General features: G+C 43.8%; 1 protein-coding gene across 3 annotated transcripts; it reads left to right on the top strand.

Annotated features, from left to right (window-relative positions):
- Positions 1 to 12,583: 12,583 nt before the first annotated feature.
- LOC136578384 (RNA-binding protein 12B-like) lies at positions 12,584 to 29,038 on the top strand. 3 transcript variants are annotated; one of them, XM_066578414.1, is made up of 2 exons: positions 12,584 to 12,677; positions 17,721 to 29,038. In XM_066578414.1, the coding sequence occupies exons 1-2, from the start codon at positions 12,636 to 12,638 to the stop codon at positions 19,269 to 19,271; spliced, it is 1,593 nt and encodes a 530-aa protein (XP_066434511.1). In that variant the 5' UTR covers positions 12,584 to 12,635; the 3' UTR covers positions 19,272 to 29,038. The 3 variants fall into 3 exon arrangements, with proteins under 3 accessions (XP_066434511.1, XP_066434513.1, XP_066434512.1); XM_066578416.1 differs by having other exon boundaries at positions 12,669 to 12,697; XM_066578415.1 differs by lacking the exon at positions 12,584 to 12,677 and adding an exon at positions 13,100 to 13,189.
- The last annotated feature ends 29,322 nt before the right edge of the window (positions 29,039 to 58,360 follow it).

The following is a 58,360-nucleotide window of genomic DNA, read 5'->3' as shown; positions in this document are numbered from 1 at the left end:
GTTCCGAGGCAAGCGTCATCTGGTCATCTTCGGATAGAGGGGAGGTAACTGTTATGCCACCGTCTTCGGTATAGGAAATTGTAGCTTGAAGTCTTGATAGGAGGTCTGCTCCCAATAGGTTGAGAGGTGAAGTCTTGTGGACCACAAATCTTGCCAGGATATTCTGTATGCCGATGGGGAGTGGCTTGCTTAGTGGGTTCGCAGAGGGTCTTCCACCTACTCCCACAGTCAGTATGGTCCTATCATCCAGCAGATGTTTGAAAGGAAAATCATCAGCGTGAATGATGCTCCTGGCTGCACCAGTGTCCAGTGGAAAAGTAGTTGGTTTCCCTGAGATGGAAAGGGTCACTTGAGCTTTGGGTCCGGTATTATCAACTGCAGGGTTCTGCTGGAAAGAGACCATACTGGACACCGGCTTGCCAGCATCCTAGTAGGATGGGCCATGATAAGATATCGGAGGTGGAGGCAGAAAGCCTTCAGAAGGCGCTGGTTCGGTTCGTGTTCTGGTCTGATTCGATTGTTCGCGTTGCTTGGGAGGGACACGGCAATCTTTCTTGAAATGTCCTTTTCGGCCACAATTATAGCACTTTAGTTGTGTAGATCCGTTCTGGGTCCGGTTCTGTAGACAGGGGTGGGCCCGTTACCTGCTACTCCCTTTGCGACGGGTAGCAGGATGTCAATGGTTAAGATTTTGTATTCAGGCTTCGCTGCCATCAGCCCCTTTCTGATTGGGTCTCGTAAGCCAGAAACAAATGCAGCAGAAAGCATCAATTGGTGTGTCCTGACTTGTGTGGTGAATCTGTGATCATCAAAGAGTTGGGTGAGACGACCATAGAACTTGTCAACCGATTCTCCTTTCTCTTGGGTCACATCCTGGAGTGTGATGGCTTGATCCGCCAGCCTGTCTTGCGCTCAGGCCCTTACTTGTCTGCAGAATTCCTCCCCAGAGGCATAGGTTGTCTCCGGAGCAGCATTTATGTTAGTTAGGTCAAGGGCTTTCTGGATGACTGGCCAATACATATCTCCTGCCTTCACTTCCGTCAGGGCTTGTAAGTCTTTCCAGATGGCATAATAATTACGCTGATACTGGACCAACTTTCGGAAGAAAAGAATAGGGGGGTTTTCTAGATCCGGTAGTCCGGCCTGTAGAGTGGTAGCTTGGCTTGGAGTGAAGCTAACGTATAGGAGAGGGGCATCTGCCAGCACAAAAGGCAGCCTGTGGGGTGCTAGTTGAGGTGTAAGCTGGGGTGCCATGGATTGGTGCTCACCTAGTGTGAGGGAATCTTGGGATGCGTAGAAGTCATCATGCGGTGGAGACATGAAATGGACCTTGGGGGTAGATGTATTGGGAGGTGCAAAGTCAAGCTGTTCTTCCATACTTGTGCGAGCCACTTGGCTTTTACGTGAGCTGGGTTTCAGCAACGGGAACTGTTCTGCCTCCCCTGAGATTACCGCTAGGGGGCGCTTTGACCTTGGACCATATTTCTTATTAGCTAAAGTGCCAGTATTCCGGTGACACACTGGTTTCTGAGAACGTGGTCGGCCTCTGAACTGTTCTCCAGACCGGGTGACTCCTGTTGCCCCATCGCTGTCTTCCCCCTGATCTCCATCTTCACCCTCCACAAGGAGTGGATCAAGGGCCCCCTGATCTCCATTTTCACCTTCTTCCACATTCTGGCCCTTCACAGGCCCTTCAGTTGGTAAATCCGGAAACAGAGCAGTAGCTTGTCCCTGGGCTTGTAACATGTAAGGATCTATCACTGGGTATAGTGGAGGTATGGCAGGTGTATTATACCTTCGGGGGGTACCAACATGGCTGCCAGAGGAAGTGACTGGCTGGGTACTAGGCCTTTGTGGTATACCAATATGGCCACCAGAGGAAGTGACTGTGGAACGCATATTAGAACTTCCCATAGTTCCGGCGATGGAACGCATGGCAGTTCCGGATGTAGGAAACGCCTGCTCGGTGTAGGAAGGAAGTGTGGGCTCATTCATATCTCCCTGTGGGCGAGAAGCACCACAGCTCAGGTACGTTTCACTTTGTTCTGGATTCTGGACACCGCAGACTGTGCATGTCCAATACGGTAAGCTTTCTGGGTATAGGGGCTGAGCTGACGGGGACTTAAGGAGTGGGTTTACAGAAGTACAACTTGCATGATACACGTAACATTTATATTTTCCACAATCTCTCTCCTCCTCTACCCAGTTTTCCTTGTGTATAATCCTCGCTACGCGATACCAGCCCTCTGCAGCAGAGAGCAACTTTTTGTCATGTAACATGTCTCGCTTGTCCTTTATCAATATTCTCCACTGTTCCGCTTGTAACCGCCCACCAGGGCTGGGCTCCCATCAACCTATTGTACGTAACTGGGTCCATTTACTAGAACAGTGCTTCCCTTCCCTCTCCGCTACTAGATCACATGCCCACCAGCCCTTATTGTAACTTGGCTTGTTTCCCATTCTTTAGCTCCTCAGATCAATGTCTGTAATTTGTTTGATCTTATTCTATCTGCTAGGTTATTTACTCTGGGACCGCTGAGCTTTGTTGTACTACCGTTCACCCTTAGCAGGTTCCCCTTTTTTAGTTTCCCCCCTATTGCCCCTCCTTCCTCTCCCTCAGACCACAATGCAAGTTAACTCTATATCACAGACTTGTGGATCTAATTCTATACGATAGACAAACAGTCCTGCTTGTATATTATATAGAAGTAGTCCTAACTCTACACAAAAGACAAGCACACTCTTTATATAAAGGACAGATAGGGCTACTTCAACTCAAAGAAAATACAATCAATTCACTCTTTATAGTTTTTCTAGTAATCCCAATAATATGCCTGTTATATAATTACAAACATGTCGTTCAACAGCACACAGAAAGATTACTAGATTATTCCACTGCAGCCCCAGCGGTAATAGTGACCCCCCCAGTAGCCCCAGCGGTAATAGTGACATTCCACAGCGGCCCCAGCAGTAATAGTGACACCCCACAGCGGCCCCAGCGGTAATAGTGACACCCCACAGCGGCCCCAGCGGTAATAGTGACACCCCACAGCGGCCCCAGCGGTAATAGTGACACCCCACAGCGGCCCCAGCGGTAATAGTGACACCCCACAGCGGCCCCAGCGGTAATAGTGACACCCCACAGTGGCCCCAGCAGTAATAGTGACACCCCACAGCAGCCTCAGAAATAATAGTGACACCCCACAGTGGCTCCCCAGTAGTAACAGTGACATCCTACAGCGGCGCCCAGTAGTAATAGTGACACCCCACAGTAGCCCCAGTAGTAATAGTGACATCCCACAGCGACCCCCAATAGTAATGCTATCACTACTGTAGCCGATATAGGGGACACTATTACTAATAGTATTTCCTATATTAGCCCCAGTTGTGATAGCGCCCCCCTGAGACCCATATACTTACCCCCTCCTCCTTGTGGAAGCGCAGCTGCTCCTCTGCTCGGCTCTGATACCGGGTGCACACTGTGACGTCAGTGTGCTGCCGGACGCCTCCTCCCCTTGCTCTTGCAGAACCAAGTAGGAGATGTCAGGGAAGGGGGGAGGAGGATCCCGGGTGCACACTGACTTCACAGTATGTGCTGGGATCAGCACTGCTAGCAGCGCTACTAAGTGAATACCGGCAGGGGAGCCGCTTCCCATGCCGGTATTAATTAATGTGGTGAGCGGTCAATGGCGGCGCATGCCAGCAGGGAGGGCTTTGCGTGCCGCCTCTAGCACGTGTGCAATAGGTTCGCCACCACTGATCTAGGCTTTCACCTAACTAACTCATACACATCCCTATATGCAGAGAACGACCCTTCCTTCCTCTGTAAACTGAGGCACTGGGGTACATATAGAGGGTGTGGTTGCACCTGGGCCCAGGAGCCCTAGGGGGCCCATAAAGTGTTTCTTCCCCATATTGCAAACCAATACTATCAATGAAGCTTTATAATTGGGGGCCCAGTTCCAGATTTTGCCTTGGGGCCCAGCAGCTTCAAGTTATGCCTCTGACTGAGGCTGCTCCTGGACAATTAGAACCGTTACCATATTTCACGGATAGGAAAAGTTAGCTAATTAAAAATGACATTTCTTCCAAAACTCTTACAAATTTTTTTCATAGGGGTCTACCTGTCCATGTCCCAGGACATATCCCGAAAATATTTCAACAAATTTCTCTCCGTTTTGTCTGGGAAGCTTCTATTCTAAGGTCTCACAGCCTATTTTGTACAAGCACAGACTGAAAAGAGATCTGGGTGTTCTGAATTTCTTGAAATATTACCAGGCAGCCCAGATAGTTTTAGAACTAAGAAGAGTTAGTTGGGCTATTGCTCCCCTTCGGCTCTCTACAGAGGGCACCGAGATCTACCCTTGTACCATTTGATTCAGTCTTGTGGACCCTATGATAGATACACAGACACACAATTTATGAGACATTCTCTTAAGGTCTGGGACTCCATTAAGTATTCGGGTAATTTGATTTCACTTTCCCTTTTCTGCCTTTTCTAGAGAACCCAATGTTTTCCCCTAGCAAGGACTCTCCCCAGAGTTCTAAGGCGTGGACAGACGTAGGCCTCAACAACCTATACCATCTGCTTTCTTTGGAAGACACTACCTAATTTTCCAACCTCTAAAAATACCTTCTTTGCCTTCTGCTGAGCTTTTTTGCTATTTACAACTCACACACATCATTGCTCCTTAAAGGGGTTGTCCCGCAAAAGCAAGTGGGTCTATACACTTCTGTATGGCCATATTAATGCACTTTGTAATGTACATTGTGCATTAATTATGAGCCATACAGAAGTTATCAGAAGTTATTCACTTACCTGTTCTGTTGCTAGCGTCCTCGTCTCCATGGTGCCGTCTAATTTTCAGCGTCTAATCGCCGGATTAGACGCGCTTGCACAGTCCGGTCTTCTTCTTTTCTCAATGGGGCCGCTCGTGCAGGAGAGCGGCTCCGTGTAGCTCCGCCCCGTCACGTGCCGATTCCAGCCAATCAGGAGGCTGGAATCGGCAATGAACCGCACAGAAGCCCTGCGGTCCACCGAGGGAGAAGATCCCGGCGGCCATCTTCAGCCGGTAAGTAAGAAGTCACCGGAGCGCGGGGATTCAGGTAAGCGCTGTGCGGATTTTTTTTTAGGTCCCTGCATCGGGTTTGTCTCGCGCCGAACGGGGGGGCTGTTGAAAAAAAAAAAAAACGTTTCGGCGCGGGACAACCCCTTTAAGAATACTAACTCCTCGCTGACTAACGCCGTTTTGAGACTTACTGCCTTAAATACCCACACAGTAGGGGCTTAAGCTCACTAATATATTCAAGATTGGCCCACTCCTCCTATTCTGCACAATTAATGTATGTCTCTCAATGGGAAACAGGTATGGGAATTACCCTTAGGGTGCATTCACACGAACGTATATCGGCTCGGTTTTCACGCCGTACCGATATACGTTGTCTCTCTCTGCAGGGGGGGGGGGGGAGGATGGAAGAGCCAGAAGCAGGAACTGAGCTCCCGCCCCCTCTCTTCCTCCTCTCCGCCGCTCTGCACTATTTGCAATGAGTGGAGGCGGGACAGGGGCGGGGCTAAGGTCCGAGAATTAGCCCCACCCTGTCCCACCTCTCCCTGTTGCAAATAGTGCAGAGGGGAGGAGAGGAGACAGAGAGGGGGCGGGAGCTCAGTTCCTGCTCCTGGCTCTTCCATCCTCCCCCCCCCCCCCTTGCACACGAGGACGACGTATATCGGCTCGGCGTGAAAACCGAGCCGATATACGTTCGTGTGAATGCACCCTTACTGAGGAGTATTGGTCTCAAGTTTGGCAATCAACCAACAAGAGCCCTCGCCACATACTAATGCTAGAGAGCTCCTTTAAAGTTTTATGTTTTGCTGGTATTTAGTTAACGCCTGAATAGCCTATGCCAGTGATGACGAACCTTTTAGAGACCGAATGCCCAAACTCCAACGCAAAACCCACTTAATCATTGCATTTACACGGGACGATTATCACTCAAAGTTTGTTCAAGCGAACAAATTACAGCAATAATCATGCAGTGAAAATGCAATAAAAATTGCTCACTATTCGTTCACAGATCGTAACTGCTGACGTTCAGGGCTTAAACAGATGGCCGTGAGCGCTACAGCGCGTAGTTGCGCATGATCCAGGGTTTTTCTTGGACTTTTCAAACTCCCGTCTAGTGCACAGACGTTTTAAAAGAAAAGTGAGAAGATAGGGCAGGACCTATCTTTCCCGCATGTAGTATTAACAGGCAAGAATACCGCAAGTGAAAATGAAACCATTGAAATCAATGGTTTCGTTTTGTCTCGTTATGCAGCCATGATTACCACAGCCGCATAACAGGACAAAAACCGCCACACCTGAATGTGGCAGCGATGCTAGCGATACGTGCTCTTGTGTAACATAAGATAACATAACATAAGACAGCTCTGACAACTCTGCCTCTGTAAACACTCTACACGAGTGCTAACGACCTTTTCAGTGACGTCAGCACTTGTGCAGTCCTTTACTCGACTGTCGTCTGTGTCGGGGCGAAGGCACCCCCTCTGGCATACATGCAATAGGTTCGCCACCACTGGCCTATGTGGTATCAGGATATCCTTCATACTGCTTTAGGAGTTGTCCATCCCCAGGTGACATGTTCCACAACTGCTGGTCCTGCTCTTGAGTTAAGAGACATCCATGGGAAGCATTGTTGAATAAACATATTGTGAATATTTTCCCCCCGACTCACGGAAATTGATCTACTAGCTACTAAGCAAAACATCGCCCAATCATGGTGAAAAGCTTGCTTGGACTTTTCCGAGGTAGAATAGTGGATCAACTGCTACTTAATCAACGAGAAATTAACATCTCTACTGATCATTATGAGGAGTTTCTAAAAGTCTGAACCCCATGGGTAGATTATGCCCTTCCTTCCCAAACCAACAGGTCTTTAGTTTCTTTCCAAGGCCCTTTAACTCCTTAATGTTACGTCCTGCAGCTTTGGGGTATATATGGAAGGGGATCATGGGCCACACATTGCAGATGTCGGCAGTTTCTTACAGCCGGCACCCGCCTGCAACAGCTACAATAAGCCGCGCTGCTCAAGCCTGTGGCGTGGCTTCATAGAATGCTTGTCAGATCGCGATATGATGTAATGCTGCAGGAGCAATCAAAGCATTGCAAGTTCTTGCTCCCTCTGGGGACTAAAAAAAAAGTAAAAATAAGTTTAAAAACGTTTTACTAATTATAAAAAAAATAAAAGGTAATAAAAATGACAAAAGAACACACACACACCAGCCCTAGTGGTAACAGTGACCCTCCTCAGCGGCCCCAGCGGTAATGGTGACCTCCCACTGTGGCCCAGCGGTAATAGTGACCCCCCCACAGCGGCCCCAGTGGTAACAGTGATATTCCACTGCAGCCCCAGCGGTAATAGTGACCCCCCCCCCCCCCAGTAGCCTCAGCGGTAATAGTGACACCCCACAGCAGTCCCAGTGGTAATAGTGACATCCCACAGCAGCCTCAGAAATAATAGTGACACCCCACAGTGGCTCCCCAGTAGTAACAGTGACATCCTACAGCGGCGCCCAGTAGTAATAGTGACACCCCACAGTAGCCCCAGTAGTAATAGTGACATCCCTCAGCGACCCCCAATAGTAATGCTATCACTACTGTGGCCGATACAGGGGACACTATTACTAATAGTATTTCCTATATTAGCCCCAGTAGTGATAGCGCCCCCCTGGGACCCATATACTTACCTGCTCCTTCTTGTGGAAGCGCAGCTGCTCCTCTGCTCGGCTCTGATCCCGGGTGCGATATGATGTAATGCTGCAGGAGCAATCAAAGCATTGCAAGTTCTTGCTCCCTCTGGGGACTAAAAAAAAAGTAAAAATAAGTTTAAAAATCTTTTACTAATTATAAAAAATAAAAGGTAATAAAAATAACAAAAGAACACTTGTGCCATATTTATAATAAAGGAATCTAAATAATAAAATTCAAATTTATCATTTAACGCATGATTTACCCTGGATGGTGAATGTTATCAGAAAAAAAAAAAATAAAGAATGCCAGAATTGTGTCCCGAATACACCAAAATGGTACCAATAGAAGCTACAGGACATCCTGCAAAAAAATGGGCCCTTGCATAACTATATTGATGGAAAAATAAAAAAGTTATGGTGGTCAGAAGATGGTGGCAGAAAATTATTTTAAAAGATTAAATATCTTTAAAAAAAAATAAAAAAAAATAGTATAGCAAAAACAAAAAATATATACATTTGGTATCATAGTAATTAGAGATGAGCGAATATACTCGTTTCGAGTAATTACTCGATCGAGCACCGTGATTTTCGAGTACTTCCGTACTCGAGTGAAAAGATTCGGAGGCGTGGCGGAGCGGGGGGGGGGGTAGCACCGGGGAACAGGGGGGAGCTCTCTCCCTCTTCCCCCCCCCACTCCCCGCTGCAACCCCCCAGTCACCCACGGCGCCCCTCGAATCTTTTCACCCAAGTACGGAAGTACTCGAAAATCGCGGCGCTCGGGCGAAAAAGAGCCGTGTCCAAGTAGGTTCGCTCATCTCTAATAGTAATCATACTGACCCATAGAATAAAGTTATCATGACATTTTTGTTGCAGTGTGTACATTGTAGATGCAAGAGTCACCCAAAGATGGTGGAATTCATTTTTTTTCCATTTCACTCCAATTTTTTAAAGTTTTTCAGTACATTATATGGTACATTAATTAGTACCATTAAAAAATACCATTAACATAGTACCATTAAAAATGGATAAATAAAACAGTTGTGATTTTTTTAAAAGTGGGGAGAAAAAAACAAAAATGGGAAAAAAAGGCCACATCTTTAAGGGGTTAAAGCACTACCACATTACCTTGTAATAAAGTAATAAAAGCCAATCAGTAGGGTTACATGGACTTCAAAATGGTGCCATTGAACACTATAACTCGTCCCACGAAAATTAACCCTGTAAAGCTGTACTGACCGAAAATAAATAAAGTTCTGATTCTTGCAACAATGAAAATACTGAAAAAATAGCTTAGTTATTAAATTGCCCCAGCAGTTTCAGGATAAAATTCTGACCCAGGACCGGAGGGGGTAAATTACCTGCAGTTGTGCTTCTCTGATATGATCTGCCAATTCCGGGTCACAATTTCAGACATCCAACATGGCGAATTTAATCTTTAGGCTCCTTAATCCGTACAGTGCATTATTAACGTTAAGCCCCATTTACACGGGATGATTATCGCTCAAAATTCTCTCAAACTATGTATTTTAAGCGATAATCGTTGTGTGTAAATGATGATTTTATGTTGAGTTTAAATCCATCATTTGGATGGGCAGCTGATAGCAGGGACTGCATGCTGCGATTCTCCACGAGAGCACTGATAATATTGTTTTCAGCTGCAGTCCCGCTGCAGAACAAAAGGGCTGCATGCAGATAACAGACCACCTGCTGTTATCTGCATACAGCGAAGAGAGCCTCATTTATATGGAAATGAAGCTAATAAGCTACTAATGGGCATTAGTGCCCAATGGCAGCTTATGCAAAATGATCGCTCGAACTGTCATTCTCCCTAGCTTTTGAACGAATTTTGAGCGATCATCTTTGCGTGTTAAATGGGCTTTAGACTTCCAATGCGCTATTCCTGCTCTCTAATTGGCCAGGTCAGCAGTGCACAGTATGCATAAGGTAGTTGGACAAATGTGTCCCTCCTGAACTGACAATAATGGGATCTGGAACTGGTGGATCAGAAGGACAGTATAGAAGTTTCCCCTCCGCCTCCAGTTCCACAACAGAGTTTTGTCCTGAAATCGGAGGGTCACTTTAATGTTGGAAATACATGTGATATTAAGGGGATAATATAATTACAGCTATGTTGGATAATTTTGTCAAGAATTGAAGCTGCGGCTCTCATCAATTCAATGAGCTTATTTGGGTAAAGCGAAAGTCTTGAACTCAAGGAAGGGTGAGAGCGACAACTCGTGTCCAAAAAGTCTCTGTTCGGAAGTTTTTGTTTATTCAAACAATAGAAACAGTACAAAGGCAGAACTCTGAACAGAAGCAAACATATAATATTGGCTTGTGTGCCCTTTACATGGGCCGACAGTCGGGTAAACGACTGGATGAGCGCTTACATCACCGCTAAGGTCGTCAGCGCTCGTACAGAATGTTTACACTGACAGACCTCACCGCTGGATCACTGGCTTCTCGCTCAGCCCTTCACCTTGTATGTGAAGTAGGAAGCGTTTGCACAGACCGGCTGCGATCCGGTGATCCTACTGAAAAGTCAGCTTAAAAACCTGTGAATGAATTTTGAGTGATAGTCCTGCCAAGTAAATAGCCCATTTGGCCTCCGTCACACAAGCGTAAGCAATTTGCAAGATGGGCGTTGCGTATTTGCGCGTGCACATGCGTGTTTTACTGTGCCTTTTGCGGGTGCAAAAAACACAAAACCCTGCTTTCATTCATTGAAATGCGTGATCAGTGTAATTAGTTCAATATGTGCTCTTTCCCTGCGCAAATGAGCAGGAAAATAGAGCATGCTGCGTATTTTTTTTGCACGAACGAAATGCCCTCGCTAATCCAGCGCCAATCGCAGCTAGCACTGGATGCACCAATCACAACTATTCAATGAATGAATGGCTCGTGGCTCAGCCAATCAGAGCAATCTCTTGCTAGAGGCATGGTCTTGAAACCCCATTGCAAGCAAGAGATGCTCTGCAGGCAGGGACAAGTGCCTGGAAGTCTGCAGGGACAGTGGACGACGCATACTAGGTGAGTATGTGATTTTTTTTTTTCGGCTGCCTTAGGCCTCATGTCCACGGCTAAAATAACATTTAAAATTCGCAGCTTTTCACCCACAGCGTGATCCGCCCCCCATAGGGATGCATTGGACACCCGCAGGTAGTTAAATACCTGCAGATGTCATTTTCCCTTGAGGCACGGATTGCGTGTGCGGGAAAACACCCGCAGCATGCTCCATTTTAGTGCGGGGACGGCTCCTGCATGCTTCTATTGAAGCCTATGGAAGCCGTCCGGATCCGCGGTACACCCGCAGCTGAATTCCTGCTCTACGGTGCGGGAGACCAGGAGTTAAAAAAAAAATAGAGTGCACGGCACATGCGCGCGGCACGCTGCCGGCGGGCCGAGCACATCTGCCGGGCCGAAGAAAGAAGATCCGGCCGCGATTGAGGGAAGATCTGCAGCGTCCAGACAGGTAAGTAATTCTTCTTTTTAGCCTCATATCCGCGGGAAAGGATTCTGCATGAAGAATCCGCAGCGGGCCTGATTTTCCCCGTGGACATAAGGCCTAAGCTGCGTTATCAGCTGATAAAAACTCAGCCAAAACGCTGGCAAAATGCATGCCAGCGCTGCTGAAATCGCAGTAAATACAGCGTTAAAAAACGCTGCGTTTACTGCAAACACCTGTGTGAGGAGGCCTTAGTGACTAAAATTTTGTTCGTTTTTCCATTTTCGTTTTTTCCTCCCCATTTTAAAAAAAAATTGTAACTCCTTTATTTATCAATGGTCGTCGCTGTTTGAGGGCATGTTTTTAGCGGGATGAGTTGTTTTTTTCAATGGTCCTATTAAATATACCATATAATGTACTGAAAAACTGGAGTGGAGAGAAATGGAAAAAAAAATTAAACTCCGCCATCTTTCGGTGCGTCTTGTTTCTACGGCACACAAACTGCAACAACAACGACATGATAACTTTATTCTGTGGGTCGGTACGATGATCCATTAAATAAAAAAAATTCTGGGGCTCTGCATTGTATGACTCTATTCAGAAGAATAAGGTTCATGTTTGCGCGAGATTTGTGTGTCTCACAACGCACAAATCACGCGGGAGGTTCTCGGCCGTGTGAAACTGGCCTTAAAGTGATCAAAAAAGTCATATGAGGTACAAGGTGATATACCCCTGCGTTCCACGGCGCAATAAGCGCAGCAATTGGTTTTCCAAAGAGTTTTTATGAATAGCAGTCCTGGAATATACAAAGTGAGCCACAGAAATGAGCCCAACACTGTTATGGAAGCTGTGCAAATGAAAATCTGTGTTGCCCATAGCAACCAATCACAGCGCAGCTTTCATGTTACCTCGGCTGCGTAAGACATGAAAGCTGAGCTGTGATTGGTTGCTATTGGCAACAAAAATTACAGGGGGATTGAGTTTTCGATTTTTAATTACGCCAGCGTGCAATGAAGAAGCCCTCATAGAGCTGTAATGATCCGATAAATAAAAATATTAATTTTACATAGGTGTTATATATATTGTCCGTTGTATGTATTGTATACATTTTCGTTCATTAGGGGAAAAAAACGCCCTGGTTATCAATGGGTTAATAATGTGTCCTACTACGATGTAACAAAGACAGCTTCTGACAGCCTCCTACGGTAATGTTGCTTCCCCTTTAAACCATTAGTCGACGGCTTTAGACGTCAGAGCACTTCCGCCCTGGAATGGGAAGTGACGTCACGGCTGCGCTGTAGCGATAGTAGAGGCTGCCGGGAAGAACTGTACGCAGGTGATCGCGCGCTATTTGCTGTAAGTGCCGTAAAACGAGCAGACGACTGTGATTGTGTGTGTGGAGAGGGACGTGCTGTAGGCTGGCGGCCCGCGCTGGTGCACATGCGCAGTGGTTACTTCCTGGCTGTGGTGGTGGTGCGGACGGTGAGCTGCGGGCTGTGCTGGTAATATAGTAGTAGAGCTGCGGCCTGCCTGTCCCCTATATAACATACAGCGGGGGGGACTGCAGCTGCTTTGGGTACATATGGGGTTATGTTAACAAGACGGCCCGGCCATGTGACTATTAGTATGTAAGGACCTCACAGGGAGGCCGGGGGTCTGCGCCGCGTTCTATCAGCCGCGGTGCCGAGACGTTAATGAAACATCAAAGTGGACCACAGCGGTTCACCTAAGGGGACCAGATCTCCCAATTCAGGCAGGACAGTCCTGCTTTGGGACCCTGTGTCTCACTTCCTGCCGGGGCCCAGCGGGACTGCCATCTATCCTACTCTCGGGACGTCGGGTCCCCATTAAAGTGATTACTGGCCGGGCTGTGTGCACCCAGGATCTTGCTCCCCTGACCTCTCTTCTTTGGTTCTGCAATAAGGGAGGGGGGAGGAGGCGCTGCTGTGTACATGTACACTTACCCCAGCAGCAGCGCTGAAGACAAGGAGGAGGTAAGTGTGGGGGTCTGTTACTGCTGGGGCCGTCGTGGGGGAGGGGGCGGCATACCTGCAGCTGACTTAGGAGATGTTTACATGTGGTGGATATACAGCTGATGACCTCAGCAGGTTTTGACTGGTAATTAGCCGTGTACCCGCAGCTGATGTCATACTATGCGGCGCTCCCCTCATCTCCTCCGTAGGCTTCCCGCTATCCGCGCTCCCCGGCTTCTAGTTCGCGGTGGCGCTGCTACAGGCCGCTGGGAACAGTTAGCCAAGGAGCGCTGACAGCGAGAAGTCTATAGAGGAGATGAAGGGGAGCGCCGCATAGTATGACATCAGCTGCGGGTACACGGCTAGTTACCAGTCAAAATCCGTGCCAAATTTTTTTTGGGGATGCGGAGATGCTGCGGAATTTGCTGTTTTTGTTTTGTTTTTCCTTTTTTCAAATGGCCCTGTACTTGTTATGACAAGAGGTAAATGATAAGTCGTGATAAGCCCCTCCCCCTGACCACACCCCTTTGTCCTGCTTTGTCCCTGGGATAATCTGGTCACCTTAGTTAACCCCTTAAGGACGAGGCTGTTTTGTACCTTAAGGACCAGACACTTTTTAGGGATTTTCCCCATGTAGTGGTTTTACTGCCCTATTTTTTTCCTTCAGCTGCCAACATTAATTTTGCTTGCTTTTTTTGTGACCTGTAAGGCTATATTTTTACATCTTTACTAACTTTTTAGTTTTATTGGGGGTACAAAGGTTAAAATTTTTTTTTTTTTTTTACTTATTTTTTTTTGTTTGTTTGTTTTGTTCTTCTTACTTTATTTTAGTGTAAATTTACTAATTTATTTTTGTTTCAGACGTTTTGATATGCAATGTGTACAGTTTTGGATTACAGGGTGCTTATAGCGACTGTATTGGTTGGCGTCGGCTTTGGGTCATTTTTCTTTTTTTATGTATATATTTTTATTTTGTTCCGTAATTTTCTTTTACTTATTTTTGTAACTATTTTTTAACCTCTATGACCCACCATGATATCATATAAGACCTCTGTGTGTCATTCACAGTCTCCACACACACACACACACACACACACACACACACACACACACACACACTTCCCTATAGCTTAGGTATCCATACAAGCCGTAGTTACAGGGGAAACCATAGACCCTCTAGTGACAGCAATCACTGGCAGAGCTCATTAGGGTCTGCTAGTACTCTGATAGGGGATCCAGGTGGTCACGTGATCACAGGCTCGCGTAGTGGAGATAATACTTCCACTTCTTAGTACATAGCACTCATTGAGTGCTATGTACCCAGGAAAGTAGAAGACTTCTTCCTTCTCCTCCGGGTTATCAGTCGTTACTAACGGCTGACAACCCAACCTGCTCCTGCTTGATATCTGCCCAATATCGTGCTTGCCAATGTGCGAGGTACCCGCAAATGTGAGGCGTTTTTGTATCAAAGCTCCTCCCATCACTTCAGTACAGTTGTGATTCTCCGGCAGGGCTTTCAGCCACGCTGGAGGATCAGTAAGTTTTTCTCGTTGTTTTCAATGCGAAACTCTGCTTTGCACTCGCACACATCGCGATGTGTTTTCCAGCCTCATTGGAAAGAATTGGCGATACATTCCAAGGAAACACCCAAAGACAGGACATGCCGCCACTTTTTTCCCGCACTGCGATATGACCCTATTCTCCTTTACTTATCGATCAGTGTTTAAACTGTCCCACGAGTAACCGAGCCGGTGCTGATTTTTATGTCGGCCAAAACTGAACAATGAAGGAGAACCACGCGATTCTTGTTCGTCGTTGCCGGCAATTAACCCTTTCTAATCCACTGTCCGACGTTTAAAGACATTATGATTTAAGGCTGTACAGCTCCGATGTTGGAAGACGTCCGTCGGGGTTCTCTTACTATATATTGCCAGTCTCTCTGCTGTCGGAGCCTATTTAATGTGTCACCTCATGCAGTACTGGCTTTAGCCAGCAGATAGTGCCGTTGTATAACGGCAGAAAGAGTAAGCCCCATAGGAAAACCAGGAAACAAATCGGATTGGAAAGGGTTAAATTGAACAATTATTGTTCTCTATCATCTGTCTTAATGATTTTGTGAACTATAACCGTTCCATAAACGCACCTTAAGCCGTCATCCAGCTTCACACTGACAGATCTCTTACCAAAACTTGGGTTCATTCTCATTGCTCAGGTGTTACACGAAAAAAATCGCAGCATGCTCTTCTTTAGTGTGGATTTGCGCACCAAAAGGCTCAGAGGAGTCAATGTCATGCGCATTTCCACAGGCAAAATAAATCAGGAGTTAATTAGGCTACATAGCCATTTAAGTCGGGGCGCAGTTGTGTCCTACTCCCAAGTGAACAGGCCCAGCCAGCGCAAAGAGTACAATAATACACGCAAAAAAGGCTATCTCAGCCAAGCACACTGCGCCATGTGCCTTTTTGAACGTACGCCATTGTGAAGCCGCCCCTGAGGTCCGTTTACGTGAAACAATTATCGTATTAAGGAGTGAATATACAGGCAGATACATCGTTGGCGTTCAAATGAGAATCGTTCAGTTGTTCCCATTCGCTGTATAAGTGACTGAGAAGGAACAAACGATTAGTGAACGAAACAACGATTATTTTTATGCCTGCATAGGACTAACTGCAAAAAAAACCACTGCAGCTAACGTTCAGTCGTTCACTGCGTTTAGTCTGAGCGATTGTCTACTTTCGCTCGTTTTAACTTTTTTTTTTTTTTTTTGAAGAATCGTTTCATCTAGAAAGGATTTAGACTGCAGTCATCTACACTGAAATGGTGCAACATTAACCCTTTCCAATCCACTGTCTGACATCTTCCTACATTCTGATTGAAGCTTGTACAGCTCCAATGTCAGAAGATGTCTGACAGGGTATTCTTACCGTCTATTGCCAGCCACTCCTCTGTTGGAGCCTCTCTGGCGCACACACTGGCTTAAACCAGCAGATAGCATCGTTGTATAACAGCAAAAAGAGAAAGCCTTCTAGGAAACCCTAAATCCAAAATTGGATTGGAAAGGGTTAATTAAACCCCATTATCTAAATGATTTTCAGTCCAAAATACATGTTGGTTGGAAAAATTGCCCTCAAAGGTGTCCATTGATTCTTTATTCATGCAGAAGTAATCGGCTTTGTATGGCCATCCTTTTGTATTACCATTATTAGACAGATTGGTGGGGATGCAACATCTAGGACCTCCACTGCTATAGCCTGGAGTCCCTGTTCCCATGCAGAGAGCCTGCCACATTTCCTTAATCCCTTTCAGCCCCAGGATGTAAACGTGCGCCTTGAGTGGGAAGCACTACCTGTGATTTGACGTAGACTTTTGTCCTATGGATGTAGCAAGCCCAGAAACTGAACACCACGGCATCCGCAGCGAGAGCCAGCTGTAACCACAGGGATCGGTGAGAACACCGAACCCGCTTTTAACCTCTTACAGGCTGCAATCTATGTTGTTTGTGGCATGGCAAGGGTACACAGAGAGAGAGTACTGGCATGCCTGCAGGCAGGGCTTAATAAACATTAATATATGGCAGACCTTAGATCCTCCACTAGGACCTGGGCTGCCAAGGAAATCCATCAATGCCCAGCAGTCATGTTTTGTAGAGGATGGGGCAAGGGGGGCTCCCAGTTAATTGTTTACATTCCATAGTTAGCATTGACTGTGGAATCTGAGTGGTTAAATGGCCATGATCGGAGTTGTGGGTGATTTACTGTAATGTGTAAAAGGCCCTTTAGATGGGATGACTGTTGGGAAACGATGCCCGACACTCGTCTCCGCACATACTGGCTCCTGTGCACCTGCACGGGAGCTAGTATTGTTAGCTCTCTGTGGGGAGGCTGCAGGAGATTTCTCTCCTCTCGCTCCCCTGCCCCTTTCATTGACATAACAGAGCGGCTGTTCAGTACTGAACGACTGCTATTTGTACTGAGAGATCAGTGTTTAGCTCCATGCTGCATAAACAATGGATGATGAGCTGATCGCTCAGTGTAAATAGTCGCCGTTTAGTACTAAACGGCCGCTGCGTTATGTCAGTGGAGAGGGGCGGGGAGCGCTAGGAGTAGAAATCCCCTGCAACCACCGCACCCCCCTGCTGGCCAGTCTGTGAGCAAGCCAGCGCTACTAGCTCTCGTGCAACAGCACAGGAGCAAGGACACACAGGGACGAGAGTCGGGCATCGTTTTCCCGACATTTGTCCGATGTAAGCCCACCCTAAGTGTTGGTTGTTGTTGTGTTTTTTGTTTTTGCCACCGCTAGCACCAGCTCAGTATGGAGTGGGCTTAGCTTGCAAGCCCACTCCATCCGCCCCACAGTGACTTATGATGTACATGTATGTCATGGATGGTAAAGAAGCTCAGTGATGAAGATACAGCGATGATTTCTTTTATCTCTGTAGTTCACGTGTTCAATAACAGTGGTTTTCTTTTTAAGCTATTTAGTAATAAGTGCTTATACAAAAAAAAAAAATTCTAAAGTGTTTTTTTTTTTTTTTTTCTCTTCCCATTTATAGATAAAAATGTCGCGAACTGTCAGGTTAGAGGGTCTTTCAGCTGCTGTTAACACACAAGACCTCCGATTACACTTTGCAGGATTGGAAATCCCCCAGGGTGCAGTTACTATCATTGGGGGTGACCGCGGCTTGGCTTACGTTGATTTTACCACTCGGGCAGATGCACAAAGTGCTGTTCGGTTATCCGGTGACCGCATAAAGAATTCTACTCTTTACGTTTATCCCAGCTCTCTAGCAGAAATGGAGCGGTCCTTGAAAAATTATAAAACTTCTTACCCGAGTAGGAGATTCTATGAGGATAGGAAGTCACACGAAAGACGAGATTCTTTATCTTCCGGCACGCATTCGTATTTGCGTATTACCGCTGGTCCTGCAGTTTCAAATAAAGACTCCATCAGAAGATTCTTTGATGGACTTCATGTCGTTGATATATTGAACACTAGTGATAGCCATGCTATAGAACGTGGTGATGCATTGGTTAAGTTTTCTAATAATAATGATGCTTTTGAGGGCAAAAGAAGATACAGACATAGTAGGGACAAAACTGTGATATGGTCCAGTGAAAGAGAGTGGTTAACATGCTTAAGCATGAGGACTGACAAAAGGCATCCAAGGTTTCAAGAAGCCCTTTTCGATGATCCAATATATGATGGAAGCTTTCATGTGATTGTGGAAAACGTGAAAGGTGCTGCTACAAAAGATGATCTGAAGAAGTTCCTTAATCTCACAAGTGAGGATCACATTAAGTTTCTGGATGCTGAAAAAAACCAAGGAGAAAAACTATGTTTTATCGTGTTCAAAAGGCTTAAGGAATATAAGAGAGTCCTTAAATTTAATAAAGTTACATATAACGGATCTCCTTTGTTCATATCTCCTATCGCTAAATCGCAGATAAGCAAATACCTTTCAAGCAAGAAAACTTTGTTCTCACAGTATCCCAAAAAGGGAAAATACCTTTATTTAAGAAACTTTCCTTCATCTGTAGCAAAAAGTGACATTCAGAAGTTCTTCGCTGGCTTTTCTCTCAATGAAGAAGACATTTCACTGCTATGTGACAAGGATGGAGTTTGCCTGGGAGAAGTAGTAGTCACCTTCTCATCTGGAGAGGATATAGAGAGAGCTGAAAAACTGCATCGGAAGAAGTTTCAGGAGAGGGAAATTCCAATGAGACGAATTCCTGAGGAAAAGTTGCAAGATTTCTTATCTGCAAATTCTATACACATGATGACCGATCCGTATGATTGTGTCACTCAGGAAGATGATTTACTTGATGAGGATAGTGCCCCAGAAGCTGATAGACCTGATGAAGATGAGACGGATGACAACATGCTGGATAAGGATTCGGGTTTTCACCAAACGGACAATACTCATGAATATGTCACTCAGGAAGATGATGACGACGATGATGATGATGATGAACCTGATACTCCTGCTGTCCATGTAGATGATGCACCAAGCACCTCGTATGGTCTGAATGAAAATAATATTCATGTAGACAATGGTAATGCCGAGCCGGTAGGTGCGACTTCAAGTTCGGATGGCTTAGAGTAATGAAGTGCAGTGGGAGATTTTGCTGCGTGGCCCGAGGGTGAATATTTTTGTATTCAATAAAAATGACAGTATATTTCTAAAATCCCTCCTTAGATCAAGGGTCCTGTTGCAAATGGATAAGAAAATGCATGTGAGGAATTGATCCCCAATGAAGATTAGCTTTGGTTCACATCTAGTCGGAGCTGTACTTCTGAGGTATTTCCCATCTTCGCCTAATTGAAGGCCCTGATATGATGGCATAAGGGTGCAAAAATAGCAAAAGTTAGACTTATTTCTCCATCGTCATGCTATTTTTGCACCTTTTATGCTATCACATATTCATTTTTTTTTCTTCTTGTAAGTGCTATTTTGGTCCTTTGGTTTCTGGACCGGTTAGGGACTTTGCATAAGTGATACATCTCACTTATCAGTAAAGGTATACTGATACATATCGCCCTACAAAGGTCAGATTGATCAGATGTGCTCAGAAGGCGTGATGTGAACACAGCTTTAGAAATGTTTTTCTTTACTTTGAAATTAACTCTTTTGAAGCGAATTCTATAAATGTCGTCAGTTTCCTGGCACAAGTCTTGTATACTACACTTGTCAAAAATCTTACACAGCTATTGTTTGTGTTATAAAATACCATAAATGGTTAAACAGCAGTGATCAGATGAACATATTGATATCGGGGACAGCCACGCAGCTTGCAATTATTGTGTAGCCTTTAAAGGGTGCGTCTGAACCCTTAAAATAGGATCCCAAAGTGTCATTCATATATATTACACTCTGAACAATCACTGCCTTAGGAACAGCCCGCCCGCGATATCTTGTGATCAGTAACGTGGTACCCATGCTATGGCCGTCTCATGATCTGCTCTCAGATAATGTGCTGACATCTCTGTGCAGTGGAAGGCAGCATTTGACATTTATAGGCAACCATGGTGATTTGAGTGTCCGACCGCGGACAGATGTTGGTGTCAAGAGGTGTGCTAGTATTTCTGAAACGGTTGCACGTGTTGGCTGTTCTCAAACCATGATATCAAGATGTATGAAGACTAGTTGAACCATGGACAGACATTCGATTTTAAGATCACAGCGGCAGCCCACGTGCAATTGAACCTAGAAGCGAGTGTCAGGTGGCACATGTATCTCAGCAATGACCACAGTGGACCAACTGATCCAGCGGTACAACAGTGGAGAAGTCAGACAAATTTCTACAATGACCATGCAGCATACCTTGCGTTGATCAGTAGTTGAAGACCTGCACGAAATCGCAAACAACGCCTCGCATGGATCCAGGAAGGACATTAATGGACCTTGGACTCATGGCAGAAGGTCATCTAGAGTGATGAGTCCCGTTACCTGATGAACCATACAGATGGCTAGCTCTGCATCTGGCAGAAAGAGCATGAAGCTGTATTCAATGGCTACACCGTTGGGGTTCAACAGTCTAGTGGTGGCAAGGACATTGTCTATGGAGCATCTTCCTGGCATGGCCTAGGACTGCCGGTAATTGCACTACAATCCTTAAATGGTGAACCCTACAGGGACCAGTTAGCTGACCATCTGCCCCTATATTTATAGGAATTCTTTCAACAGGACAACACTCTGTGTCTTCGAGCCTGGATCAATAGGAAGTGGTTGGAGGAACACAGCAATGAACTCTCTACACTGCTTTGGCCCTCAAACTGACCGGACTGTAACCCCATTGAACATGTTTTGGATATGCTGGAAAGGGATGTGAAATCTGCCCGCCCTTATCTACAAAGTGCAGAAATTGACAGAGCTGTTGCAGTGGGCATGGGTCGAGTGGAGTACGGAGGATGATCATCACCTTGTGGAATCCGTGCCCTCGCATCTGAAAGCCATGATCGCCCAAAAGGATGGACCAACCCGTTATTGAATAGGTGTTCCTAATGCAGTGATTGTTCAGTGTACTATGCCTGTGACTTTATAGGCATAATGGAAGTTGTGATTTAATAGTTTTGAGAATATTGCTCTGAATTATGTGCTGTTTTTTTGTTTTGAATGTTATGTACAAAACAATTCTTACATTTTTAAAAATACTTCTCTTGATGGCCAAATTTACTAAGCAGTTTTTGTAATTGTCCTCTGCATTACTTTACGTTAAAGTAATTAGTACTTGTCTATCCTGTTACTAAAGCTAATCTATAGAACATTTCATAATTTCATACCTCTCCTACATTCAGTTGATCAAACATCTTGTTGCTGTTGCTTCAAAATAGGTTTTTATATTGTTAAGGGGTTTTTTTTTGTTTTTGTTTTTTTACCAAGATGCACAACCCATTTAAGAACTCAAGTGCGATCACCTCCTCTTGCTAGAGGAATCTATGGCTAGCCCTAACATTCACCCTGTAGATGATGCTGCAGGGGAAATGAAGTATAAGGGCCCATTTGCATGGGTGTTTCCTGTCCGTGTGCTGTCCATATATTTTATGGACAACAAACCAACACATTATAACCAGTTAAGCTATTCACACAGGCAATTTTCACAAGGACCAAATCAATAGCAGCATGTTCTATTTAGGCCCATATCACGGGCCAGAATCAGCCCTACAATGTCCATTGCCCGTAGGTATCAAACAGCATATGAACAAAGTGTCTGTATGCTAGCCAATGCCCGAGAATTGTGGGCTGTACTTGCATACGCCTTTGTGAAAGAGGTTTACATAACAGCAGAAGGCTTACCGGGACATGAGCCACCCTTCGCCTCTTCTCGGACTACATTTTTTTGAATCCAGCACTGGTTCTGTCCTGGTTTTTGTCTTCTAGGCCAAAAACTGCGTAGGGATATAGAACCACAGGTATGTGAGACGGATCTCTTTGATCTGTTTAATGTAGTTTCCATCCGTGTCACTCTTTTAAACTAACCAACTTTTCTATAAAAAGTTTAAAAGACTGACTGCAACGTAAACCATGTGAAATGGAGACCAGGGAGATCTCTGCCTAACATGCTGACCACTGTAGTTCAATCCCAATTCTGTGTTTCTTTCCATTCTCCTGTAGTTTTCTGCATGGAAAGGTGAGATGGAACAGACAATGGCAGCCCAACATAATGTTGAAAGAGCCTTACTGAGTGTCTCTCCTTTCCGAGACCTAAAGGGGGAGCCTTGAGAGCGGAACGCAATTCTGATGTTTATATACCATCTTGACACAACCCCTCTTCCACTGCATAATCCTGCAGCAGTACGTCACAAGTGTATTTTTCAGTACTAGAACCCCTCTGAACGGAACTGAATAGTACTACATACACTCCATTGACTCTAAAGGAGTCCATCCACTTTCCACCCAGCTGCCTGGTTTTAGACAGAAGAAAAAGCTCTGCATGCAGCACTTTTTCTTCTTGTATTTTGTGACGGAACCTCTGGCTGGAGGTTCTGACGCAGATATGAAATCGGCCTTAGTCCAAGTACAAAATTTAAGATATGGTACTACACATAAGGGAGGACATTTTTGTTTAGTTTTCTGAAGTAAGGAGCTTGACAAGTTATATATCTGGAGGCAGTAGTGCACAGAAAGAATCTCGAATGGTGATGGAGTTGTAAACTAGTAGTTGGTCATTTTACCTTGAATTATCAGTTTGTAAGATGTAAAATTGTTTAACCCGTTAACGACCACTCCCCATAAATACATGCCAAATGATATGTGGAGCGGGCTCAGAAGCCGTTCCCGCTCCATACCTCCGATCGCTGCACTTAACTGTTAAGATGCTGCTATCAAAGTTGATAGTTCATCTAAGCAGCCAGCCGGATGAAAGTTCTTTCGGCATCCCATTGCCCACACCATAACACAATTGTGGGGTGCTAATGCGTTCACATGGCAGCCCGGAAATTACAGAAGGCTTCCAGGGCTACCATGAATTGCAGTTTTTTTAAACTCTGCTCTTGGCAGGGCTTAATGTAGACTGTAATTAAAAATAGAATATACTGCAATACTGAAGTACTGCAGTATATTGTAGAAACAAATTATTGTAAGTTTACTTTTTCTTAAAATTGTTAAATCAAAGTTAAAATCCTTTCCCCATTTCTCATGTTAAAACAAACACATTGGTGTCCATAGTAGTATGTACTATAATTTTTGTCCTACATGGTGAACGGCCTAGGAAAAAAATATATAATGCCAGAATTGTAGGCTTTTTGGGCACCCCTTCTTAAAGAAAAATTTAATAAAAAGCGATCTAAAAAGTTACATGTAATCAAATGCTATCAAGAACTACAAATCCTCACACAGCTACACCAACAAACAAAAGCTATGGAACTCAATATAGCATCAGAAGCAAATTTGCTCTTGTTTTTAACCCTTTCCAATCCAATTTCCCTGCTACCCGCTCTTATTTATTTTGTGTTGTGAATTCCTTGAAATTGCTCAACAGAAACACATAAAAATGAACTGTCATGATTTATTAACAATTTTTTTTTTTTAAATTAAATTGTATTAGTGTTTTACATCAGGAAGATAATTTGGAGTAATTCTGTAAATGTATGTATATTACTATAACATTTATATAATAACTCCATTTCTAATTTGCCGCACAGAGGCATTCTATAACTGCATACAATGTGTATAGCACATCTTCTGATGGAGCGCTGTCCTACATACTGTTAGGGCTTATTTACACACAAAGATGATCGCTCAAAAGATGGCTTTTGAGCAATCATTTTGCATAAACTACTAATTGGTACTAATGCCAATTAGTAGTTTACTAATGCGTGTGAGCCACCGGGAGCTATATTCGGAGAACAGCAGGCGGTCTGTTCTGCAAATACATTCCCTTTGTTCTGCCCTGGGGCTGACAGCTGAGACAATGTTATCAGTGCTCCGCGCGAGAACAGTGTGTGAAGTCCCTGCTATCGGCTCTTCTGCCGAACGATGGATTCTAGGCCAAGCATAAAATTATCGTTCAGCAGAAAAGTGAATGATGGGCACATTTACATGAAACGATTATCGCTCAAAAGATGGCTTTTGAGCGAGAATCATGTGTAAAAGGGCCTTTAGAAATGTGTCAGACCTTGCCCGACCTCAGAGCTGCAGGATAATCTTAATGTCTAATGAGTTCTGACACTGGATTGGAAAAGGTTAAAGGCTCATTTTATAGGTAATAAATTAAACCTGAATAAATTAGGTATCGTCATATTTGTAGTGACCCACAGAATAAACTTTACGTCATTTTTGCTGCACAATGAACACTGTAAAAACAAAACCCCAAAACCAATGGTACAATCTTTTTTTTTTTTCTTCTAATTCCCACCACTTTAAATTGTTTTTCAGTACATTATATAGTACATTAAATAGAACTATTAAAGAAATGCAAATTGTAATTGTCCTGCAAAGCAACAGGCCTCATACAGCCGCAACGACAGAAACATATGAAAACTTGTAGCTCCTGAAAAGTGGGGATGAAAAAACAAAAAGGAAAATTTTTGAGAAATTTCTGGTCTTTAACGGTTAAATAATGTAAAAATTTGACAAATATTGACTAGCTAGGAAGATGAATCATTTTTATGTGCACTTATTTTCATCATACTTTGCCATAAGGAATCAAGTAACTCCAGGCCATATTCACATTTGTGTTCAGGATTCTCTTATAGATTCCATTTTCCTGCGTCGTTTATTACGGCACAGGAAAATGGAGTCTCGGTCTGAACGGATCTGTCCTATGATCGACTCAAACAGTGTTGAACAGACAATATTGACTATACTGGCGTCCATCCGACCGTCGTTGAAGGGGTTTTCCAAGTTGTTCGTTTTTTTTTTGTTTTTAATATAGTCGTGGACCCCCAATGCCTGTGGTACCGGACCACTGTTTGGTTGTCTGACGTCACAGCATTTCACAGGTGTCTTCACCCGGGCGAGAAGACCTGGTGATGTTCCTGTCCAGTTCCCTATTGGCTGCAGCGGTCATGTGGGTAAAAAAAAACCCACGTTACTGATGCCAACAAAGTAAACGTTGGTGTGGGGAGCAACGGGAGGTGAGTATTGTTTTGTTTTGGGATTTTCTTTTCTATTTCGTTCATGATTTTATGCCAGAGGCTCTGAAAAGATGAACAGAGCCTCCTGATGCAGATATACATATAGCCTAAGCTGATTTTTTTAACCTTCAATTACATAGCCTCATTAAAATATTTAAAGAGCAATGGAGTACTGCAAAAAAGAGAAAAATTATGCAATAGAACACTTTTTTTTTTTTTGTTATATCCAGTCCTCGGTAATCTTTTTGTACAGCTCCGTTTGCAATACTAATAGTACACTCATTGTCAAAAAAAATCAAGCGCCTAGAAGAAGTTGTCTAAATTGAATGATACTTTGTGTGTGATTGTACAATATCAGAGCAAAAGGATGATTTATTGCAGAAAATTGGACCACTTGAAGGGAGGCTCTAGTACCCTGATGTACCGCCTCTAGCTTGAAGACAAGATATGATATAGGAATGCATGGAGTCATACAGGTTCCGTATGGTATCCCGCACCATATGGGTCCACATTTGCTGTAACTATGCCTCTAGTATGCATCGTGCAAACTTGTAGGCTATCAAAATTGGCGTCCCAAATGGTCCCATACATGTTCTATTGGTGACAAATAGAACATAAAGCAATTTATCACTGAGGACAACTCGTTTCCACTCCATAGCAGTCCAGTTTAATCGTAGTGATTGGGTGTCAAAGGTAATAAACGTAATGGGTGCCATCAGACTAAAAATTCTACAACCAAACACCTGAAAATGGTGCCGCCTGTCTCGGGATGGCGGACAACAAAACTGTTGGAGCTGCTTGTGCTTGTTAGACGATCCTCTCTACTGTTGGGCTGTCGAGGGCGTCCTAAGCCCGGACACCGTGTGTACGCATCGACTGGTCCCAACACCCCCTAACAGTTTGGTCAGAATGTCCACAGGTCAGGCAACTCATCAATATAACCATCCATCTTCTCGCATTGGACTAATACTCCCCTCTCAAACTTGTATAACTGAGAAATCTCTTTTAATTGTGTCGTAGAGGTATTTAGTTGTCAACAAGCTCTACACAAGGGAAAAATGAGGTCTTCTACACACAAGTAGTCTCTAAGAGCCTCTTTATAGGCTACGGGTGGCAAGACCATTCATCTAGTCATGCCACACCTCCTATAAGTATTTGCATATCTGCCTGAGATGTAACTGCATGCTGAGTTTTGCAGCAAAACCACTCCTAGGTGCTTGATATTTTTTGATAAAGAGTGTTCTGCTCAGAGAGAGTATTGTCTTCATAAAATGCACACCATGAAACCCCTTTAAAGAGAACCTCTTACTTCCCCACTGCACCATAAACTAAATTGTGGTGCTGTTAGCGGACGTGACAGGGAGCCAAGTGATGTAATTTTTATACTTGCCTGCTCCCACTATCCACTGCTGTCCATAAACTTGTATGGGAGAACCTGCGCACATGAACGGTGTCCAACCATCAGGATGATCTCCGTTTTTGTCCTGGATTGTTAGCGGCAGCTTCTTGTACCTGAAAAGACATACACTAAGGCCTCATATCCACTAGGAAATTCAGGCCCGCGCGGATTCTCCATGCAGAATCCCGCAGCGGGACCCTCCTTCCCCGCGGACATGAGGCCTGAAAAAAGATTTCACTCACCTGTCCGGACGCTGCACGTTCCCGTCCGTCGCGAAAGGATCTTCTTTCCCTCTGCCTGGCAAACGCGCTCAGCACGCCCGGGCCGTGCACTCCTTTTTTCTTTTTTTTTTCTCCCGCGCCGGAGAGAAGAAATTCAGCTGCGGGTGTACCGCGGGACCGGACTGCTTCCATAGGCTTCTATGGAAGCCTACGGGAGCCCCGCAGAAAATGGAGCATGCTGCGTTTTTTCTCCCGCATGTGAGAAAACGCAAATCCATTAAAATGATGGCCAATGATTCCCTATAGGCAAAATTGCGCAGCGGGAATCCGCAGTTTAATTTTGCTAGTGGACATGAGGCCGTAGTATTTTCCATACCACATAATTCAACATAACTTAGTACTTCGCATGAGATCTAGCTCAAAAATGATAGGTATTCAAAAAAAAAATGACATTCTACCCGTAAGTGATGTATCCCATGACCCCCTTTCCATTGAAGTTTCTTGGGCTGAATCAAAAACGGCTACCACTAAGATGGCCAACAGGCACCACTGTAGTACCAAAAAGTTTTCCCTTACCCATCTAAGTATTGTACAAAACTTCCTACTTGTATCTGTTCGTTCAGAGGATTTTCAGGGTGGCTATGACTTTTGAAACTCCCTGTAATTTGCCCTGAGATGGGATACTCAACAGGGTATGCCAGGGCCTCAAAACATTCCATTTTTGGCCAACTAATATCCCCGGGCAGCTTAAAAGAACCTTTCAGTTATATTATCTGAGGCTCTCCTTTCTTCCCATACCGCCACCAATTCGCTTCTCCAAACTTGGCCAGTGTATCCTGTCGTTCCATCCCCATTCGGGTGCATCTGCCATTCCACATTCTGCAGTTTAGTCTCTGCTTTCAGACATCTCTTCATCTGCACATCCTCCTGGTTGTAGGCACCCTTTACTTGCAGCACTCGATCTCTGAGTGCAGTAAAACTCTTGCTACTCCCGCAGCTCCTTCTGTGTCTGTTGCAACCTTGTTCTTCACGCTTCAAAGCTATGAGCAGTTTTGAGATAGTTTTCCTTTGCAGTCAGACTTTTGATCGGCCAACTCTTAAGTCCAGGCATTAAAGCCCTATTTACACGCACAGATGATCGCTCAAAATTCGTCAGATTTGGGCGATCATTTTGCATTAGCTACTAATGGGCTAATCAGACCATTAGTAGCTAACTAGCTTCATTTGCATGTATTTAGAGAACAGCGAGTGGTCTGTTCTCTAAATACGCTATTGTTCTCCAACGGGACAGCTGCTGAAAGAATGTCATCAGTGCTGCCCACTGAGAACTCAGCGTGCGATCCCTCTTATTAGGGATGATAGATTTTAAGCTGAGCTGAACTCAGCGATGGATGAAAAGTGCACGATAGGCACACATTTACAAGCAACGGTTATTGCTCAAAAGATGGATTTTAAGCGATAATCGTTTTGTGTAAAAGGGCCTTTAGCGACAATGTTTTGTTTTTTTTTTGTTTTTTTTAATCCTGACTTCCTAAATCAAGGCGACCCACCTGTTCCAAGACAAGGGAGAGTTATCTGGTGCCATGCCGTCTCTTGGTTCAATCTACTTGTTCCTGTGGCCACTTTTCACACTTCCAAGGTGGCAAAAGTGATTTTTAGACTACCCGATGCACACTGAGCATTGTTGGTACATAAGTAAGTGAAGACCTACGCTGCACTGATTGGCCAGAGCGGCTCACATGAGCAACACTGGCTAATCAGAAAGCCGCATGCAGTTTCAACAATGGATACACAATGTGAGAGGAAAACTTACTTTACGTTTGCTCATAGCGTGAAGAAAGCGGTTGCAGCAGACACAGAAGGAGCTGTGGGAAAAGCAAGAGTCTTTACTGCCCTCAGAGACTGAGTGCTGCAGGTGAAGTGCGCCCACAACCAGGAGGATGTGGAGCTGAAGCGACTCATGACAGAGCTACAGGATCCACTGCTAACGCTTTTAGTTTTTAATCAGATGTTTGTTTTAATAGCCAAAAAAGTCAATTTACGTGTCTCTCCAGATATTTTGGATGTTACTGTTTCTTTAAATGTATTTTTGTTTCACCTTTTGAAAAGAAGAACTTGCAATGATAAATATCTGTATTGGTTGAACTGTAAAATAAATAAATGTGTTCTGTATCAGTTTAGCTTTGCGTTTTTGAAGTGCCACAAACCTAATGTTACATTATTTCAAAGTGATGATACCTAAAACTTCGAGTAGTTTTGGGTGACTTTGAATTACCATATATACTCGAGTATAAGCCTAGTTTTTCAGCACATTTTTTAATGCTGAAAAAGCCCCCCCTTGGCTTATACTCGAGTGAGGTTAAAAAAAACAAAAAAAAAACCCCGCAATACTCACCTCCCAGCCAGCGTCTTTCTCCCCAGCGTGATGGTCTCCCCGGCGGTGCGGCAAGCTGCTTGAGAATTTTCCCCGCTGTCATCTCCCTGCTCAGCTTTGAGTTCCCCCGCCATCAGTGCTATGTAGGTAGGCGCTGTAATTGGATCAAGCGCCAGCCAATCACAGTCAGAGTCGATTATTCAAAGCCATTCAGTGGATGACATCACTGAATGGCTGTGATTGGTTTATCAAGTGACGGCTGTGATTGTCTGGCACTCGATCCGAACACAGCGTTTACTTACACAGCGCTGACGGCAGGGGAATTCAAAGCCGAGCAGGGAGATGACAGTGGGAAGAATTCTCAAGCAGCTTGCCGCACCACCGGGAAGACCATCACGCCGGGGACAGAGACGGCGGCTGGGAGGTGAGTATTGCATTTTTTCTTTACCTAGTATATACTCGAGTATAGGTAGGCTTATACTCGAGTCAATAAGTTTTACCAGTTTTTTTGTGGTAAAACTTATGGGCTCGGGTCGGCTAATACTCGAGTATATACAGTAATTGCTACAGCCGTCCTTCTCTTTTACATAGTCACATTTTGAGCTTTGTTCTCACTGTGCAGGTTTTCTGGAGACACATTTCATACACAGGTCCACATATCGCCAAAAAAACTGCAGGGAATTTGCTGCAAAATACACGTGTAACATGCGGGAATGCGGTGGATTTCACCACGCTACATCTGAAATAAGTCTACATCTGCAAATGTGACATCAGTCCCACGTTGCTAATTGCATCTTGAATGCAAACATCTGGGTGTCTCAAGTTTTTTTGTTTTTTTTTCTAACTTTTGTTATTACACATCCTTTACCTTACTTATTTTGAAATGGCCTTTGATGTTTAATCCCTTAATCATGACCCATTTTAGGCCTTAAAGGGGGTCATCTGAGTTATGTTAAAGCCTCTCACTGGGTCTTCCATGCTGTAAAATAACTAAGTTAGCGGATACCGCTCCCTGCTAGTCCCCCACCAGCGGCTCTGGTTTCCCCTGTGGTGTTTGTTTACAGGCTGTAGTCAACCTGCAACATTCATAAACCTGCTGCTGCAGCCAATGATGTGTGAGCGCTGTCATATGCTGCAGCAGCTTGTTTGGAGATGGCGCCGTCTGACTGCAGCTTGTAGAGATGACATCAGAATGGAGGCCGGAGCTGCTAGCAGTGAATGAGCAGGGAGCAGTGAGTATTAGCTGATTTGTTATTTTATAGTATGGGGAACCCAAATAGAAACTTTTACTTAACTCGGACAACTCCTATAATTCACCAACTAATTTCTGTTTATTTTCATCTTTGAATTCTTAGAGCCATAGCTTTTTGAATTTTTCCATCGATATAGCTTGATTTTTGCCGGGCAAGTGTTATTTTTTTGATAGCATTATTTTGAGGTACACAATGTATAACAACTTTTTTTGGATGGCGGGAGGAGGGGGGTGTAAAGAAAAAAATTCTGCCATTGCTTTTTTTTTGTACAACATTCAGTAATGTAATGTGATAACATTCACTGGATCAGCATGATTCTGGCCATACCAGGTTTTTTTGTTTTTTTTTTGTGTTTTTATGTTTTACTATTTTTGTACTTTTTGTTTTTCTCTAAGATTTGCTTTTGTGTATTTGCATTCCAAGAGACTGAACATTTTTATTTTTTCATCAACAAATCTCTGTTTTTTGCAAGAAGAGTTGAAATCTTCATTTAACCCATTTTGGGAGCACTTACCGTTTTGATCAATTATATATATATTTTTTTTATCCCTCTGTCAGCCTTTTATATGCTGCGGTAGCTTTGGCCACAACATGTACAGGGTTAAATGGCTAGGATCGTCTGTTTCTCTGGTCCTAGCCATTATAGCTCCATAGACAAACGATCCCCTACCCCCTGCTATGGGAGACCTGTGCCAGACTTCAAATGAAGTGCTGTTAAATGGAGATGCATAGGAATAAACCCCCTTATTGACCACAGTAAAAATGGGTATGGGTGATAGTTATGGGGTTAAATGAACCCCAGTATTCACAAACAAAGACTGTTCAAACACTGAGTAAGTTATGCTGCAGCGAGTCAAATACCTGTCTGGCAAACGCATTTCAATGTCATAGGTACAGTCCCCTGTGGTGAGAGGTACACACAGGGTAAAAAATTGGTCCTGCGCTCTAAGGAGTGAGGTATGGGGTATAATACTTTGTATATGGAACTTATGTGAGAGGGAGGTCTCCTGTCTTTGAGAGCCCACTAAATGGAGTCATGGCCAATGCTATGGAATCCGTCAGCACGATATTCACCCAAAAAATTTCCATCTTCAGCTTTTTGAAGCCTTTGCTTTTTTAATATGGCAAGTAAAAACAAGTAACATAGAAATACATATGTTAGAGGAAAAAAAAGAGAGGTCCCGGCAGATGCAACCTGTTTCGAGATCAAAAAATACCTATTTTTCAAGCATACAATGTAATGACAGTGGCTGCTTTTATACATTGAGTCTTCCTGGGGTCTCCACCCTCGGCTGATGTCACACGTCATCCGACGCTGCGCTCCTAATCTTTTTTAATGGCTCTGTGTGGCGCAGAGTGTTAATGCAGTCCTAAGCTTTTGCTTACAACCTAAAGGTTGCGAGTAGAGATGAGCGAGTATACTTGCTAAGGCACATTACTCAAATGAGTAGTGCCTTAGCCAAGTATCTCCCCGCTCGTCTTTAAAGATTCGGGGGCGGGGAGGAACGGAGGGGAGATCTCTCTCTCCCTCTTCCCCCCCGCCCCCCCCCCCCCCCCCCCCCTCTGTTCCTACCCGCTCTCCCACGCCGCTCCCTGGCCCCTGAATCTTTAGAGACGAGCGGGGAGATACTCGGCTCAGGCACTACTCGCTCGAGTAATGTGCCTTAGCGAGTATACTCGCTCATCTCTAGTTGCGAGTTCAATTCCCGCATGGCTCAGGTAGCCAGCGCAAGTTTGATTCAGCCTTCCATCCTTCTTAGTACCGAGCTTGCTGGCGCGTAATAAATGACGTGAAAGCGCTGCAAAATGCATTGACACTATATAAATAACAAGTCCCTCTCCCTGAATACCATGCTAATGGATTCCATAACATTGACCATCATTCCATTTAGGACAGGAGACCTCCCTCTCAAATAAGTTCCACATACAGAGTATTATACCTCACTGCTTAAAGCGCAGGCCCTATTTCTTTACTTTGTGTGTACCTCTGTTATCCCCGAACTACTACATGTGGTGTCTGGTGAAAGGCCCAGCTGCTCTGCATTGCCTGGTGTAAGACGTACATAAGGACGAGGCATCGGTGAGTGGTCATTTGGATATTCTCTAGGTGTGTAGCGGTTAACCTGAAACGCTTTGGTTTAGGCCGCTTACACCAGGTAAGTCCCCCATCTTCTATGTAATATGTCATATTTTAGGTCCATCTAAACTTTCTAAAGCGTATTTCTTATAGTATATTTCTTCACTGGGAGGTGTGATGTTTCGATAGACAAAGGGGAAGATTATGAAACTATCTACGCTTGATCCTAGCCAATTGCATTTGTTGCTTATAGCAGCCAATCACAGCTCAGCTTTCATTCCTGGTAGTGCTCTTGAAAAATTAAAGCTACTTTGAAATTGGTTGCTATGAACACAGTTTTTCTATTATGTAGTTTTCATAAATCTTCATATTCGTAATCCTTGTCAATTTTTATAAGTAACCATACAGAAATTACAAAGTTACTGAGGAGTATTTGGGTTTCCTATTGACAGAATTGCCTTGTATTTGCCTCATATTGCCACTAAAGGTAAAGGGGACATCTTGAAGTTCCACCAAAATTGAGCTGGCACACACTGGTGCAATCCTATAAGACTAAAGGCTTATTCGCACGGGCGTATGCAGGTTTCATTCCATTGTACCTACTCCTGGTTGTGGGTTTTTATGCCTGTAATCACAGCAGAGCCTATTGCTATGTGTAGATACGCAGTGAATACGCCTGTATGAATGAGCCCTAAGGATATCGGGGTTCTTAAAATGTAATTTTATTTCAAGCTTAAAATATTCCAATCAACTTCCCTTTTAGAAACAGGAACTTCATCACTTCTCTCCCTTGCAATAACATCTGTAGTAGAGTACGGCATGAATTCTTCAAACCTGCATAACGTATGAATGGTATGAATACTTTGTTCACAAAGTATTGCAAAGATTGAGCTTTCAAACAATATAACTTCCGTTGATGTGAAAACAAATGAAGATTGCAAAGCCGAGGACTTATCAGCACCCCCTCGTACAATACAATTGGAGTCCAGGGAAGCAAGAATTCCATAGAGAAAGAACAGGTACCACGAAAACTTTTTTTTTTTAACCCAAAAGGTTTTCCTTTTGACTTCCCTCATTCTAAAACAGCTACTTCTTTACAATAAAACACTGTAGCTGTATGAAGACTTTTTTGTGTGTCTCATAATAAATAGAGACGAGCAAACAAAACCCGTCTAACCCAAATTCAGGTCGAATTTTACTAAACGTTCAGTTCTGCACAAACCCGAAATCTGCAAAGTTCGTCTCAGTAGAACCAACTAAGATGGCAGCCACCATATGGTGGGTAGGAGGAAGGCACGCATGACTACTGAATAGCATATAATATTTTGCAAACGGCTCTCCCAACCAATCAGAAGGTAGTATAGCAGTGAGGTCACAGCCACTTTAAAAGGCTGTGCAAATAGCTGTAGCAGCCATTCTAGCCATGGGAAGAACATTGGGATCTGTGAGGGACACTGTCAGTGTGGGACAACAGTTTACATTGCTGGGGCAGAGCTAATCCGCATACAATTCCAGTGCAATTTATTGGATACCTTCTAATCTGCACAGAATCTATTCCTGCTCAATTTGTTAGTGGAGTGGAAGTGTGTAATTTTCTAAAAAAAAAATTTCCCTTTTAAAGCTGTGTGAGGTCCTCGTGCAACTACAATTGGTTGACGCAGTGTGGTCAGTGCCTTGTGATCTTCACATAAACTGTTCCTGTGTAATTTATAGTGGAGTGTGCCGGTGTACTTAATTCGCAAATTTTCTTCCCTCCCAAGTAGTCCACACCGTTTTGGAAAGTTGCAGGCATTGCACACCACCACGTGCGTCTGTTTATAAAATAAGAAAAATGTCTGGTAGGAAAGGACAGGGTAGAGTAAAAAATATCCATAACATATCCTCTGCCAGTATGGATGTCAGTACCAGTACCAGCACTGTCGGCACCAGCAATGTGCCTAGGTCTAGTAGTACTAGCATCAGTCATGTGCTTGTTGGAAGTAGTAGCAGCATCAGCAATCCAGGGTTGTCCATCTACTCCAGTGGTATGTTAGTTTGAAGGACACTATACCCATTATATTAAAAAAAATCAGAAAGCGCCTCCGGGTGCAAATGTCTATGTTCACCTGGTATGGACACCTGGACCCAACTCGGGTCTCTGGATGCCTCAGGTGTGGTCCTTCAGATAATGATCGATAGGCTGTTTCTTATGCTAGTAGCATCAACTTAAATAAGGGGAGAGCTGCATGGATACTGGAAGAAAGAGTGTCTCTTTCGAGTGCATAAAATAGAAAAAGAAAACAAAGTGTTAAAGAAATCCTGCGCTCCTACGATAGCCATAGATTGATAGATTACAGTATACCATCAAAAGGATCCCCAATGGATCTGTTGACACTTAAGCTGCATTCCCACGAATGTATATCGGCTCGGTTTTCAGGCCGAGCCGATATACGTTGTCCTGGTGTGCAGGGGGGGGGGGGGAGGATGGAAGAGCCAGGAGCAGGAACTGAGCTCCCGCCCCCTCTCTGCCTCCTCTCCGCCCCCCTCTGCACTATTTGCAATGAGGAGAGGTGGGGGCGGGGCTAATTCTCACCACTTGGCCCCGCCCCCCGCCTCTCACCATTGCAAACAGTGCAGAGGGGGCGGGAGCTCAGTTCCTGCTCCTGGCTCTTCCATCCTGTCCCCCCTGCACACGAGGATGACGTATATCGGCTCGGTGTGAAAACCGAGCCGATATACGTTCGTGGGAATGCAGCCTTACTTTGAAGGAGGGGGATATGGCTGACAGAAGTCCTCTCCCAGTAGTGACATATCTTACAGGTGCAGTAGTAATGCTGAAGTCCTCCAGCCGGGGAGTCAGTGAAAAATATTCTTTAATATTTAGCAGGGTAAAAGCAACACGTTCCGGTGCGCAGAGGCACCTTTCTCAAGCCATACATACATAAATAAAATGAACATTTAAATAATAATCTACCTTTGACAAAGCTGGGTGTCTGCACGTACCAGTCATCGACTAGCACACTGGGCAACTCTTTCGTTGGCACACCTGTTGCTGCCCCTGCTATTTACACTCGATTCCTCCAGTCCTGAAACCACAAGTTCCTCCAGCACTTCTAGGCCTACCTCCACAATATACTGTATATGCTGATCCAGGTTGCTACGGTCTTTACTAAATTTGGTCTTTGTGGTGCCTACAATCTTATAAGAATGCAGGTGGGAGACAAGTGGAAAAACACATTTAACACCTGAAATGGACATTATGAGTACCTACTAATGCCATTCAGTCTGTGCAACTCCTCTGCTGTTTCAAGAATTCATAAAGTATGTCTTACATGACCTCCTGTATACCTCAGTAATTGTGTGTCTTGATTATATATTGATATTCTCCCATGATATCACGTCTCAACGCAAACATGTGAAAACTGTCTTGCAGCGACTTAGTCAAAACCATCTGTGTGCCAGGTTGGAGAAAAGCCTCTTTGAGAAAACTAGTCTTCTTGGTTTATGTCATCTCTGACCATGGTATCACCAAGAATCGAGAGAAATTATCTGCCTTCCTCAACCGACCGAGGCCTCAGTCTAAAAGCCATTCAATGGTTTCTGCGATTTGCGAACTATTATTGTCAGTTTATTCTCCACTTTGACTGATCCACTGTCTGCCATAACTTGTCAGGGTGCCAACCCCAAGAAGTGGTTACCTGAAACAGAAGAGGCCGTTATCCAACTGAAACATCCGTTTGCTGGTGCCCCTATTCTTCACCATATGTACACCTTGAAACCTTTTCATCCAAAGGTAGACACTTCCTCTCTTGGAGTAGGAGCTCTCCTGTACCAAAAGAACATAAAAGAGAAAAATATTACCTGTGGCCTCTTCTTCAAGTTATTCACCTTCGCTGAGAGAAATTATCTCAGGAGTGATAAAGAGTTACTTGCTATTAAACTCGCCCTGGAAGAATAGAGGCATCTGTAGGAAGCTGTGGTTCATCCATTTCATATTTACACTGATCATCAAAATCTAACCTATATTCAGACCTCTCAAAGTCTCCACCCCTAACAAGCTTGCTGGTCTCAGTTCTTCATTCAGTTAAATTTCATTTTACACTTTCATCCTGCTGAAAAAACCACCAAAGCAGATACATTGTCCAGGTCCTTTGATGCCTTAAATGATAACCTGGACCCTCAATTTATTATAGACCCTTAAAGAATAGTGTCTGCAACTTCCACTCATCTCCATGACATACACCCAGAAAAACGTTTTGTCCTGACTTCCCAAAGGGCACGCACTCTCGCTTGGGGACATGATTCCAAATTACTAGGTTACCCGGGCTGAAGAGGACACTTTGTCAGGGTAATCAATCAATACAGCACCAATCAAAGCCCACCCTAATGTCCTGTTGTCGACGGTAAAGGAAAAACACCACACACAGGTCTGGTATGCTTCCCTGTACGGGAGTAACGGCGGTCCCTTTACTGGCTTACACAGGGCTTTATACCCTCCTGTTGCATCACAAAGCGTATAGCATCTCATTGGTCCAGATATATAGCATCACCATATATGTCCATAATACTGTCCATAGCAAAATTAATCAGACAAGCAGCTGCATCAATCACATGTCCTTATCCACATTAGACACTTCTACTTTTCTTCTCAGTTCTTTGAGCAAGATGTTGCAAGTTCCTTAAACTGCCAAGCTAATCGCCATTGTATCTTGTTCCTCTTTGTGATTTTCCAAGACACGTTCTTCTCTGCCTTGCAAAAGCCTTGTCATATATCTGATTTGATTTTTTAAGAATGCATATTGAATATTATGTTTTTTTGTCACACAGCATTGCATAGCATTTGCACGCAGGTATAAAGATATAAAAACACATAGCAATATATACATGTGCCCTCAGAACTTGAGTTCATGTCTCACCATTATTGGTGGCCTACTATGTCAAAAGATGTAAAAGAGTGTCTCCACTTGCCAAATCTGTGCCAGAAACCAGCCATCACTTTTACACCCTGACAGTCAACTCCACTTTCTGCCCATTCCACAGTCACCCCGGTGACACATTGCCATAGACTTTATTACCGATCTGCCTAATTCCTACAGTAATTCAGTAATCTGGGTGGTTGTAGATAGATTTTCTAAAATGGCTCATTTTGTTCCTCTTCCTGGTCTACACATCTGTTTGTAGCACATATTTTCAGGTTACATGGACTTCCATTCCACAATGCTTTCAATCATGGAGTACTGTTTACTTCAAAATTCTAGAGATCGTTAATGTCATCTCATAGATGTCAAATTAAACTGCTACTCCGTTTACCACCCTCAGTCTAATGGCCCAGTAGAGAGGATCAATCAATCTTTAAAGATGTTTCCTCATTTTGTGTCATCCCAACCGGACGATTGGGCATCTCTTCTTCCAGGAGCCAAGTTTTCTTATAATAGCCACGTTAATCATCCAAGGTCTACACCATTCTTCATAGTCTATGCTCAGCATCCCTATGTGCCTTTGCTAATTTCTTCTTCCACAGCTATTCCTGCTGCAATTCATCGTTGCCTAGAATTTTTGAAAATTTATAGATAAAAAAAGGAGACCCTGGAAATTGCATTAGGCACCTTAATATTCACCAAATATTGCCCATGTAGGCAAAAATATACCTTATTGGTCACAATCTCCTAACATATAACTTTTATTAAACCAGTTACCATTTTGTAGAAGGGAAGTACACAGAATGGCCTGTAGGGGTCTGTAGACAGGCATTCTTGTACCGGAAATAAGAGAAAGAACACCTGTGGGTATGGCAGGAAGTAAGATAAAAGTTCTGTAAACATTTCCGCACGGCCCTGGGAACTACCGCTAGTCTCTCCTTCTTTTCATCCTCAATTTAGTGGCCAGACTGAGAGAACTAACCAGACTCTGGCGTAGTATCTCAGCTGTTTCATCTCCCATCTTCAGGACAACTGGGTAAAGTATTTATCAACAATGCCCAACATTGTTCTAGGCCATTCTATGCAAACGTAGCTGGCATAGAACGGCCTAGAGCCCGTTCTATGCCAAGTACGTTTTAATTCCTGGCCTTCCTACCAACACTCCTGTCCCAGTGGTCAACCACAGACTGGCAGCATTGGTGGATATTCAGAAGGAATTAAAGGAGGCTTTATGGAAAGCTCAGGATGCCTACAAGGAAGTGGCAGACCGACACAGCCAAATGACTCCTCCTTTCCGGAGAGAAGGTATGGTTACCAATGAGAAACCTGATGACCCACGTACCTTATCTCAAACTTATCCCTTAAAATAAAGTGATCCCCTCTACTTCTCTAATTTGAATATCATATGGAGCCTAAAAAAATATTGAAATGTAATCCAAAGACAGTTTTGAAGTATATAAAGGAGTAGCATCAAAATTTTTGATAAGATTTTCCCTGCCAAATATTGACAATGGGAGACTATACCTTGTATATACCTTCTATACCTTGACCTTATCCTCAAACTTTCATACCAATGGAAGCAAATTGATACAAATATAGTCTTGAGGCTTTGAAGTTACCACAACACTCCTTTTTGTAGTTGCGCATGTTTCAATAAATTATCCACTGGCAAGGGATCTAAACGAAGAATTACAGATTTCCCCCAATTAACAGTAAGACAAAACATCTTACCAAATATATAAAAGATGGACATAGTAGGACTCATTGATCTACTCACATCCCCTGTATACAACAGCACATCATCTGCATATAATGCTATACGTTCCTCAATTTCTCCATACTGCAATCCAACTACATCGGCTATTGCCAAGGCAAAGAAAAGACAGGGAACACCTCTGGCTTGTTCCCTTCTCTAAAACCATCCATCCGGCAAAAGGATCATTTACCCTCACTCTTGCCCATTAAATAGAATAGTTTAGCCCATGCAACATAGAATAACCCAGTAAAGCTTTTGCATTTCCAAGTAATTCTGACATTGTTTTTTCACCACATGTTATACTTCATTTAGGTGGTAAAAATAGAACGATAGAATCTGTGTATATTTTTGAAAAGCGCCAAAATTCAGAAAATTTTGAGAAAAAATATATCATTTTTTTCACATTTTCAACTGCAATATGTCAAATATGTGCAAACATACAGTATACATTTTTGATAAGAAATATATTTCCATCTGTTTACTTTCTTCTGGAAGCACATTTGAAATCTTTTGGTTTTTTAACCATTTAGATGTACAAATTTAACACTAATTATTAAAATTTTGAGGAACATTTTGTTTTTCTACACCTAGTCAAGATTGCAATATCTGATAGGTGTCAGAATGATAGATACCCACACAAATAACCCCATTTAAAAAAATACACCCCTTAATATATTCACTGAGTATTTTGACCCCAAAGTCACCATGCATCAATCTCGCCCGCTGACGTCAGGGCACGTAACGTTATCCCGGCGGCCTATGGACCAATTGCTCTGCGGCCACTAAAAGGAACAGTCTCTCATCTAAGGGTGACTACCCACTACAGTTTTTTTTCACTGCGAAATTCGCAGCTTTTTCTTTTCTGCAGGGGTCTATGGGGCTTGTAATGTTAAAATCGCGATCACGCAAAATCGCAATTTCGCGGTAAATTGCGATTTTGCGCTATCGCGGTTTTAACATTACAAGTCCCATAGAGCCCTGCAGAAAAAAAAAAACGCTGCGAATTTCGCAGTGAAAAAAAACTGTAGTGGGTAGTCACCCTTAGGCTGCCCTTTAATCGCTCCACTGTCTTTATCTCCTACATAGCGCCCTTATTCCCCTGGCAACCCCCACCTCCCCATAATGAATGGGTGAGGTGGTAGGTATGATATAGACAACAGGCGTTGTTTGATTGGAAACTAGAGCCAGTCCCACCGATGGGGGAGTAACTATACTTGGGCTACATAAAGGCTGAATGGACCATCAGGTCAGTCATTAGCCGCCAGTCCACCTTCAGGGCTGACGGTTCTGCTGCTCTTTAACTCTATCATCTTTCAGGGCTTGAGAGGACTGCACTCTGGGCTAGTACTAACGTAATATCTTGGAATCTGTTGACCCAGGGATTGTTATCTCTAGGTCGTATGACATATTGTATCGTATACCAGCCTGTTCAGAACACATTTTAGGTGCTCTGCACTGGTCATGGAGGCCGTTATTAGCCAGTAATCAAGGACTAACTAGCCTAAGATACCTAGTAGAGGAATATTGTGATAGACATGGTTCCTGATAAATTGAAGTATCCAAAGAAACGCGTCGAACCTTGAACCAAAATTAAGCTTAATCAATAAGAACCTTGGTGGGAAACTAAGTATAATCAATATCTGAATCCTGCATAAAAATTACAAATATGACCTATATTTAGACTAGAATAGTAGAACAAGTTGAATTTAGCATCTTAACAAGTAGAGTAATGCAGACCAAATGAGTGAACCCTGTATTAGAAGGTTCAAATCAATACAGAATTTTGAAGCCGATTGGAGGTTTGCCCTTGTATATTAGTGAAGGGCCAATATAATTATAATTCCGTATCACTTCCTACAAATAAAACTATGCACTCAGTGAGAGCCTCCAGCTATAGTCCGAGAAGACTGGGCAGTGCTTACCGGCCTATTCGGATAAAGCACTTTTCTATATTACAGTTCCCATTCTTCCTTGCATTTTCCCCAATGTATTATTCATATTTTTCTCAATGTATTATGCATATTTTCCTTTGGAGCGGTGATGTGTGCTTTGAGCAGGCCTGCCACAGCTTGTATTCCACTGTGGCTCGCCTTATCTGACCAGCCATCCCTCATCCACTAGGTGGTAGTTAACATTGGGACTATTCTTTAACATCCCAAAGTTGCCATTTTTTTAGTCTGCTCTTTCTTCTGGATGTCCCCGATTGGGATTGTCACCTGCATTTCAATAGCTCATATCGGGGAGACCAATTATATGTTTGTCAATCTATAGCTCTAAGTTTTTTAATGGAACAATCATAAAGGTTAATGTTTAGGGATCTATTCTGTGAAGGGCCTTTTTAATAATGAAGGGAAAACCCTTTGGACTTCAAAACACATTGGACTTCAGGTTATTGACAGCTGATAACCTGGAGGAGAAGGCAGGAGGGGTTATTCATCCCTTTCTGCCTATTCCTTCCGAGTACACAGCACTCAATGAGCACTGTGTACTGAAAAGGGAAAGTAGAAGTGTAACTTCCACTACGAGAGGCCGGGGGTCATGTGACCGCCAGGATTCCCTGCTATAGCAGAGCTGCAGGGTCGTACTAAACTACAGGATGCCCCAGCTACAGTGGGAAAGTGTCAAATAAAAAAAAAACAACGTGAATGTCCCCCAGAGGTCTTACATGACGTCATGGAGGACATGAATAGTAAAAAACATAATTACATAAATACATTTTTTTAAAATTACAGAATAAAACAACAATATGTACATAAGAAAGAAAATAACCCAAAACTGACGTCAACTAAAACCATCACTATAAGCGCCCTGTAATCCAAAGCCATACATATTATACATCAAAACGTCCAAAACAAAATGAGGAACCCGTTCCCATACTTTTTTTTACCATAGATATACTAATTTAAAGCAAAAATAACTAGAAATGTAAAAAAAAATCTTTTTTTTTTAGCTTTTTACACACAATAAAACTAACATCTCAGCTTCTGCTGACGGGGCTTTGAATACCCCGCCTCCAGCAAACCGAGAACTGTGATTGGTTAATCGAGTGCCAGCAGCCAATCACAGCCGGCCCTCAATGAGCCAATCACAGCCATTCAGTGATGTCATTGCTGTGGACCTGGTGAGTATAAGGCCTCCCCCACCTTTCCCCAAAAAATAAGACACCGTGCCTCTTTTGGGGCAAAAATGAGTATAAGACAGTGTCCTATTTTTGGGTAACACGGTAGTTCTATTAACATGACATGCTATATTCCTTCCTTTTTGATGCATTATTTATTTTTGCTTGGGAAACCATCTCTTCTGTAATGTGATTATTAAATGTACAACTTTTTTTAATCGAGGCTTTTGTGTGCAGAGCTCTTTTTGTCTATCCATTATGCAGCAGAGTGTGTGTTTATGGTTGTAATATCTGCAACTGTGATTTACTGTATTACAATAGGAGTAAGGTAGGTCTCAGCCAGCACTTGAACCCCAATCCGCCATGTTAAATGCAGCACTCTTAGCAACCACACTATCCAGCCACTTCACATGTACATCACCCATATAGTGCAGCACATATCTTTACCTTCCAGACTCTTTTCCAGTGAATAGCAATGCTGTGGAATAGGATGTATACTCTGCATACAGGCCATCCAGAAGTGTATGTCCTTTATTGGGAGAAGGCAGCATCATTGAGTTGTGTAAGGCCAGCTTCACACTGGCAATAAAATCACGTGATTTTTGTGCGATGCGAGAGTTAGTGAAAACGCAGGATTATGAAACCAATGATTTTCAATGGTTTCATTCCCATTTGCGATGTTACCACTGGTGCTATGTGTCACCTGACGAGGGAAGGCTTAGATTGTGGAGTGACTGGTACCCAACTTTTCAAGACTCTGCATGTCAACCCGACAAGCGACTATCACCTTCTGCCACAACTCTACAGCACTCTGCCTAGCCCTGTACCCAATATAGCTGAGATTACAAGCTTGGGATCATTAGAACACCAGCTGTTTTTACCTAGCTTTCCCAGGCTCCTGCATGCATACGAAGCAAAAGTTTAAATCATCCACCTGGTCATTCTAGCGCACTCCACAGCTCTACAATGCTCACACACTAACGCTGCCACCATCAACATTTACAGACGTTGAACCCAAATGCTAATTATACACAATTATGTCTTTGGAGATATGGTTTTGTGTTAACACAGACAAGGTTCACTAATTAATTTTAGTTCCAAAAGTTTTTATTGAGTTTTCGCATTACAAACAAGTTGTGCTTATTTGAATCCCCGCGCAGGGGGTGCCAAAGTGTTAATAACCAATAACATTAACGTAACATTTTTTGTTGGTTGGAGTTCCACCATATTCCTAATGCGTTCAGTAAACTGCCCTAGTTGCACGTGTTTTTAATCTCCCCTGTGTCTTTTAGTTCCACCATTGTGTGTTGTGAATAGCCTTCTGTGTTTTTTTCCCCTCCCCCCCCCCCCCCCGCGTCCTTTCTTCTTCTCCTCTCCCTTCTCCCCTCCAGCTGTAACTCTTTATTTGTACCCCTATCGGTTTGATATCTTATGAACTACGGGGTCTGGATAAACCTGGTATTTCTAGTGATTCCACCCAGGGTTTCCAGGTCTTGAGGAATAGGTCCATATTGTCCTCCCTCATGGCTGACAGCTTTTCGTAGAGCATCATTCTTGATGTTCTGGCTATTATTGGTTCCATATAAAGGGCGGGTTTCATCCATTGGGACGCGATGTAGATTTTGGTTGCCATACAGATCTGCTGCGCCAGCTTGTGTTGTTGATTGTTATATCCCATGGGTTTGTCAGCCAGGAGGCATACAGATGGGGTGAGGGGGAACGTCTTTCCCAGTATTCTGGATATGAGATTGGTTATTCTTCTCCAGAGGGTTTTATGGGACAGGGCCACCATGTGTGGGATATTGTGCCTAGGTTATTGCATCCCCTGAAGCAATTCGAGGAGGTGGTGGGGGAGTATTTGTTGATCATTGTGGGGACTAAGTATGATCTGTGAAGTATTTTTACTACAGTTTCTGCTAGGGTTACTTGGTGACTGCCCTTTGCAGCGAAGGTGCAGCAGTGATGCCACCGCGATAGAGAAAGGTTAATACCCAGGTCCGTCTCCCAGCGTGTCATGAAAGGGAGTTTTGTTCCTTCTGGGGGTTTGTTCATGGAGGCGTAAAGTGTGGATATTATGCCTGGTTGTAGTGGAGACCATAAGCAGGTTCCCTCGAAGGATGTGCGGGTGGTTGGGCGGTTGGTTGTGCTCAGCAGTGAGCGTAGGAAGCTATATATTTGCCTTAGTTCAAACCATAGGCTTTCTGGGATTGAGTATTTGTCTATCAGTTGTTGCATAGATAGTAATTTTCCGCATGGCATGAAGTGATATAAGGACGTGATATGTTTCGTTCGCCACCATTGGTAATTTTGTTCCTGTAGGCTAAGAGGAAACGCTTGGTTGGGGATCACCGGTAGTAGTTGCGGAGTGGGTGACATCATGGCATATTTAAACCTGGTCTTTCTCCAGATCAGGAATTGGTGGTGGGTAAGTGGAGCTAACTGTTGTATGTTTGTGAGTTTTCAGTCTTTATCCCAGAATATGTTACCCAGGTCTCTCGGAGCCAAGAGTGCAACTTCTACCTCTATCCACAGGGGTCTCTTCATGCCAGCAAACATTGGGGGGATTTGTGACAGTTGGGCTGCTAGGTAATACTTTTTCAGGTTAGGTACTGATAGGCCTCCAGTTCTTTTGTGGTAATGCATTACTTTTTGTTTGATTCTAGGTCGTTTATTTCTCCATATAAATTGAAATATGGTCTTTTGCATTTCTTGTAGCTCTTTAGGGACGATTCCTGTGGGGAGACATCTGAACAGGTATAATAGACGTGGCAGAACATTCATTTTAATAGAGTTAATACGTCCTATCCATGATATGGAGGGATGGTTCCATTTTTTTAGGTCAGCTTTCAACTCTGCGAAAAGAGGGGGGTAGTTCTTTTTGTATAAGGTGTCTAGTTTAGGGGTGAGTTTGATACCGAGGTATGTGATGTAGTGTTGGCATGCTTTGAATCCGAAGTTTAGTTCTATGAGTTTTTGTGTATGTGGGGGGATGTTATGGAATAAAGCTTCCGTTTTGTCCATGTTTACTTACTATCAGTCCTGAAACTTCAGCAAAGGAATCTAAAATTTTCATTAGGTTTGGTAGTGAGGTGAGGGGTTTAGTTAGAGTGAGCAGGATGTCATCTGCGAATAGACTAGCTTTGTATTCTTTATCTCTTGCCATCACCCCCGCTATGTTTGGGTTCTTTCTAATGATTTGTGCGAGGGGTCCCATTGCTAAGGCGAAGAGGGCTGGGGATAGAGGGCATCCCTGTCTTGTTCCCCTGTGAACCAGTATTTTGTTTACTGTTGAGGTGGGGAGTTTTAATTCCGCGGAGGGGGATGAGTACAGGGCGAGTAGTGCCGTGATGAAGTTCCCTTGAATACCTGCTTTTTTTAGGACTGCGAATAGGTAATCCCAAGATAGACTATCAAAAGCTTTTTCGATGTCTAGGGCTAGGGTTAGTTGTGGTGTTTTATTGGTGTTTGATATATGTATGAGGTTGAGGACTTTCCTAATGTTGTCTGATGCCTGTCGAGAAGGGATGAAGCCTACCTGATCTTTATGGATCAGTGTTCACTAAATAATTTTAAGTTTAATTCAAAAAAGTAGCAGTGTTATTTACAGAAAAATAGGGATGTTACAAGATACAAGCAAGAGACATACATATGATATTCACAGGCAGTAAAATAACAGGGATTAAAGTAAGAGTGTTACCATCCTTTGGTGTGGAGTCTCGCAGTGTTACTACTTGGCAATCCTCACATATCGTGACCTCCAAGGAGCTGACCATTTGGGATCGGTGGGGTCCCACATTTTAAAGGATCCCTCAGTACACACCTTCTCCCCACCCCCTCTGAGGTCACACAAAGAAGGGAGGGGTGGGTTTGTAGGCACTCTGAAAAATCATAGTTCCCCACTTTCAGTCATATCTTCACACGAGTTTATCTGATTGGGAATATAGGCCCAGCAAATTTTAAATCATAATTTTACCTACGCATTGAGTCTATACACAAGTAGCCTTGGGTGTATACTGTCCTAGATATGCGGTTCTGGGTGTTCTGAGCATCCCCTGAAGATAGGAGTCCATGCATCTTATTTGTGGTGATGCAACATTTTGCAAAATATCTTTGTCAGCGGGCTGCGATGTACAGATCAGTCATAATTTCCAAATTACAATTTTTCTTTGTTCAGATTGAAATCTCTTTGTTAAGATTTGCCTCCAAAAGTTATCAGGTCTGGCTATGGCCAGTTGGACCAGCATGGCCAGCTGGGGGTGTGGAAGAATTACTGGGGTGTGAAGCCTGTTCCTGCCCTTATCGCCTAATAAACATTCTCTAGCTCTGGCTTAGCAAGGGGTTGTGGGACGACAGTCTTTGCCAAAGCCTACTTCAAAACTATTTCGGCATTCTTATATGCTGAAATGCATTTAGCTCTTCCGCCTACAAGATACACAGCAATATCATGTGGGACTAAGGTCGCCACGTCATACTGAATGGGCCAGCATAAAAATGGACACTGGGACATACAGAATGTCTCACAGGCTACAGCACAATATATATATATACACATATATATCATATCTTTATCTATCTCTCTTGTATCTATCTACCTGTCTAACATCCATATTTATCTATCATCTCATCTAGTAAGGGCAAATTCAAGGGAGAAGAATGTTAGCTCAACTTTCTTAGTGTCCTGAACAGCAGCTGACTGATACTGGACCGCTGAGGGGACACTTTATCCATATCTTTATATAACACAATGTGGCATGAAAAAAGTTGCAGAAATATCCTGTCTACATTTTGCTATTTTTTTTAGTGCCCATGTTTCCCTATGGAGCCTCCTTTTTATCGCATCATAACGCACGTACTTGCGATTTTCATGCAATGAGATTTTTTTTTTTTAAACTCGTTTTATTGAACAGTATGTATTTAGTACATTGCATGAATAAACAACTTTGGTTACATCATAGGCTCCTGTGATTGTATAATTACATTTAAATACGTTACATTACCATATGCTTGAATTGAATACAGTGTGGCAGTGTAATTGCTCATGGAGTCAGTGGAGGGCCATTACTCTCTCGTATTTTACTGGTTCGTTCTAGGTACGGTTGCTCTTAACAGGCTTTGGAATTGGTCTTGCGTGAATATTGTACTCGTTGATCCGCACCATCTTTCCCATACCTTATCGAATTTCTCGGGGCATTTTCTGTTTTTGTACACTATTTTTTCATATGGTAGGATAGCATTGACTATGCTCTGCCATTTTGAGAGTGTCGGGGGACGTCTATCCATCCATCTCAAAGCTATTGCCTTGCGGGCATAGAATAGTGTCTTAGTGAGAAATATCCTGTCGTGGTATTGCCACTGTTCTTCGTCCAGAATGCCCAATAAGCAAACTGCTGGGTCTTGTGGTACCGGTATACCCATCAGTTGGGTTAGGAATTCCGTGATTTCTCCCCAGTATGTGTAGATGTTAGGGCAGCTCCATATTAGATGGTTGAAGTTTGCATTGGAGGCTCTACAGCTATGGCACTGGTTTGTGGGTATCCTATTCATTTTATGCAGTCTGATCGGCGTCAAATAACACTGGTGTAATATATATAATTGAGTTAGTTTGTTGTTTGCAGCTGGTGATACCGCTGTGTACGTGGACATTGCAGTTTCCCAGTCCTCACTAGTGAGGGTGGGGATGAGCTCTTTCCATCTCTCCACCACTGTCATTGGCGTTTCAGGGATCTTGGATTGTAGTAGGTGGGTGTATAGCGCCGATATCAATCCTTTGGGTCCCTGGGTGCACAGTATACCTATTAATGGGTACTGTGAGAAGGGTTGTCTGGGTTCTGGGAGTTGTGCTGTTAAGGCGTGCCTAAGTTGTAAGTACCTATAGAAGCCCGTTCTTGGAATTTGGTGTAGTTGTTGTAGTTGCTCGAAGGAAATTAGTACTTGATCAGTGTATAGATGTTCTAAAGTAGTGACTCCTAGATTTATCCAGAATTGTTTGTCTGGTAGATTCGCCAGGTGCGGTATTGCTCTATTGTCCCATAAAGGGGTCTCCAGAGGGGTGCCCTCCCGCCTAGTCAGTAGCTTGCATGCCTGCCATACATTAGTCGCAAGTCTGTGGATGGGTAACATCTGTTTCGTCAACAATCCTGGTTTCTCCAAGAGGATCCAAAGGGACGCCTCAGACAGGCAAAACATCAGGTGGTGCTCGGAGTTGGGGAGAGAAGAGCCCGATAGCCAGTGGTGGATATATGTGACCTGTCCCGCTAAATAATAGAGCTTGAAGTCTGGTAGTGCCATTCCTGCCATTTCTTTGGGTCGTTGTAGGGTGTCCATTCGAAGTTTGGCTCTAGTATTCCCCCAGATGAATGATACTATTAGGGAGTTGGTTTTTTTGAAGAATTTCTGTGGTATTGTTGTTTCTGCATGTTCTAAGCAGTATAGGTACTTGGGGAGTATTATCATTTTTATGAGATTTATTCTGCCTGCTACGGACAGTGACAGAGAGCTCCAGGATTTCAGTTTTAGTTGTAGGGTTGTCAGTAAGGGGGTGACGTTTAGGTCAAGGTTCAGGGTATGGTCTCTGGTGATATGGATCCCGAGGTATTTAAACTGGGGGGTGACCTGTAAATTACAGAACAGCTCCCCCGTCTGCCAGCCCTCTGGTTTTAGGGGCATATATGCGGATTTCTGCCAGTTTATACGGAGGCCTGAGAAGTTTCCAAATTGGTCTATTAGGGTGATAGCTAGTGGTAGGGTGTTCTTGGGGTTTGACATATACAGTATTATGTCATCTGCGTATAGCCCTATCCTGTCTTCTCTGGGTCCCACTTGGACGCCTCTATATGAGGCGTGTTGTCGGATCCTCAAGGCCAGGGGTTCTATGGCAATTGCGAATAGGAGAGGGGAAAGTGGGCAGCCCTGTCTGGTCCCTCTGTGAAGCAGGAAGGAGGCGGAGGTCAGGCCGTTTACCACCACCCTAGCCGTCGGTGCCATGTATAGAATAGAGATCCATCTAACAAATGCATCCCCGAATCCAAACTTCCGTAAAGTCCTCATCAGATATGGCCATTCAACCGAGTCGAATGCCTTAGCTGCATCCAGCGAGGCCAGGGCCCAGTCCGACCTCCACCTCCACCCCACTTGCGTGATTACCTGCGTCCTTCTAATGTTATCTGACGTGGACATTCCAGGGATAAAGCCTGTTTGGTCTGGGTGTATAATGTCTTTTATGACTTGGTTTAGGCGTGAAGCCAATATTTTAGTAAGGATTTTATAGTCTGCGTTCAGTAATGAGATGGGTCTATATGAACTACAGTCTTCTGGGCTTTTTTCCGGCTTTAAGATGAGGACTATGGTAGCTTCCAGCATTGATTCTGGGAGCTGTTTTTTATCGAATATGTGTTCGTATAGGGAGAGTAGGTGTGGTATTATTTCTTGTTTGTATTGTTGATAGACCTCTATCGGTAAGCCGTCCGGCCCTGGGGTTTTGTTCTTTGCCATGTCGTTTATTGCTTCCTCAATCTCCTCGTTTGTTATGGGGGAGTCTAATAGGGACTTATGGGCATCTTGTAGCTCTGGGAATATTATGTCTGTTAAGTAGGTTTCCAAGTCCTCAGGTGAGTAGTCCGTCTGTGTTTGATATAGGTCATTGTAATATTGTTGAAATCTATTTAGGATGTCTTTTGGGTCTGTGAGTGTTACTCCCTGGGCTGATTTAACTCTTAGTACGGTCGGGGGCGTAGTTTCCTGCCGGGCCATCCAGGCTAATAGTTTGCTAGATTGGTTTCCCAGTTCAAAAAAGGATTGTCGAGTGTAGAAGAGGTTCCTCTGGGCTTTTTCTTTTAAGTATAGTAAATAATTCCTGCCCATCTGGAGCCATCTCTCTTTTTTAGTGTCTGTTGGGTCTGCGATAAATTCTCTCTCTAGCAGTTGGCATTGCTCTGCTAATTTTTCTCCTTCTCGTGCGGTGGCTTTTTCTATGAAGGAGATTGAGGATCTGAAGTATCCTCTAAGGTAAGACTTGAGTGCCCCCCACACTAGCGTCTTGTCTGGGTGTGCTTCATGTGCCTCATAGTAAATTTGAATTTGGTCCGGTATGCGATCGTTATGGCCGAACAGCGAGAGCCAGAATGGATGTATTTTAAGTCTTTTGTGTGTAGTCAGACCTGGGTTTCTAAGGGCCATACGGATTGGTGTGTGATCCGAGATTCCACGGGGGAGGAGTTCTATGGAGCTGATTTTGGGAAATAATGAAGGGGACCCGAATATATAGTCAATTCGACTAAGTGCGTGGTTGTGGGCTGCGTGGCAGGTGAATTCCTGTGATTGTGGATGGAATATGCGCCACAGATCCAACCACCCCGTCACTGATATGATAGAAGCCAGTCAGGTCACACCAGGGTCTCTCCCCCTCCGAGCACCACCTCGGAATCTGTCAGCAAGGGGTCCATTACCATATTCATATCCCCCATGCAGATAATGGTTGCATCTGGTGAAAATTATGCAAATTGAATGCCCTCTGCTAAAATAGCTGTTGTTGCTGGTGGTGGGTTGTAACAGCATAAAAGGACATATGGGTCATTATTGATTTTAGTTCTTACAAATATATATCTACCCTCTGGATCTCTCTCAATTTGTTCTACTTCCCATCTTAGTGATCTTCCAATTAGTAGGGACACCCCTCTGGAGTATGTCCTGTGACACGAGTGAGCGGACCACTGAACCCATGGCTTTAGTAGGACTTTTGTGATTTCGGGTGTAAGATGGGTCTCCTGCAGACATAGTACATGCGGACGCCAGGAGCGTATTAAGGAATTTATTGCTGACCGCTTTCTGGCTGATGCCATGCCCCTGACATTCCACGACACGAAAATTACCTCCGCCATAGGCAAGGACAGGTTAATCGAGTCCGGATAAATTTCTTTGTGGTTTTCTGCCTGTCAGGAGTTCCCCCATGACACCCGGTTACATTTTTATCATACGTCATGCAACTGTATTTCAGCACATTTCTAAGAACAACATAGAGCTCTTGATGTATACAACTTCTTAACATTTCAGTAACGTATAACCAACTTTGAACTCTATCAACTTTTCTTTGAACAAAAGATAAGTTTAGTCGTTTTCTCTACTGAGAGAAAATTCGTGGCAAACTGTTATTAGGGGGAACCTACATAGTATAGCTTTAACCTTGGCTATACTTCAGGTATTGTTATGTTAGTTGAACCGTAGTAAAAGCCGGCCTTAGCCTGTTGAGTTTTAACTGGGTGGGTCCCTTTAGGGGGGAGGGGGGGTTCCTCCTCTCCTGGCCCCCCGACTTCACGTTTATTCTATTTGGGTGCTAAGTTGCGCCGAGGGGGGGCAAGAGGGAAGGGGGGTGGGAAGGGGGGGGAAGACATGGTAGGTCAGGCGGGAGTAGGAGAGGCGCAGGCTGTTATTGCTTGGGGAGAGGACACCTTGCCGCTGCTATCTAAGGGGTGCGGGTTGGGTATTTACCTTAGGCAGTAGGGGTTTCTGTTCTGTGTCTCAGGTTTGAACAATGACCCATTATTTTTAGGGCGCTGTTGCTGGCATACATTTAAAGAGTTTTAAGTATACATTTGCATATTTATACTAGAGTCCCGTCACCTAGAAGAGGGAAGGAAAATGGTTATGTATACGTTACAGTCCTTCTGGTGGACGTCTAGTAGCCAGCCAGTCTTCTGCTTCGGATGGTGAAGTAAAGAAGCGGGTGCGTTCTCCATCCACTACTCGAAGTCGTGCCAGGTACGCCATGGAGTACGATATTTGCAGGTCTCGCAGTCGCCTTTTGATTCCGAAGAATGATGCCCGTTGTTTCTGGAGATCTGCTGAGAAATCCGGGAATATGGATATTGTAGCATTGTCGTAACCAGGGGGCCTCCTTTTCTGGCAGCTTGTAGGATTATGTCCCTATCGCGGGAGTTAAGTAGTTTCGCCAGAAGGGGTCTAGGTGGTGCCCCAGGTATGGGTGGTTTCATGGGCACCCGGTGGGCTCGCTCGATTACAAAGACTTGTGAGAGTCCTGCATTAGGGAGAAGTTCGTGGAGCCATTTCTCCATAAATTCTTCCGGTCTCTGCCCTTCAGCTCGTTTTGGTAGACCCACTATTCGTAGATTATTCCGTCGGGAGCGGTTTTCGAGGTTGTCCGCTTTTTGTCTCCAATATTCGGCTTTTTGAGTGAGGTCTCGTATCGTGGCCGACATTGGGGAGACAGTGTCATCCAGTGTAGAGATTCTGTCTTCTGTATTTGTGACTCGTTCTTTCAGGTTTTGAAGGTCTTGCCTTAGTAGGCTTACGTCCATTTTTACTTCGTCGATTTTGCCAGTGAGAGTAGTTGTAGACGTCTGTATTGCGGATAGAAGTTGTTCAGACAGCTGTTGTAGGGTTTGGACTGTGCCCCCAGTTGGTCTCTGGCTCGCATCTTTTGTCGCTGATGTTCCAGCTATGATGGGTGTAGTGGGCTCGGGGCCAGGGTCTTTACGCGTATCTTCCCTGGAGAACGCTTTTGTGGCGGTTGTGGCGGGAAAGAGCTCAGCTCCCGTTCTCAGGGCTGTAAGTATGTGCCACTTCAGCTGCTTTCCCTCTTATCCCTCCGCTCAGGTGGCTTTGTCCCCACGCTATTTCGCCGCTCCGGGAGTCTCTTCTATGCGCTCCCCAAGTCTCCTCTCTCCCCGCGGCCGGCGCTGTTTTAAAGATGGCAGCGGTCGCGGCGTCCCGGGTCCGCCGCCGATGTTACCTTCGCCGTCTGTGCTGTATGCGCTCTGCTGGCGGCTCGGCCTCCTCTCCCCTCACTGCAGGTGATATTTATTGGGTCCGGGGGCCCTCAGGATGGGTTCAGGATTGTGGTTTTAGGCGGCTTGGGTAGGAGCCTCTCCTACCTGCGGCTGGTCTGCTCGGCTGCTTGGCCACGCCCCATGCAATGAGATTTTAACATTAGAAAGTCAAAAAAAACAATCGCATTAGAGCATTGCAAGCGGCAGCAATGTCTTTGTGAAAAAAACAGCGCTGATGCTCAAAAATTGCAGGAACAAAGATTTGTTCACACTGGCAAAATCGCGATCGCCAGTGTGAAGCCAGCCTAGGTGAGCATGCACAGTGCCCTCTTCTGAGGTTATAACTGTGCCTGCTCCTGACTGCCCGCCCAGTTCATAAATATGCATGTTGTCAAAACAGGATGGTCAGGACAGGAAGCTAGGAGCCTCTGACCATGGCCATTACACCAGAAGGAAAATCGGGACTGCAGGAGGTCATGTGACACACCCAAATTAAGACACAAAGCACTTATTTATTGCAAACAAAAGGCATTGTTGAAGGCTTCACTGGGACAGGCTGTAGTAAAAGGTTAAAAAAGTTGCAAAGTACTGGAATACGCCTTTAACCCAAGTCCTCCTGGAGAATCCCAAATTTTTTCCATGTATCTCTTTTGAAACCGTTGATTCTCAATAGATATGCACAATCTTTCACTTCTTCTGCTGTTGCTGAAGAATATGTGATAAAAGAGATCTTCTATTTCAAGACTAAATGCATAAACTGTTCTATTTGGTGGATTGGAAGGGATACAGTCCAGAGGAGAGATCATGAGAATTCCTAGAGAACACCCACGGCTCAGACCTGATTTTCAAAAAAATAGTTTTCCACAAAAAGTAAGGGGTCTGAGGGAAAGTTGATTCTTCATTAGAAGGGAAAACATAGATATGGTGAAAAAAAACTGAGAAAATATGCAATTATCTTTGTGTTAATATTAAAGCAAATATATCAAAAGCAGTCACAATCCATTGAGACTTTTGATTGGCCAACATTCAAAAAGCAAGGTTTTTTCTTTGCTGACGTCCTGCAAAAGTTGTCTGGACCTATACTATTATCTGGGGCCGTGCTGACTTCCGCTTCGGCCACCTATCCACTTGTTCCCGAAGTCTCTCTTTATACTTCCAAGATCGTCCCAGGGATTCTTAGATTACCCAATGTACACTAAGCACCAGTAAGCAAAGACATTACAAACCACTAAGGTATATAATAGTATTAAAGAAGAGATGACAGCAGTCCAAAGGAGCTGCAGGAAAAACGGGAGTCTTTACTGCAGTGTGTCAGCAAATGGTCCGCACTGACCGTGAAGCTGAAGCACGCCCGCGACCAAGTGGATGGGAAGACAAAAGCGACATCTGACAGTAGCGAGGCTGCAGACTGTGGAACGTCAGAAGTAGCTGGTTGTCGGATGGAATGTCTTGGCCACGTTGGAAGAAGCGGTGTCCAAGTAAGAAGCGGTTCAGCGGCTGTACAGAAACAAAGGAAGGCTACAAGTAATTTGTCCCAATAATCCTTGGACAAATTTCATCCTCAGGACTGGAAAGTTGCTTTAAAAAGGTAGATTAGATGGTCAAAATGAAATGTTTTGGGGCACTGGCATACCCCGTTGGGCATCCAGTCTCAGGGCAATATAGAATAAACCAGTATTTCTCAACACCAGTCCTCAAAGAACCCGCATCACAGTTGCACTGCAAATAGGAGTGCAACATGAAAAGCCAATCAGCTGTTGAGGAAGATATGGGGCAGAACCTGTAATAAAAATTTCTGAGCAGCTATGCCGATTAACATACTCGTACAAAAATAAAACGGAAACATGGTGTGCAGTTTTTGAACACAATGCACTCTCACAGAGCAGAACATACTATTAGTATTACAACATGAGCTGCAGAAGGTTAATGGAAGCTGGCCAGATGCTGTATAATCAATGGGGTCTATTCCATCATAGGATGGATCAGTAGGGGAAGGGATTTCATTTTTCTGCTTCTACAAAAAGGTGCAGGCCATTCGATCTAACCCTGATATAGTGCGGTTCCAGTATGTCACCAGCCTGGAGAAAGTGGTACTCTACACTGATGATATGCTAATTTTTATGGGTGATACAGGACGGTCCTTGGAAACACTTATGACCCTGGTTGATTTTGGTTCTCTGGATTTTTCATTAACTGGGACAAATCCATGTTGCTCCACTTAGACCCCTTTTTGAGCCCCCAGGTTGTCAGTGGGAGATTGATAAAATGTGTATCATAATTAAGGCATGTGGGGATAGACATGTCCTCCCCCCTTTTAAAATTACAAGACCATTAAATTTACAATCTTTGCTGGCTGCCTTCAAGCAAAAAAATCTCATTGTGGTGTAAATTTATGCTCAAGGTAGTGGGTAAGCTGAATTTAATTAAAAGGGTTCTTATGCCCTAATGGCTATATGTCCTGTACAACTTCCTGGTCTAGCAGCTACTTAATAGATTCTACCTTATTCGCTTTTTAGAGATTTGAGAAAAAGAAGCCACCGAGAACTAAACTAGAGTTATTGTAAACAATAACAAAGATTAGGGGTGGTTTAGCACTTCCCAACCCATGGCTCTATTTTTTGGCTGCTCAAGGCCAACATTTCAGAGGGAGGAGTGCAGATTCCACGGGCATACTTATCCAGCATGTGTTCGGGGATGGTTCCCTGCCATCAGCTTTAGAAGCTGGGAGTTTTCAGGCTATGCATACAAGATTGCCCACATTTGCCTTGATCTACAAAGTGTGGACAAACTTAAATCCCTGCACAATGTCGCACGGTGTACTAAATATTCCCCTGTCTGCCGTAATTAAAAACTTGTGGAATTTCAAACCTTGGTTGGGTTTGAGAGATGACAGGCATTCTCTATGTTCATTAGCTGTTGTCATCAAGAATTTTTAAGACATTTCCACAACTCCAAGTAGAATTTAAATTTTCCACATAGCCGTTTCTTTCCGTATCTTCAACTGAGACGTTCATAAATGGCACAAAGCAGAATAGATGTGCGCATACAGAAGGGTGACGTGGCAGACGTATTGTGTCTGAAGGTTCTATTATTTATCAAATACTGTTATTCAATTAGCTTTCTGGGCATGCTATTCACGCTAGAGCCAAAAAAGGGAGATTGATATAGGTCTTATTTTGGAAGAGCACTGGGAAAACATTCTGTCAGCTATTTCTAAATCTTCCGAGTGAAGATAAACGCTTGTTTCAAATTTTCTGTCTATAAGACGCCATTGTCACTATTTAAGACGGGTGTCCACACGAATTCTCAATGTCCTAGATGTACAGTCGACTCGGCAGATATCCTACACGTTTTGGACCTGTCCTCACCTGCAGGCTAATTGGTCAACAATAGTGGACATTATATATACTGTGTTTAATGTTACAGATCCTTTAAATCCATTACTGTTTTTTGGCTGTACTGCCAATTTGCAAACTGATGAGAATGGCAAATCAGCAATTGGACGTTATACCTAGCTAGAAAATTGCTATCGTCACATTGCAGGGAATTTATAAAATGAGTTAATCATATACTTCAACTGGAAAAAAAGTGTTTCTCTCATAAGGCATATATCTGCTTGTTTTTAAAAAAAAAATATGGCCATCATGACTTGATACCCTTGGGGCTGTTTCCTTATATTTGGCCAATGGCTGTCTCTTAGGAAATGTGCCTAGGCTACCATTGCCTTGACGGGTCTATTATGTAATGTTTCTATTTTTTGAAAATGCTCAAAAAAATATATCTATCCATGTTCAGCATAAAGAAGAACAATGGAGTCCTGGAAGTGAGATGATCCCTACTGACCCCTAATCTCAGCATTATCTAGTCTGACTGGGATTACACAAAGAGATAAAAGGATCTGAGCAAGCTACAATCAACAGGAGATCTGTGGTTAGTTCTGCAAGATGTTTGAAACAACCTCCTTTCCAAGTTCCTTCAAAAAACGTATGCAAGTGTACCTAGAATTGATGACATTTTGAAGGCAAATAGTGGTCACACCAAATATTGATGTGATTTAGATTTCTTTTTTGTTCTCTTTGTATTTTAATTTTTAAAACTATCAAACATCTTTTTTCCCACAGTATTGTATGGCTTGTCAAGCCAGTCAGAGAAGCACAGAGACGTTAGAATTCATGCTTACATTAGGGTAGGCAAACTATAAGTGGCTGCTGCCATGATGAATAAATTAGTGGACTCTTCTGGTTTCTTGAGCTGTTCTGGCACTGAAAAATACTGTGCCTCCTCCCCATGAACACTTGTGGTGTACTGATGCAGAGCATCCCCTGTGCATACGCTCAATGCGAATATATACACACATCAGAGCGGGAATCACCCTCTGTACCAGATTGGGGAGTTACTGAGTAAGGCCTTTTTCACATGACGTTCAGCTGTCCAGTTTCAATTTTGGCTCAGCTTTCAATCTTGCACGCAGAAGACTACTTAAGAAGGGAAAACGGCATGGACTTGGGACTGAACCATAGGGGACAAGAAAAACAGATCTTTGGCCTCCATTTCACATAATAATGAGCTTGGAACCCCTTTTAAACTTTGCACTTTCCTGGCGCAAGACTGACAGGAACGCAAACTGTGTGAGTGGAGACCAAAGAGTGATTCGCCTCATATGTTGGCTCTATCCCTATGCAGTTTTCTGCATAGAAGATGGAAAGCAGGATGAAACCAGTAGTGGCATGCAAAAACAGTCCGAAAAGAGGCCAAGATCAGCTCGGGTCTTTGAACACCTTCTCCTGTCCTGCACTACTGCCTTTCACCTGCAGCAGTAAGTGTCAGGGCTGGTTGTGGCTTCTGCTGGTGCGATGCACAACCCCTTTGGGAATGCGGGTCGACTCAAACTGTTTAATAGTATAGAAACCTATTTTGTAGCATTTGCAACAAGATGTATGATTGATTGGAGAATTTAGGAGAGGTACCAAATCAGGCAATGCCCTGCAGATTAGCTTTAGTAGCAGGATAGACTCGGCTACTACTTACTTTAACGGAGACTGATGTGATGAAAGACAATTACAAAAACTACCTGGTTAATCTGACCAAGGACAGAGTAACATTTTTTTTTTATTTCCAAAATTCAGGGCAGTGTTTGCCAACCCTTCTCAAAATTACAACTTCCATTATGACTACAAAGTCACAGACTATAATACAAAATATACATAAAGCTTTTGGCGCTTATTCTGGAGGGTCAGACA

The sequence above is a fragment of the Eleutherodactylus coqui genome, chromosome 9 (assembly GCF_035609145.1).
Source record: "Eleutherodactylus coqui strain aEleCoq1 chromosome 9, aEleCoq1.hap1, whole genome shotgun sequence".
Taxonomy (NCBI): domain Eukaryota; kingdom Metazoa; phylum Chordata; class Amphibia; order Anura; family Eleutherodactylidae; genus Eleutherodactylus; species Eleutherodactylus coqui.
Note: the sequence above shows the minus strand (reverse complement) of the source record. Positions and strands in the feature narration are given on the sequence as shown.

Coding starts and splice junctions, on each gene's coding strand:
- LOC136578384 (XM_066578414.1), top strand. CDS start 12,636: ATGCGCAGTGGTTACTTCCTGGCTGTGGTGGTGGTGCGGACG. Junction 12,678..17,720: donor CTGTGGTGGTGGTGCGGACG/GTGAGCTGCGGG, acceptor TCCCATTTATAG/ATAAAAATGTCGCGAACTGT.